The sequence below is a fragment of the Lipophrys pholis genome, assembly GCF_963383615.2.
Source record: "Lipophrys pholis genome assembly, chromosome: 17".
In the NCBI taxonomy this organism is placed as follows: domain Eukaryota; kingdom Metazoa; phylum Chordata; class Actinopteri; order Blenniiformes; family Blenniidae; genus Lipophrys; species Lipophrys pholis.
The window spans coordinates 3,973,284-4,045,372 of NC_137643.1; the positions used below are offsets into that span (position 1 = coordinate 3,973,284).

General features: G+C 43.7%; 1 protein-coding gene across 1 annotated transcript; it reads right to left on the reverse strand.

The window, feature by feature from the left end:
• Nucleotides 1-5,420: 5,420 nt before the first annotated feature.
• Nucleotides 5,421-44,095, reverse strand: erf (Ets2 repressor factor). Its single transcript, XM_080485774.1, has 5 exons — nucleotides 43,522-44,095; nucleotides 17,724-17,958; nucleotides 9,056-9,168; nucleotides 6,256-7,139; nucleotides 5,421-6,127 (listed from the first exon to the last, which is right to left on the reverse strand). Exons 1-5 carry the CDS (start codon nucleotides 43,541-43,543, stop codon nucleotides 5,519-5,521), a joined length of 1,863 nt encoding a protein of 620 aa, XP_080341900.1. The 5' UTR covers nucleotides 43,544-44,095; the 3' UTR covers nucleotides 5,421-5,518.
• Nucleotides 44,096-72,089: the final 27,994 nt, after the last annotated feature.

Here is a 72,089-nt window from a genome sequence, read left to right on the forward strand (position 1 = left end):
AATAAATATCTGAAATCAAACTGGGAACTTGAGATGCTGAGGTCAGACAGATACGATAGATTGTTGGTCGTTTAAACCAGAATGAAGCCAGATTAAGGCTTAATATGACAGATTACTATGTTAACGTGGCAGATGATAAACTAAAGAATTGTGCTTCTGTCAGAGGACTTTTTCTTCTTTTTCAATCACACAAGAGGAAGATTTACTACTGGAATCCAGCATGAATACTTGCCTAAAGGACAAACTGCAGCATATAAATTATGTTACACTATTAATAATCCAACAATAAACAGTTTTAAACCACTTGAATAATTCTTTTAGACTTCATTTTAAAATTCGTTCCTTCTGATGAGACACTTAACTTGGTTTCCTGTCGATGCGAATGTTTCTCGCCATTTTTAACGTTTATAGTGATTTGTTCTCTGAACGTGTGGCTTCGTTACAAAAACAAGAAACAGCACCCACTAGTGGCCCAACACGAAAACATTTTAAGCGTTTCTGCATCATTTTCTAAATGTTTTCATGCAAATGCTAAATCTTTCTGAGACGAAAAGTCAAAATCAACGACCCATTGAAGACCAGTCATCTGTCTTCTGTCCCACTTCTTCACACACAGAGAGCAAATTTAACGTCACCAACTAACCTCAAACGCACATTTATCGACTGGAAGAAGATCCAAGAACATATAAACTCCTCAGTCCAACAAGAGGACAAACCACAGCGCACCACAATGTGCTGCGTTCACACTTCAAACTAAAACAACAAGCCAGAATGAAGTCAGTTATTTAATCCAGATGCTTCTGTGCTCTGAATCTCTGCTGTGATGGAAGAACTGCACAAAGACACTTCAGCACAAAGGTCGGATTCACAACCTTCCTCCTCCTCCATCAGTGAGTCCCGGTCGACGACGGAGGGACCGAACATCCCAGGTGCTCTGCGGCAGATCGTTTCTCTTTCTTCACCGTACTCGACTCGCCGCCGCCGCCGTGACCCGAGGCCTCGCCACGGGGATGAACACGACCGTCACTCGACCGAGTAAAACATCTTTTACAAACCCGATGTGGAACTAACCTCGGAACTTCTCCGTCAGCAGGAAACAAAAGACGATTATTCGACGGGAACTATTCAGAAAGTTCGCTTCCATACTTCTAGACGTTATGAAACTCGGTGACTTGACAGACCGGCTGCCCGGCGGCAGATTAAGATTTAGTCTCCAGAATTTGACGATTTCCCCTCCCCCCCTCACTTCTGAGTGCCAGTGTGGCTTGTTGAGGCCCACAGGAAGGATTTGGAGATACAATAATCATCTGGATTTGCACGGAGGCACACAACACTGTCGACCACTACCCGATACGCGTTCGCTCTACCCTTTTAGAACTGTTGAACGAAACGTTTTTGTGTTTCAGAAAAGTTGCCCGTTTACACGGAAACACTGAAAACTAGTTTTTTTTTGTTAAAAAGCCACGTTAGACTGTTAATATGTAATATTATCATTTTAAAACTGTAAGGCAAAAAAATATAGCCAAGTATACGTCGGAGTATCCAGCATTTTTCCATACTTTAAAGTATTCTTGACCTGAAGCAAAGCAGCAGAGTACCGTGTGTACGAGAAGTTTAAAACACGAGTTCTTTGATAGTTTTCAACTTTAGGCTCAGAGGAAATGTGAAAACCGCCAAAGTTAAAGAGTTAAGTTTCCTCGTTCGTGATCAACGTGCTGAAAGAGAAGAAAGATTAAAAGAAGATAAACGGACCGTTTTTACCTTTTTTTATTTAATGAACCCTGATTATTGTTTAATTACAAATGAAGATGAACAGAAGGACGGGCGGAGCCTCGGACCGAAGCGCCTCGTCCGTCCTCCGGAGTGGCGGCTCAGCACTCGGCTGGAGGAGGACGGAGGAGACGAGCAGACGGAGGAGACGCCCGTCCAACAACGCTTCAAGAAACGCTCCGTTTCTTACACAATCCTCCAAAATGGAAAAGAAAATATATATACACATCAAAAATAATGGAAACAATAGTTTTTATCCTCCCTCCTCTTGTCCACGGTAACATGGTGATGAAATCAGTGAGTAAATAAACAAATGGTACACGAGGTGAGAAACAAACTGCACTGGAGACGACTGAAGTTCCTCTGAACGAGTGCAAACTGGAACCAGAACTCATGAACTCACGTGGAAGGAGAGGAGGCCGGGCCAAAACAACAAACTCAAAACATGTTAATAATATCATAATTACAAGAGTAACAGTAATATGTCTGAAAATAACAATACAGAACAAATAAGAACAGCACAGGTGGAAATATCGACCTGGGTTTTTTTTTTTTTTTTAGGGGGGGGGGGGGGGGGGGCTCTTCTCTCAAGGTCAGTCTGAAGGAATTACAGGTGGAAGGAGGCAGTGCAGGGGTACACCTTCGGGGGAGAATGCAGAGGGAACAGCTGGAAACGGGGGTGGAGGTGGTTAACGGTGGAACAGCTGGATGGGTGGGGGGTGTACAGGTGGAACAGCTGGAGGAGGGGTGTACAGGTTGGCCAGCTGGGGGGAGGTGGGGGTTACAGGTGGACCAGCTGGGGGGAGGTGGGGGTTACAGGTGGGAGTTACAGGTGGACCAGCTACGCTCTTTCTCCAGCAGATGCAGAAAGGTCTGGCTGTGTCTGCTGGACAAAAAGTTCTTATGCAACAGATATGAGACTGGCGAGTGTGTAACTATAGAACACACACACTGAGACTGTGGGACATCACTCTCTCCCCCCCCTCCCTGAGGTTTTTCTGAGATGTCATTTCCTCAGCGTGACACTTCGTCTCGTCACCTGTGATGTTCAGTTTCCTCTCAGTCAAACCACAGCAAAGCCTCACTAACCAGGACAGAGTGTGTGTGTGTGTGTGTGTGTGTGTGTGTGTGTGTGTGTGTGTGTGTGTGTGTGTGTGTGTGTGTGTGTTCATACACACCCAGCAGCTGCATATCTGTGTCGACCAATCAGAAGGAGCCTGGTCCAACCTGCGCTCTGCGCTGTGTGTGTGTGTGTTGAAATGTGTGTGTCTGGGGACGAAGTGACGGCAGCTCAGTTTCACCAGGAAGAGAAAAACACTGCGTCGCCCACAAACATGATTCAAAAGCAGATGTTGGGTTTGTTTACATTTCCAGCTCACATGTTGGCTTCATGTCATTCTCCTGCGGCGGAAAAAACACAAACATACGTTCACTCAAAAACACTGAATGCTAAAACTTTTCTGCAATTTCATAAAAACTTTGGAGTTTGTTCATCTTCCAAGATTTATAACTTGTTTTTGTTTGTTTTTTTAATATCGATTGCAAATTATTCTGATGGATTTGACTGAAATTAGCTGGATTACCAGAGAACATGTGTTATTTAAAAATTTAAAAAAAAGACGGAGCAGAAAGCTTTTAAATGTCATGAAACCAACATGAGACCCAGCAGGAGACTCAAACCTGAACGCTTTTAAAACACGATTGTCAAACATCATCAGTCTCGGCCCGCCACACAAAGAGCCCGTCCACTTGTGATTTACCTTCTTCTAGACTGCGTCCCACCCGGCTGCCACTCCGTGGGCGCTAAAACAAACACGCAGTGTCGTGGTGGTGGTCCCCCCTCTCCTCCCCCCCCCCCTCCCCCCCCCCCCGGGACACACAATAAAGAGTTCCTTTATTTTTTACACTATAAATATCAAAGTGTGACGGCGGTGGCCTTTGTCGCTGCAGCGCCGAGGTCGAGAGAAGGCAAGGGTGAGAAGGCAAAGGCTGAATTATACTGGTAATAATATGCCCGGTAGAATATATACATTTCTTTACCTTTAAAAATAGTAGGATTCTCCTGATTTGTATCAAATGACCATATTGAAATATAATATTAGACTTCAATATATATTCGAATAAAATATATATGTGTAGATTTGCTTAGTTGGTATCTCTTTTACAAAAGCAGAAGGCATGGTGGTAGTGTGTGTGTGTGTGTGTGTGTGTGTGTGTGTGTGTGTGTGTGTGTGTGTGTGTGTGTGTGTGTGTGTACATTTCTCTGGGGGCCGTCGTTAAAACTCATGTTGGCTTACAAAATACAAAAAGGCACAATCTCATTCAGAATAATTTGTTCTTTCAAAGTGGGCGCGGCGTCTCCGTCGTCTTCTTAAAACTCTACGAATAAAGCGTTCGTTTAAAAAAAAGAAAAAGAAGAAGAAGAAGAAGAAGAAGAAGAATCTGTCGTCGTCTCAGTGAGGGTTTGCCTGAGTTTAACATTCATGAAAAGCTCCTCGTCCTGGACGAAGCAGTTCGCTTCCCGCAAAACGTCTCGCGGTGTTTTTCCTCCCCGTTCCGTACAGAGAAAAAAACCCTCCGTCACTGCAAATGCCCTAAAATAGTGTCCACGTCCTTTTAAAGAGGCACAAACGTCCAGTAATAGAAGGAATACAGTCCTACAAAAAAACAAACAGATAAAACAATAAAGAGGGGAATGCAGAAGAGAGCTGTTGATCTGTGAAGGAGGGCGGCGGCGTCACCAGTAATGCCCTCAAACCTCCAAACCCCTCAGATGTCCAAGTGGGAGGAATCCTCCACAAATGAGTCGTGTGTGTGTGTGTGTGTGTGTGTGTGTGTGTGTGTGTGTGTGTGTGTGTGTGTGTGTGTGTGTGTGATGACGTCCCGCTCAGCGAAGGAGCGCACTCCGGCAGTGTCCGAACCCTCACCGCGACGGCGCAGACAGAGAGGCACTTCTGGAATCTCCATCGGGGCTCAAAGTCTTCTCTAGTGACCGAGTGTGGAGGAGGAGGTGGAGGTGGAGGAGGCGGAGGTGGAGGAGGAGGCTCGGAGAATCAAAAAGTCACGAGGAGAAAGGAACCGACAGACTCGTCTGGTTCGTCTCCGGGTGGGACTGAACTGGCACTAACAAGGTGTGAAGGCATTGGTTCATTGGTTCACGAGGCAGATTGCAAAGAGCATTAAGATCAGGCTTCCTCTCCTGTCGGGGTCAACATCAGGCTGAAGGTAATAAAAAAAAAAAAACAAGAACAAAGCAACAATATGTGTAATCTCTTAGTGTTTCAGTCCAGCAGAAGCTCGTCCTGCTGCGTGTGCTGACTGACTGTACAATAGAAGGCGTCCGTCTGTTAAAAGGTGTGATTCTGCACAAACAGGGACAAAACCTGAACACTCTGATTGTCCACGTGTGTCATGTGGAGGAAACTCTTATTTTGTTCTGTTCTGTTTTTAATTTAAGGAGTGAAACGTGGCGCTGAGGTCGGTCAAAACATGGCCGACGTCTCCTTCAATTATTGCACAAAAACGTGGTTTCCTGCGTGACGCGGTTTTTAATGACGTTCAGGGTTCAGGTTTTGTTCTTATTTGAGCAAAAAGAAAAAAAAAAACAAGGTTTGACTAAAACCTGCTGATCTCTGGTCCTTAATGTGGGAATATTATGGTCTGTAGAGGAGCTCAGAGTCGCTGACAAGACCTCCTCCTCAAGTGTGTGTGTGTGTGTGTGTGTGTGTGTGTGTGTGTGTGTGTGTGTTCAGCAGCCGGTGTTTTCCAGAGACAGCTGCGCGGTGGCTCTCTGCAGCTCCGAGCTCGCCCTGCGCTGAGTGGGAGGCGGCGGCAGCATCAGCCCCAAAATAACCCCGCCTCCTCCTGCTCTTCCTCCGCCCTCCTCCTCCTCCTCCCTCTTCCGCTCCCCTTCGCCCTCTTCAGCCCTCACTTTCTTGTCCTCCGCCTCGTCCCGCTCGCCGTCCGCCTCCATCTTCTGGTCTTCGCTCCAGCGGCGTTTGAAGCGCAGCTTGAGCGGGATGCAGCGCGTGCCGCCGGGGCTGATGGGAGCTGCCTGACCCGGCTCGCTCTTCAGGCCAATCAGAGGGAAGGCCGGTCCACCGCCGCCGCCGCTGCCGGGCGTAGGAGTGGCGGGGGTCTTGAAGACCTCCTCATCGTCGTCGTCGTCGTGGTTGCTGGGAGCGGCAGGAGGAGCGGGGGGGCTGCTGCGGCTCCCGTTGGCCTGGACGTGGTGGCGGAGGGCGGTCGGGGTGAAGAGGTCCCCTCCGCCTTCCTCGTTGTGATTGACCTCGTCTTCCTCGCTGATGTCGGTCACTTCCACCTCCTCTTCAGACTCGATGTCCGAAATGGGCTCCACCTGAAACGTTTCAACACGTTGGTTTCTCACTGATTCTGAACTGAAGTCAACAACAAAGAGGCGACAAACTTTTTAAAATGAATGTTTGAAGATGGCAGCTTGATAAACGTGAGAGTGTGAAGCCTCACCTTGATCTTAGGCGGCCCTGCGCTCAGCGCTAATCCGCTGATGTGACCAGAAGCTGTGAAGGAGGAAGAGGAGGAGGAAGAGGAATGAGCAGCCAGCGAGCTTCCTGCTTCCCTCTGCTTGCGGCCGAGCGGCGGCGGCTGCAGCTTGAACTTGAAGGGCGACGGGTGCTGGTGCCCGTCGTCCTGCTGGCTGAGTGAGTGGGGGAGGGTCAGCGGGGGGCCGTGGAGGTGATGTGCAGCCGGTTTCTCTGGGGTGGGGCGGTGGGGCTGCGGGATGATGATGTTGGGGTAGTGGAGGAAGGCTCGGGGGCTGAGGTGGTAGTTGTAGACGGACTGGGTGTGGGCCTGCAGGTAGTGCTTCATGTCCTCCGGGTTGAAGGAGAAGTGGGAGCCCAGCATGGGGGACGACATGGGGGAGGGGGTGTAGGGCAGGTGGGGGGTCGGGGTCATGGACAGAGCTGGAGACAGGGTGGGGGCCAGCAGACCCCCGGGGCCCGGCAGGGGGGAGACGGGGAACGGGGACAGAGGATCTGGGTGGACCCTGGGTGCAGGTCTGGGGAGCCCGGCGGGGTTCGGCGCTCCGCCGTAGACCCTGAATAGAGACTCGTGAGGCAGGCGAGGGGGCAGGAGGCCCCTGAACGCTCTGTCGGGCCCCACGGCCCGCTCCTCGCCGCCCACCGCCTCCTCCAGCTCGGAGTTGGTGGAGGTGCCGTCGCTGCAGTCGCTCACCGAGCCGCGGGCCATGCGGCGCGCCACACTGCTGAACATCCCCGGACTGCGCAGCTCCTCGCTGGACGACAGCACCTCCGACGGCGTGGACGGGGGGAAACGGAAGTGGGTACCGCCGGTGGGCACTGGGGGGGCACTTTGGGGGACTCCTCGACCTGTGTCAAAGAATAAATAAATAAAAACAATCATTATTTACAACTGAAATTTCTCTGGTTTGACGGTTTTTGATTCTATTTGTGCAGAAAGCTGTTTAACGGTCACACAGCGGCCCACCACTAGTTGGGGCTGCAGAGCCGCCAAACAGCAGAAAAGCTGTGCTGGATGCTGACGGAGGAGCAGGAGGAACCGATGGAGAGAATTGAGCCGAGGACACCGGATAGAAAACTTTGTCTCCTGGAAACTGAGAAGTTTAGCAAAGTAGCGCTTTTCATGTGTCAGTGTCCCGTTGCCATAGCAACAGCTGTTTAATTTTACGCGTATGTCATTATAAAAACTAAATGTGGTCTTTTTTGAAATATGAGCCCCGTGACTACAAAATAAAAAATAAAAAAAAAAGGAGGGGGGAGGGGTTGTTGTGTCATCTTACATTAACAGGTAATTAAATACAGCAAATATAAAATTTTGACTCCGATCAAAAAAAAAAAAAAAAAAAAAACCAGCCTGAAAACGGTTTCTAGGGAGATCCTGCGTGACTCAACTTGGACAACAATCTATTTTCATTTCTATATTTGGATGAAGTAGCTTTTAAAACCGAGGCGAATGGGAACAGTAACTAATGAGTGTGGGTTTAATTTTACCCGGAGGGTCAGAGGCTCGCACAAAGAAAACAGCGGCTCGCTCGCCGCCCCTCCCCTCTCTCTCTCCTCCGCCAGCGAGACTGTGGCACTGCAATAAATTCTTGGCTTTCGAGCACGTGCCAGAATTAAATATTGGAAAAGTCGCTCTTACTGCCATCACAAACATGGGTTGGGTTCCTCTGTTTTTTCCAGAGCTGCCGAGTGTGTGTGTGTGTGTGTGTGTCTGTCTTTTTCTTTAAAGAAGCACACATCTCTGCCATGTGTGTTTTAGAGATGACGAGCGGAGAAAACTGTGTGTGATTGCCCATCAGTTCAGACGGACGTTTTGTGTGTGTGTATGCGTGTGCGGGACCGTTGCATGAAACCATCATATCACAACATGTCAGCGTGCGGGCCACATCACATGGAGGCTATAATTAAAGTTTCGTGCTGCACTCATGTCAGCCAGTATCCAACGCTCCATATGGGCCGTGTTTACACTGGGTGGCCGCGACCGGAGCGAGAGCCGACTTCACAGGAGGATAAAGTGGGACGTGGCACGTACACAGTAACCAGGGAGACGCGTGCACACGCACACAAACTACGTCTAGTAAACCGATTTAACTAGCGCGGCATCTGAAGGAGGCGGTGGATCGACTTCAGCTGAGACCAGAAACTGGCGCCGAGCCTCCACCTCCTGCTGTAATTCAGTGAGCCGCCACACTGACTTGGAAACTTTCACAGACAATAACACTTTAACATCCTGGTTGTGTACACTCTTTAAAAAAAATATATATTTTTTTGTCTTTGTCTGTCCGAAAACGGTCTTTTCTGACACAGCTTCTTTCCTGTCTGACTGCGACCCAAAACCAGGAGAAAAACTGAATTAAGACTTTGTTGTAGTCGTTGACGCGAGCGGCACCATAATCAGGGAAGAGAGACTTTGTGGAGATTTTTAATTGCACTGAAAAACTAGATGAAAGACACACGGGCAGGATTTCTTGATTAATATATCAATTAATATTATAGCCCGTTAATACAGGCAATGTGAACGCCCTCTTCATTGTTTGAGTGTTTCTCAGTTGTTGCAGAGACCGTTGTATTTTCTTAAGTTGGCACATGGACCTGATTTCTACGTCTTCTGCTGAGGAAACGTCTCATTGAGTTGAGTAAAACTGGTCTATGGCTATAAAGATCGTTATTATATAGACCACCGTGTGTTGGAATAGAGAAACAGGGGATTATTCATGTTCCTGGGCCACAGTCCTGCAGGTTTCTCCTGAGTGTGTACATACCAGAGCCCATGTCGATGAAGGGGTAGTTGACCAGCACCAGTTTGTTGAAGTTGAACTTGTAGGTGAACCTCTTCCCTTTGGTCTTATGGAGGATTCTCTTGTTGTAGTAATATCTGAGGAAGAGGAGGTAGAGACGGCCGTTATCTCACTTTTTACACATGAATCACATCGTCAGCAACCGCACACGAAGAAACACCAAAACACTCGGGTATTTCAAAAGGTGTGAAACCTGTGGTGTCCCAAAAGGGTCCCGAGGTGGAACCCTGGATTAGCAGCCTTTAGGTGCAGAGTTTGCAGTTTTCTCGTGTGGATGAGCGTGTTTTCTTTGGGTTCCTCCACCAGTGTGAGTGTTTATCTATTTCTTTGTCTTGTGGTGATCGATCCAGAGTGTACAGCACTTTTTTACCCACATTACCGGAAATTTGATAAAGTAGTGTAAAGGGCGAATGGAAGGAACCATGGGCGAGTTTTATTTCTTTAAACTTTATCTAGCCGGGAAAAACCTCTTTGAGACTGAAAACGTCTTTTTCAGGACCGTCCTGGCCAAGACAGGCAGGAGTACATTCAAGACGTTTTAGAGAAAACAGGCAATTGAACACATAAAACTTAATAAAAGAAATTCAATACGTTAAGCAGGACAGAATCAAGGGGAGACATTTTTGTGTCTGTCTCCACGTCACAAAGCAACTTCTTAAAAGAGTCCAGAGAAACCAGACTTTTTGTTGAGCCGCAACCCCTGAACACCTTTTCCCCCCAGTCCAGGCCTGACTTTAGTCCCGACGTCGCCACGAGTCAAATTTGTAGTTTCTTCCAGGTCAAAGTTCACAACATTGAATCTTTCTGTGTGCTGGCCACACATGGACACAGCTACATTCATTCGAGTCGACGTTTTCATGTCTCTGTGCTCGTGATTTGGCCAAAACGAGAGTAAAAGAGATGAGGAGGCGCATCGAGCCTCTCGGCTGTTGGACAGCACTCAGTCACAACTCGCAGCTGAACAAGCTGCTCGCGATGTAAAGACACAAGGTTAAATCCACGTCTCTGTGATTACTTAAGGAAGTGAGGCCGTCTCACCCGGGCAGCTCTATTTGTGAGAGCGCATTAGTCATCGCAGATACAGCCAGTCACGTCGAGGAGTGAATTGCCAGCTGCTGACAGCTCATCGAAAAGATGATAAAATGGCTCCAATGTGAGTCACCGATCGCTTTGGGACAAAACAACATTCATATTTCTTCAGATAAAAAAAACCCCTTCTAAATCAATGTCTCTCATTCAGCTGTGCCTGGCCACTTCATTGTGAGAAATAGAATACGTTATTCATCTTTTCCAGCAGCGACAGGCAGAGAGGAGCTCAGTGGATTTATACAGCAAAACACGGACTTATCGAAATACATGTTTCACAACAGCTCTCTCGTCAATAATTCACTGATGAAGCTGCCGTCCAGCATCACAGAGGCAGTATATCAACTTGTTTAAATGCCTCTTATACATCCATCAACCCAGTTTTCTTAATTAATCCACTCACCCAGCAGAATAATAAGCTTATCTGTGGCTAAACACACAACAACAGTCATGACATAATAATGTTCAGTCGTTAGTGCGGTGCAGTTAAAAACATTTGCAGTTTCTTGTTACAAACAATGTGATGGAACGATTTATTCAACTTTGATGGTTCATTATTAGACATACATGCATATACATTACCCCCCCCCCCAAATCAATTGCATGTAATCTTTTTTACTTGAAAATCCTCGAGTTGAGAGGTGCTCAAACCTTCAAACACAAATTAAAATGAAGAATGATAACTGAAAAAACAAGACTAAATTTAACCTGCGTTCCTCTCCTAAAGTTAGTCACACAGTGACTGATACAACTACAAGTCAGTCACACTTCAGTGTGAACTTGTGTGATTAGTCACTGGAGTTCAGCACAAAGGAGGATAAAGTGAAGCTCATACAGTCCTTCAATGAAAACCACACACACACACACACACACACACACACACACACACACACACACACACACACACACACACACACACACACACACACACACACACACACACACACACACACACACACACACACACACACACACACACACACACACACACACACACACACACACACACACACACACACACACACACACACACACACACACACACACATAAACACGCACACACGCAGTGTAACAGGCGTTAACATACAAGTCAGACAGAAAAACATGCAAGTGACGAGTGAAACTGCCGAGGACATGCAGTAACAAACTGTTCTTCTGCACATGCTCAGTGGACGGACAATAACAATGTTTTCTCCAGAGTGCCATGACTCCTAGTCCACATTCTCCTGGGACATGGTCGTTTTATAGGCGACGGTCACCGTAATAACGATCCGACTTGGACGTCTGTCCATATGAATGTCCGCGTACTCAACATTGTTAATGTTGGAACGTCGTGTAAAACTGAAAAATGATCCAGAGATTAGAAACTTCATTTCATATGGAAAGAAGCGGTAGGCCGTCCACCATTATTGACAAAGAAGACAAACCAGAACAGATGCTTTCAATGTCAGTTTAGTCAGAACCGTGGTGACCAACCTAACATCAGATCAAACATTAGTATTTTTCACTGCACTTCATCTCGACTTTCACTTATAGTGTCATTAACAACAGTCCGTCTCTATTCAGTTTACAAAATGGAAACCACACTGCCATCATTTAACAACACCTTTGTTTTTGTGGGTAAACACAACTTCTAATGCACATAAGTTACATGGTTGTGTTTATATTCACCAAAAGTTTTATTTTAAGACGTATTAAGTTGTAAAAAATAGCAGGGATCTGTTTGGATCTGCTGCATAGACAAAGTGCGTCTGAAGCCCCGTCCTGTTTGACGTTTGACTGGAATCTGTAAATGCAGCAGCAACTAAAGTCTTGAATCTGAACACTGGAGTTAATACAGTTTAAAAGCTGCTCTTTAATATGGCGAGGTCTGCCCTTCTGGTGCCGATTCACACTTCCAGAAATAGGCGAGTTAAGCCATCGCAGCACAGTTGGTTTTCATCAAACCTGAACGCAAAATCTATCAAATGAGATCTGAAAAGAGCAATCGATCATCACTGAACCTGGAAAGCAGTGGAGCTGCTGAGGGACCAGGTGGAAGTTCAGATTCTCCCAGTTTAACTCCGTTAATGTTTTGCCAGGAGCTTGTTCATAATGTCATTTCAACAATCTTTGACGTGAGCTCCAAGTGAGAACAAGAAGTCATCAACATGCATCATGGTGGCTGCAGTGGGGTTGATCTAATCTCACCATTAACAGCCTTTTATATGTGAAGTTTACAGACGTGTTCTTAGGAATGCTCCATTTAAATGAATTACTGAAATTATAAAACATCTTTCTATCAATAAAACAAGAAATAAATGACAAACCTTTTATCACTTTTTCCATAAAAACAATGCACTTCAATGTCTCCCGCAGCTTCAAGTATCAATACTCAGGCTTTACGGTGGTACTTTTTAAAAGTGTCATTAGTACCATCTCAAGCGCTGTAGTTTCTTTTATATTGATTCACAGAAAAGCTGCAGACCTTCTCTACAGTCAAAACATTATAGCAAAGCCTTCAGAAATCAGCAATAAACTGACTTTCAGGTCTTTAAATTGTTCCAAGTGTTTACATTTGTCTTGACTATATGCAAATCTGAGAACACTACAGACTTGTGTCTCTCTTTGTGGCGTGTGAGGCCGCCATCATGGTTGGAAACTAGAGAGGTGGGAAGTACATGTGTGTATTCTGGGGATATGTATGTGTGATATGTGAGGAAGAGTATCATCTAAGAACAACAAAGTCCTCTGATTTCGGGACAGCGCTGAAAGTTTACACATGCAAACAGGCAAAAATCGACAAGGACAAAACATGTATAATGATGTAAACACCACAATGTGTATGGCACACACACACACACACAGGAGGAAAATGGTAGGATTAGAGTGTGGGTGTCAACAACAACATCAAGGCCGTTTATGCAGTGAAAGCTGGAGGGACATAATGTTCACAGACGTGGTGGATGATGGGCACTTTGAACGAGTTGGGAAAAGGCCAGGCACATACATGTGAAAACCACACACACACACACAGACACACACACACACTGACACACACACACACACTGAAATCCATTTGAACTTCCTTCAATTAATTCAGAAAGCACATACAAAACTTCTATAAGCTGAACACACACGTCGATTCCAAAACCCACACGTGCACGTCTCTACACACACGTGCTGGATAGGCACCAGTGAACACACACGCACGCGCGCGCGCACGCACACACCAATTAACCTCAGTTGAAAAGGGGCTGAGAAGCATCAATCACAGATGAAGAGAAGTTCCTTTCGAAGACGTCTGAATTAATTAGCAGCTCGTCATTCATAAAAAAGGTTTACAAACCACAGGAAAGGCCTTCACAACAGAGTTTGGCTCCAGCTGCTCCTTCAAACACTCACTGGGAGCCGGGAGAAAGTAAGTGCTCCTCTATCAAATAGGCTGTTAATATACTGTTAAACCTCCGTGGATTTAATTCCCTGGAGAGGAGAGAAGCCAGTGAAAACCCCATGTTGACTTTAGACGTCCTACTTCTGGAGTATTTCTGTGTGTTAGTGTAAAGTTTGATGAGTTTGAAATAACGGGGACACAACAGGAGAGCACTCAGTAGAAAATATATGAAGGCATATAGCCGCTTTCAATGTCCGTCTGCTCCATTCACACCTCTGCTTCACATTAATCTACATCAACGGGTACATATATCTGAAGAAAAACTGCAACCATGCTTAGTAACTACCCAGGCAGGTTCAGAAAAGCCGTGGAGCTCCTCAAAAATGATTGTCTCTTTAAATATTCAGTCACATGAGGTTGTGTTGAGTAAAAAGTTCAACAAACAAGACAGATGGGCTGGAGGAGGGCTGACAGATAGCAAGGTGGTAAACACTCGTGTCTGTGTGTTGTGATGAGGCGGCGTAACTAGTCATCACCATGGCAAACTCTAACCCACACCAGCCTACCACACAGGAGGCGACAGCGATGACTGGATACTCGCGAGCTCGTGTGTTTGTGTACACGACGATGAGAACAGACTGGGAGCTAAATAAAACCCTGCAGCATCCCACATGTGCTCCGCAGAGGGTGAAGGTGAGCGTTTCTAAATCGGCCGTCACCCTGGAGCTTCAGCACGCGGCACAGATACACAATTCACAACAACAAAGCACCTTTTTTTTTGTTTTTTTTGGGGGGGGGTTTCTTCCACACACAGATTAAACAACAATTGCAAATTACCTCAAATTTATCGTCAAAGTTAAAAACAAAAGGTAGAAAACTAGAACAAATAAGCTCACTGACAATGCACGGAGCCAATGAGAAAAATTAGGCTAAATGTCTTAAAAATGAATGCAACTACGAATTAAAAGCACTTTTTCTCGTTTAGATTGTGGAGTGTTTTAATGTTCGATCATTGCTGGGAGCACACTGAATATGGATGGAAATATTAAAGCAAACCGGTTAATATCATTTATTCTGCAGGTGTTTGTCTGTGTCCAAGGAGAGTCTGCAGGATGGTTGATTAGTCTATATTAAGGAAGCATGAATTAAAAGATGTCCAAACAAGTCAAATGCAGAGAGTTTCCTATGTTTTATAAGAACCTGTTCAGCTCTGAACACCAAACTCGCTTTGAGAGACATTCAAGTTTACAAAAAAAAAATATCACACGTTGGGTGTGAATCTAAAACGTGATGCACGAGGGAGAAGAAGTCAGAAATACGGCCCAGGTTTAGGTTAATAAATAGGATGTCTGCTTGGCTCCCCTCTCGCTCTGGAGCCTGCATGTTTGCTATTTTAGCGTGTTTTTAACACCCAGTCATGTGCTGAGGAAACGGAGCAGAGAAGCAGACTGATGGTGATTTGGAGAGAAATCCTGTTGTGATCTTGCTGTGAGTGAACAGACTCTGTGTTATTCTTAACTCCGTGGTCTGGTGCACTGTTATCTTACCACTAACAAACCGGATCTATTTTCAAATTGATCTTGTATGCTGTGCCGAGTTCATCAAAGTGCCTCTGGAGTTCAGTAGAATTTTTTTTTCTTTTTCTTGTGGCTCCTATAACTTAAGACTGACGCGCAGAGATGACCCAGGCTGTTTGACATTATCAGACTCAGAATATGGACTGGAGACATTGGTCCCTGTATGAAATATTATATCATTATTATGACTTATTGATAAAAAAGAAAGGATTTCCTTCCTAATAATAAACCTCAAGCAGTGGGGTTTTCTATGGTCACCTGGCTGAGCCGGTAAACTTCAGGTGATCATATCAGGGGGGTGAGAAGCTCACTACAATGCTGGACGTTCATTTTAACAAGCCCTTCAAAGGCTTTCAAATGCTGCATCTCCAGAGCGATGATAGCAGCGAGAAGCCAGCAGGGGCAGGAGATCTGTGTAGGGATATAGTGAGGAGACTGGAGAGCAGATAAGTGCAACCGCCATACGACTGCTGTGTGTTCTTCTTCTTTTAATAAAGACATGTGACACAAGGAAGGTAGAAAACAGTGTCCATTGAAAGGTAAATGCATTTCGAGGTAGAAAAAAAGATTCAAAAAGCCATTCAGTTTGCTCTTTGCCTTGAATGAGTAGCTTCAATTCTCATATCGTACAAGAATGTGTTAGAATTTGTCTCTCTGGAGGTCGAGATGAAATTCTTTCAACCTCCACCATCATGAAAGTTGCATATCAGTGCTGTAGACTACATTTAAAAGGGGATGTGAACAGCAATCATCTGCAAAATCTTCTTGTTTCCTATTACCAGTATTGTAAACTAAAAAAGGAAACTGATGTCTTCATCAGAACAAATTGGTCCTCAAGGCTTTGTTCCAAAATGAGCTCTGTGAAATTGGAGACTGTGATATAGTCAAAACTGTCTTATATAGGTAGAGTAATATGGTTTAGCGTACATATTATACCCTGCAGACAAGGTAAGAGATCAGAGTGTTTAAACAAATGGTTTATGCAGCTCGTCCAGTCCAACGATTTTGTTCATAGAAAGTCTGAAGATGTTCGGCTCTGATAAAAAGGATTTAATACCAGACATGCATGAGATGTATTTTGTATTTAGTTTGATGTATCGTACACACCTGAGGCTGAGAAAGGCCAAGATAGAAATAAATAAATCAACATACCTGCGGTCTCTGACTTAATCAAACAAAACAGCTGATATCAGTCTTCTAATCTCAAAATAAACAAGAATATTTAGACAATAAACAATTCACAGAATCCACTCAAAATCCAAACAATGTCGGCTTATTATGACTGGATCCAAATGTTCATTGTCACACGTGTCGGTGCTGTACAGAAGAGAAATCCCTGAGCCTCACTCATATTGTGTCTTTGTAGGTTTTGTTTGTACAGGACTCCGCTTGCGTTTCAGATTGCCCACTTTAAGAACTGGTTTGGGTTCAATTTGGATGATTTAGTCTTTTTTTTTCTCCCAGTTAATAATGATGTTCACTCTACGTGTCAAATAAATAACTAAATAAAATTACTATTATAATATATACATTTGTCTATACTTTCTTTGCCTTTTCAATTTGATTTTACCGGATGTTTACCATTTTAAACATGGACAATTTATTCAACAGTTTCAAGTGATTATTGTTCTGGATTTTGTATGTAAATGTTACTCAACATAAAAAGACATTTGTTTGCGGAAAATTGATATAGATCATATTTGCTTCTTTTTAAGTTTATCTTCTCTTCATGTCGTGATCTACGACAGTGATGAATGTAACTGTGCATGACTAAAAATTAAAACCCAATAAAGTCTGTTTTCAGCCAAGTAATTTGTCAGAATGACTGAAAAATTGGAAGGTTGTTAATCATCCACGTCAATGATGGGAATTATTCAACATGAACCTGAGTGCAGAGTGAGAGTAGTGTGGCATTAACCTTTTAGAGGCTGAAGGGATTTAAGAGAAAATATTTTCTGCGTATCGTCCAGCCGACTGGATGCCTGAGTTTTGGTAAAGTGTAGGATCAGACATGCTGGTTACCACACGGTGAGGCCAGTAATTTTCATTTTCCAACAGGCTTGTGTATCTGAATGTGTCACTGAATCTGCAGAGAGACACGCAGTGGATTTGTGTCGAGACACGACAATGTTTCAAGTTAAAACAACAAATTTGGGCATTTTCGTTTGAGAAAAGCTTCATGTTTACATGGCAACGTTTTGAAAACCATGTCCGTTTACACGTAAACAGCAGAAACGGTGAAAACGATGAAGTGTTTGTGTAGGGCCACTAGTGTGTGCGGTTTGTTTTTGGAATGAAACTACTGCCTACAGAGACGGAGCCCGATCGAGTTCAGATAGTTGCACTTTCTCCAGTTGCTACGGAGACAAAGCATTTTTGAAAAGTTACACCTTGGGAGGACTTTTCAATAAGTTGCGTCTTCAGTGGCTCTGCGCACCGTTGTGTCGTGTAAACGGGGCCTAAAAACTGAGCGACTTTTCTTTGACATGGAAATGTTTGTTAACAGGTAAAGTGTCCAGTTTGCATTTTTCCAGCATGTGATGGATCTGCTTTGTATTATTAGTGGAAGTATCAACTTTCTCTTCCTCAGACTCACCTTAGCGCTCGGCTGAGTTTGTCATAGTTCATCTGCGGCTTGCACTTTCTGGCTCCCCACAGGCGGGCCACCTCGTCCGGGTCCTTGATGACAAACTCTCCGTAGTCTCCCTGCCAGGCGATGACGTCGTGGTACTCCTCTTTCCTCAGCAGCTCCAGGATGAAGTGCCACAGCTGGATCTGCCTGGAGCCCGGGCTCGACTCCGGCTTGTAGGCCCAGTCCGGGAAGGCAAACCCTGCAGGGGGAAGAGAGAAAAGGAGGTTTAGGCCCAGAAAGACTTTGAGTTTGGTGCCGAGTTATTGGAGAACTCCATTTGATTAAAGCATATGTCCAGAATCAATCCTGATTCAGGGTCACGGGGGGCTGGATCCCATCTCCGCTGAGTACACGGTAACTCAGGGTGGCGACCAGGGACAGGTCATCAGTCTCTCAAAGGTCAACTTAACTCTCGGTATAATCTTTGTGTTTACAGCTGAAGACAACGTCGATTCTACGAATCTCCACATCTTCATCATGGTGAGAAAAGATGAAGCAACAAACTTAGAGGGAAGCGTCTCAGAAAGGATAAACGACACGAGATGAATGGGGGCCAAAGAAAAAAGGACAAAACGCGCGATCCTTAAAATATTTCTGTTTGAAAGCCGCTGATGAGCTTTGAGGTGGAATCAGTTCCCACAGACCGCAGTCAAATCAAAACGTCCCCGCTATCAACATGAAAGCTGGAAAATCAGCCCTGTTTTAGCAGATTAACAGGCCTTGAAATGTGTGCAGACAAAATAAAAGCTATGGTTTTATAACTGCTATCAGAACACACACACCATTATCCCCAAAGTTAAAAGTATAGGCTTTGTGTTGTAAAGCGGTGGGTGGCAGTAAAAGACTCAACACCACTGCAGCAGAAGGCCAGGCTGAACAGCAACGGCATAGTGACACACGCACACACCTTATTAGGACCAGATGTGTCTTGGCATTCGGGCTGAGAAAGCTGAGGGTGGGAAACATATGGGCACAATATAACAATGCTAAAGTTTTGAGTGTGTGTGCGTGTGTGTGTGTTTATGTTGCTGTATAGAAACACACCATCCTAAATACCAAGGTTACAATCATTTTCCCACAGTCTACGAAGCCTGTCATATCTATACAGCATTGACAGCCAACTGTTAACGGTGATATGCTCAAGGCTGCAGAGACGTCGGTGTGATGTGGTCCAGAGTTCGACTGCACAGCGCGACACAATCACGCTCGTACTACGAGGAGGCAACACAGCGAATGAGATCATTACCTAAACACACCATCTGAAAGTGTGCAACCAACAAACTGGATGATGGCATCATCAAATATTCATCGTTTTATCTTTTATTGCCCTGTCAACATTTGATAGGAGAGCGCTCCGGGGCAGCTTTACAAAAACAGACACGAGCATGAAAAGAATGGCCGCAGAAAAAATAATAAAAAGATCGCAAAACCAAATGAAAACCAGACATAACACATAAGACAACATAACAAAAGGGTTGTAAAAGTAGTAAAAGAAAGAAAAGAGGACACACCTGGTGACTAAATTGCAGCTACAGTGCCCAGATGATGATTAAGTCAATTACGACTTTTTCCATTCACCAATCTCATGCTCTCTTTGTTGGGACTGCTGGCTGACTAAGAACGGGCCCATTTTTTATTATGTCGGGAAACGGCAAAGTAAACAAAACCTCGGCCGGCTGAAACTTAAAAATGTAACCTCCTCCAATTTCTCCTAACCCCGGAACAAGTTAGAATTCACCTGATCTGGATATTGACTCGTCAGAGGTCAAAAACTTTTGTTGCTTTTCAGGTAAACTTCTCTTGCTCCCTGTGAGTCTCTATGTCTGAGGCTAGAGGTGAATGTTATAGCCGTTAACTTTAAGGCAATGTGTTTTAAAATGAGTTACCGAGAACAGTCTGGGTTAGCTGGTAAAGCATGCGGTAATAACAAAGCCGCACTAATGTCTCTTCTGAAAATGTTTTACCACCAGCTCACACTCTGCTTTCACTGAAGACATTTGGCTACTTGTGTCTGGGACTAAGCTGATCATATTATTCTCCTGCTGCACTGACAAGAGGCCCAACATGTAATAGCAGGCATGTCGCTGGTTTGCAGCTGATTTTGAAGGCGTTTGCAAAAAAGATGTCTAATATATTTACTGACAAGACAAATGCCACTGATCTGCAGTACTTGATGTTTATTTGCCGCAGGGTACAAGGGTGTATTTCAGTGGTTTTTGCTCTTTGAGTTGAGTTCACTGCTTGTCCGTCACAATGAAACCAGCTGATCAGTGCAACAACTGATGAAACAAAAAGTGTAAAAAAACAAAACATTTTGTGATGCCGAGTGGATGACAACAGCCCCTTCACACACGCGTGCTGCGTCGAGCTCAACCACCTCCACTGCATTCACAAACAGCGTTAAATCTAATCCTGAACACGACGCTGCGTTTATTTACGAGCTGCTTTGAAATTAGCACATGTTCTCTCTTAACCAGATACAGATTTTATTAGCAGGTGCAAATGAAGTCAAAGTGAGTCATGGAAAAACTCAACAAGTAGGACACGGTGAAACCAAAGTGCAGCGCGAGGCGAGTGAAGCACAGCCGTGTCTCTGCGGATGACATCAATGCACAGTTGAGGAACTAGGTCCATAGTAGTAGAAGTTGCTGCAAGCATACATCCTGAGGGAGTAAAAGTGGAAACGTCTCACCACAACAAACGACGCTCTGTCAACTAAAACCTATGACAACACTGCAGACGCAGAGAGAGAGAGAGAAAGCCGCAGAAAAAGCTGGCGCAGAGTCGAAGCTGGTGTTCATTAAACAGCGTTTGAGACGTTACAAGAAAAGGTCAAGGACGAAAAAGTTCTGGAAACGTGTTTCTTTAGTGAATGATGAACAGCTCGTGTCGCAGACGTTAAGGTATTGCATATCATTCTGCCCCGAAGCGCCACGTCTGGCTCAATAACTGAAACACACACCAGTTGAGGAACTGCGATCTGCTTCGCCCGTTAGGACGTGAAGATGCTGCACCAGATTTGCTCAGATCGTTGACAGGGTATCGCTGCACTGGTTTTGTGTCCAACTCAAATTAAATGTACTGATTCCATCATACACTTCGTCCAAGAAAATAGAGGTTACTGAAGTTATGTCTCTACCAAAGGGCTCAATTCATAAGTGGAAAAGAGAAATCGCAAAGGAAAATTTGAGATATTTTTCTTGTTTTTGACTTTTTGGAGAAATAGGTGTGACGAGCATTCAGATAAGATTGTTAGCATTAAAATATGTGAATTGTACTTCCACATGGACCAGTACAAGGTGAAATTATACTGGAGTTAGCCAACATGTATTGTGGAAAAATATTAAACGAAATAAACTACAGTATTTTGAAGTAGAAAAAGCATAATGGTTCAAAGTGGATGAGGCATTTATTTTTTTTTCTAACATTTATTTCACAGGAATACATAAAATAACATTTTTCATTGTACCGAGTTTTCATCTACAGAAAGTATCTTGTTTTCATTTTCTTGACAAATATACTACAATACTCTCCAACTTTCCACTTCCCTGCTTTTAAAACAAAAACTTTACATAGTTTTTCAGAACTGCTGCTCGAACACTGAAGGCTCAGCAGCACCGACTAGTGGCAGCTAGCTGCATGACAACAAGCCTTGCACATTAATAAAACCCGGATTTATTCAACGGTCATATTTTGAGTGCTGGCGAACAAAGTGGTGAACTTTTAACTGTTTATTATGAAAAACTTTTTTAGACGCAACTGTGCATCCCAACCAGCTCGTGTGTCTTGTTTATTTTTAAAGTGCCGAAACGAATTTCTCAAATTCAATTTCCAAAAAGACGGAAGTGTCCGATGTGTGACTTCAACTCTCCAAATCGGGAATTGTGGTAGCCGTTTTACTTCCACGAGCTAGACACACACACACAAATCATACAAAAGACTTAAGAAAAATAAGAAAAAACAACCAAAAACCTGCAAAAACAGAGCCGCTCCTGATGACTAATAAACCACATGCTGCTCGCTGATCTCCTATGGTGCTCGGAAAGAGAGCCAAAAGACGGGCGAGCTGGCTGTGATAGTTACTAACAGCCATTTTAAGTCAGACTACTAATGGGGTACGAGTGGCATATGATTCATACAGCAGACAATAAAGCTCTTGTCACTGGGGACAGGTTAGGCGTTGTGACACAGACGCAGCCCACTGCTGCATAATGGGGTACACTGATAGAAAAATACACATGTGGTACACACGCTGACGCATGCAGCAAACAGCAGGAGTGAATTAAATCAAAGTGGGCGAGCTAATATCACACACACACACACACACACACACACACACACACACACACACACACACACACACACACACACACACACACACACACACACACACACACACACACACACACACACACACACACACACACACACACACACACACACACACACACACACACACACACACACACACACAGACACACAACTCAGGTTCGTGGGGAGAGGTAAGTGGGTTCATGCGTGGGTGCACAGAGCACACAGACAAAGAACACAGGAATAGCAACCATGACCACTGCATGTGTGTGTGAGTGTGTGTGTGTGTGTGTGTGAGTGTGTGTGTGTTGCAGATGTCCCTGCTGACTCATAGCTCGCTCGTTTGTCGTTCAGCTTTCACAGATTCCGCCTTTCTCCCCCTCAACACAGCTACCGTCTCTTTCTTCCTTTATTCTCTCTTTCATTCCGTCCCTCCCTCACTCGGACGCAGTTTCCTAGCAACAAAAGCTTTTAGCGCTAAAAATAAATGGCCGAGTCACGACAAACAAGACAAAATATGATTCAATTACAGAAACTTGCCAAAAGAGTTTAGAGTTTGGGCCGGCGTCCAGGAGAGGCTCGGTGTGAGGGTGTGATCCGTCTCTGTCACACTGTATTTACAACAGGAAGGACACGCGGCACCCTTCTGACAGCAGACGCACGTTTCACCTTCACATACATCAACTTGCGCTTCAAGTACAGCAGACCTATCACTACTGACTTGTTTACCCATCAATATTCAACGTGTGGCTTTGAAGAGGCTCAGAGGTGACGTGAAGGAGGAGCAGACAGCACAGCTGGTGGTGCAGCACTCAGACAGATGCAGCTCCAACTGGACCTCCGTTGTGCATCTGTTACAGCTGCTGGTTTGTGTCATGTGAGAGAAAACAGGAGGCTGAGACAGTGGGAGGACGGCAGCAACAGCACAAAGGAAACAAATGTCACGATAGGAAACCCACAGTAGTTTGGCCCCGGCAGCTCTGAGACGGGGAGGAAGGAACATCAAACCCACTCTTTGTAAACTCAGTGGCAGGTTTACACCATTTCATATGTTAGACAGATTCTCTTGCTTGTTGTCCCACCTCCTTCAATGTAGATTACTCCGATGATGACGAAAAGTAAAGAGCAATCACAGTTAAGAAACACTTGAGAAGCAGAACTGTACTTGAACGAAGGAAATCATGACATGCACTTTTCACCCCTTGTTTTCAGTGTGCATGTGAAAATATATGCAGATATTTCAGTCCTCGGTACACGTTTTACTGGTAGTGTAAGTGCTTTTATTCACTCTTGAGCTGCGTAGAAAGTTTTCCAGAGGTGTAAATGGATTGTATACCGCCAATCTTCCAGGCATCCTTTTACAAAATGTACCTGGAAACCTTTATAAACACGACGCTGAGATGCCAAACTGGCAGAGCTTCCAGAAATCACCGCACAGGTCCGTTAAATGAGTCCCTCTGGGCAGCGACTCCACAGATCGATGTGCAGCTACATTACAGTGCATCTGAATCAGTCAAACGCTGACTGCACAAGTTTGGTGGATGCACAGCTGCAACTTGGTGACAACTGAACTCGACAGCGTCCAAAGCTTTTGTAATGTCTGGCGAACGCCAGTCCAGACAGGAAGAATTTCTGATTGTCAGCCGGAGGTGAAACACAACATTTCAGGGCTCGCTGGAGTCTATATATAGTCAAGTACAGGGCAGAACAACTCATTTACTATTAGCCCGCAGTCCCAAGCCACCTGCGTTCTCCTTTCCAAGAGCAACACGCCGTCTGCGGAGCAGCAATCAGTGGGGGAGCGGGTTTAACACGCAGGTCTGCTTTTCTTTGGGACGCTGACGTCACCACGCTTGGAGTAGTGCTCATAATACCCGATAGCCATCATTGGGGTATTGTCCAAAAGGCCCGTAGCTGCTGAGAGCAAACACAAATGGTCTCCTCCGCTATGCCTCTCTCTCTCCCTGACAAGTTTCTTTAACATGTTGTTCCATCTATCCATCTATCCCCCCGTTTATTTTTCCCTCCCTTCCTCCTATTCTTCGCTGAATCTAAATTTAGCCGCTGGAAAGGTCGGCCTGTGTCTGTCTGCAGGGTAATGATTCAGGGGCACGCAGAGCAACGCGCAGGACGGCAGAGAGGGGTGGGGTGGGGTGGGGGTGGGGGTGGTAGGGGGGGGGTCTGGAATCTGGACGGGGTTTATCAGAAATGGGATCAGGACAACACAGAAAGGCAGGAAATAAATGGGTGAAAGCAGGAAACGGGGAATCTCTGTTGGGCGTAAACGGCACTGGCATGTGCTGAGTCATCATTCAGAGGAAAACAAACAAACAAATCTTCAAAAAAAAAAAAAAAAGGGTTCAAACTAAACCAAAATACATTATGGTCTCTGGAGGTAAGCTCCTGCTGTCTTAAATATACTGAGATGATTAATGACACACTAAATTGTCTGGGTTTCCATCTTTGCCGTAGGAAGTTAACTACCCCTCTGCAACACAACAGACAATCCACTGCCTCTTTAATGAGGAGTCCTGAGCCCGAAACTACCTCTCTGCTCCTCACCGAGCTGATCTCATAATTACCCTGAAAGTATGAAGTTTGAATTCTTGGAGCCAGAGGCTTAAACCCGGGGAGGAGCAGGAGAAAGAAACGGAGCGAGCAGGAAATCAGGTGGAAAAGGTAAAGAGGTGAGGGAAGAAGAAGAAGAAACACAAGCAAGTGGAGATCAAAGAGAGCAGAGGATGACCATCCGCAGGTGCACGGCGTGAACCTTCACCTCCGTGCTCACATGATCGGTTCATTATATCAGACTTACAGAGAGACAAACAGACTCGGGGGAGGAAGGGAGGGTTTGGGAGAAATGGGGCCTTAAAGCTGCGAGCAGCACAGAAAACTTAATGTAATCTCTTTAGTAGAGTAGAGAGATGAGGCGAAATATATTACAGAGTATTACTGAGCTAAGATCTCGAGAACCTTGACACGCATAGAAAATGTACTGAAATGGATAAAATACAAATGAAAGAAACAGAATAAATACATGTATGAAAGAGAGATATAACCAAATTAGAGAAATTGAAAGTCTGAAATTTCTTGGTTATTTCTCCAGACTAAAACGATGATGAAACTATTCGGGGTGTTCTGCCGCTGCCTTTGGTTTATGTCAGAGAATGTAAAGCGCAGGAAGAGGAGCTAATCACTGCACGTCTCACCCAGTTCAAGACCAAGAAAATGCCTGATGTAACACAGGAAATAAAAGATCAATAAGTGTGTGTTAGTGGAGGAACCGAGGTGTGAATGTTAAAAAAGCGCGCACACACACACACATACATACAGACATCTGTAAAGAATTAGATGAAGATAAAATATTTTCATTTACCAGCACAGTACCCACACATCTGATTCCTGGAATCGTACTAAAGGCTGCAGTCTCAAAATACCAGTTTCTACAAGCTGAGCTGAAAAGAGAAAATTTGTTCAGATAATGATGACTTGTGCTGGGTTTGCTGGCAGATTTGGTGACACCACTGCAGCTTTAAGTAGCCACCAGAGTGGTGGCGCTGCTTAACTTAAATCAGCCCACAGGTTCTCTTGTGGTCACTTTCCGTCCCTGCGCTCGGGGCTCCTGCTTTCAAATAGCCCTGCTGTGAATGATGCTTCTGGTAGACTGCGAGCGATCCAAACCAAACACAGACTCGCCGTTTGGGATGAACCAGACAGCTGCGCTGCTCGACACTGCACATCACAGCAGCTCTGCAGAAGAAGAAAGTTGCTGTTTGACCGTTTGACACGGCGACACAAATATATTAAGCAGACATCATGGCCCCGTCGCCCCGGTCTCCACGACCTAATTTCAAAATGAGCACATTTAAACCAGTATAATTTGAAAAGACTCAAAATAGCGTTATTAACGAGGTTCTAAATACTGGTGGTGGATGTGCTTGGTCACAATTTGGCCCTCTGTAACACAGAATGACTTTTTTTGCGTCACTCACAATCATCAAAGTTGCAATTCCCTGGTATAAACCATTTAACGACAACTGAGACATACAAACTGCTCCAAAATGTGATTTGATGGTCCAGAGAGAAACATGTCGCGTCCTGGAGCAGTTTGAAGCAGCCCGGAGGCAGCCAAGGCTGTGATTGAAATGGCCCCGGGATAGTTTGTGTGTGTGTGTGTGTGTGTGTGTGTGTGTGTGTGTGTGCGCGCATTCAAGAGTCTGTCATAACACTCTGATATAAAGGGAAAGCATTTATTGCATTAAACAGGCTTTTCAGGGTTAAACATCTAATTCCAAGACATCAAAATGACGTTATTGCGGTCACTTGCCAATATCCTCTGCACCTTTCAGTCTCCCTAAGATATCTACTTAAGCACCGTCAGGCCAGATGGGAAGACCAGAAAGGCAGAACAGATTAACTAACATGAAAGCAGGCGATCTTCAGAGGAAAAGATTGTTACTGGAGTGTTAATGAGGAACAAAATCCTAAGCAATCACATCAGTGATGATCTCAGAGCTCAAACTTCTGTCTCCTAATCTGCAGCGTCTCAAGACAAGGTTGGACACTTATCAGTTTCAGGCCTACTTTCCCAGAGGGAGGAACGACGCATACAAGCACCCACACGTGCTCTCAAACTCGTCTGAGCTTGTTTTCCTTCCAGAAAATGATAACCCTGTAAACCATTCAGCTGAGCCTCTGGCTACCTGCCTGTCTCACTCAGCACGTCTGTCTTACTACCTTCAGTTATCAGTTTGATGAGTCGCACAATAAGAAACCGGAGTAATCCAGAGAATAGAACCAGCATTCTTCTGCCTGTATGTAAGTTTAAAAAAAAAAAAAAAAAAGCTATATGAAAACAATTTGATGACACTCGAGCAATGTGAATAAAAACAACCAGCTGATTATTAACATCAAACCGGGCAGTCGGCTGGCAAAATTCATGAGACAACCACCTTTTAACTGGGAGGCTTCAATAAAAGTCACTGAGAAAAATTTCATCAAGTCATTGAGCAAAATGCTAGAGACCCTGAGAGATGAAAGGAAAAACCAATTGGTCTGGAGAGAGGAAATGTAACCTTCAGGGTCGGGTTGTTCGTCTGATCCCACTGCTGGATTTTGTTTTTAACACGGCACAGCTAAAATGATCCTCAGTCAGCAGAGAACCATGAGCCTGACGAGCGGTCACCGACAAAGAATTACATCAACTGCTCGCCTTCGGCGTCTGTAGAGGTAATCAGGAACTTTGAGTCTGATTAAGTAAATATATTAAAAAACAATGCAGGTTTTCTGTCTGCTCGAGCTTTCCATGCCGTCTTCTAGATTTTTGTGAGTCAGGACCGTGGTAGAAAGATGTTCACTGGTTGAGAATCATCAATGTGGCGTCCTGCATGAGGTTCCTTACTCCCAACTGCTGAAGGACATCTGGCGTAAGACATGCGGGTCGTGTGATCTATGGTGAACCAGGGAGAGTGTCAGTGTAAGCCAAGTTCATTGGTATATATGACAATGATTGATTCATTCAGAAGCAATTTCACGTTAGGATTTTCAAATTCAGTGTCTTGTACTTGCATCACTGCAAAACCCAGAAAACCCACCGACAAACTTCACTGGATACTAAACTGTCACACAGACAATTAGTGAAAACGCAGCCGTGGAGGCCCTGATGGAGGCCCTGATGGAGGCCCTGATGGAGGCTGCTGGTGTTACTGATGGAGCTTCGGAGCAGCCAAGAAGGAGAGAAGATAAATATTTTGACTTTAAATCTGGCTTCTGTGTTGTGGTTTGGTCACCAGACTACTTTCATTTTCCTCCAACACACACACTCACAGGCTGAGGCAACCAGGCAAATTTGGCGACTTCAGCTATTTGATTGGGACACGGACACACACACACGGACACACACACACGGACACACACACACGGACACACACACGGACACACACACACGGACACACACACCGCAGCCCAGAATAGGTCTGTAGTTCCAAATCCACGGAGCTGGATAGGTGACTCATACCAATCAAATTTCAACTCCTCCTTTCGCCGCCCCAACCCCCTTCTTTCCCATCATGCTGTTTTCCTTTCAGCGTCTCTCCACACAGACAAAGAGGCTCCACAGTTGATTACAACAATGCCAGAGATTCACTTCACAGATGTGACGCTGATAGGACAGACAAGAGGAAGAAGAAGAAAGAAAGAAAAAAAAGGGACAGTTCCCTACTTTCTGCGTCAACATTAGTCATTGTAATAAGATGCATTCATTGATCCCACGTGTAATAGTATTGGAACTGATGTCAAAACCTTCAATCACACTGGAGGCGTCATCACACACAGTTGGAGAGATTAATATCTACAATAAAGGTTTAAAACCTCAATTTCAATGATTCACTACTGACCAGAACTCAATCATCCTAAATATTTCCTAACTATAAAACCTCAGCGTAAATGACACAAAAAAAAAACAAACTTTAAAAAAGGAAATCAGTGAGAAACTTCAAGAGCAACATGGGAGGAAAGTCTTGTTCAGGAAGGGTTGACACGGTAGTTGTAGTGCACAGAGCATACCGAGCTGAAATACATGTGGTGAAACAGGGTGACAATAAAACTACACCGACTCGTTACACTGAGTCAAACATGTCTGGTTCAATTATGCACAGATGACCTGGTCAATAGATTTAAACTAGTTCTAGTTTTCCAACATTGGTGAGTCAAAGTCCTACATCTACTTTATCTAAGGCAGCACGAGGGAGTAAAAAACAGACAACAGCAGCTGTGAAGGATGTTTGCCGCTTCAGGCTGGTCTTTATAACCTGACTGTATTTCAGTACTATTTCAAACATTACAATGAGTTGGCTCATTGGTGGTTTATGTATTCTTAAAACTTTCACAATGTTCAATGAAAAAGTATTTGCGAGCGTTCACATTTGGCAGGTCTGGTTTGCCTGTAACTGCCCAGTTAGTGTGGTTGGTTTGTGAAAGTAGAAACACTGAAGCCTGGAGTGCATCAAATATGTGATGTACGAGGGAGGCGCAGGTCTGTAACCTCCAAACAAACCCGAGTGCGGCCTGATAGAAGCACTGATACAGCGACGCCCGAGTCAAGCCAACATAAAAATCAGCAGGTCTTCTTACGGGATTAGTTAAAGTGACTCCTGCTGCTCCGTCTTAATTCTTTTAAATTAAACTCTGACAAGGAAACGCATTGGGTGAGCCACAAAAATAACAATTATGTCTAAAAACTACAAACATATCAGATCATTTCTCTACTAATTAAATTAACATTACCTGTATGTTCACCATTTTGGCCTAAGAAATCAACTTGCACGAATCTCCAGATTAGTTCATGCTTAGAACGTTTTGGACGTTGGTCGGAGGGCTGGACAGAAAAAGAAAGGTGGCGGCATGCAGCACGCCACGCGTTAGTTAAAATGCATTTAGCATTTAAAGTGTATATACTGTTGTCGTCCAGGTTCACATGGGTTACCACAGCCAGTTACTGCAGACTGCACATCCTCATGCCAGGTAAACTTCAACCATGGGTGTCCGTTTACACGACAGCAGTGCTCAGGGTCCGGGAGAACACCAATGTTTGAAAACAGCTCCAAGTGTGGAACTTTTTAACAACGCTCCGACAGGGAAAACACAAATTTTCTGAAAGTAAATAGTTCTTCTGCACATGCGCGAGAAGATGGACAACAACACGTCTGGAGTTGGATAAAACCGACGATAAGGCAGCATTAAAACATACATACCCAAAGTATAGTTTATATTGCTTTTATTTAACCGAAGAATCCCAATTACAAACATCTGGCATTTCTGAAGTGTTTCAGTTGTCACAGCAAGCAAAATCTTGCATCAGTTTTCTTCCAATCTTGAACATGAAGATTGATAATTACTACCAGACCACAGTCGTTCTGAACTGCCACTCTTCTGGCACCTCTCACGGTGTTTATCCGCTGCGTCGTGTGGCTTGTAGTGCGAGCACAGTGACAGTAATTCTCTCTGGATGAGTGTGTTCGAGAATTCTTTAAAATGTCGACCAGCCAGCGCGGGACTTTCTACTTGTACGCCGTCTGGGTGCGTTAGTCAGCTTTTCCTCATTGGCAGAGTCACCGCAGTCTTAATTCCTCTATTGCATTAAAGTTGGATCTTTCAGTCTGTAGACAGAGTGACTCGCTGCCTGTGTAAAAACATTAAAGACGGAGGCACGACGGCGTCACCGCAGGCAGAAGGCAGCCCAAATGAGCACGGCACGCTCGTGGGCTTGAGTGAGAAAATTAAAAGTGTGTGTGTGTGTGTGTGTGCTAATGCAAGACATATCACCTATTTTTCAAGACATGTGGGGGGTCCAGACCCCCTAATAAAGTGTGCATGCTGTGAGATGAGTGAGTGAGTGTCTGGGGGACTGACTGACTTTCACATTTCAATAAAAACAGAGACGCAGCTCGTTCATCACCGCCGCTGGACCGCAGCTTTCAGTGACACCAAATGGGTGGCACAAGTTAACAAATGAAGGACGGTGGCTCTTTCAACCTCACAAATCCACATGTGAGGTGATGCTGCCCCTCAATGCTTAATGATTCAGCCTTCTTTCTCATTCAGGTCATTTCTTTCAATTAACTCATTCATCATGTCACGTCATGTAAGCGGCTGTATAAAAACCTTTTAGAAAGCACAAGTTTTTATACGATTCAGCGTGGGATCTGCGTTTTAATGGCATCCATTGCTGTGGGTGATAGAGAGGGGTCAGACAGGAGAGAGGAACAGAGCTAACTTTAGGGCCTGCAAATGGCGCTGTCCTGATCAAATGGTGCCTTTCTTATCACTCAGGAAGATTTATGGCTTACCTTTGAAGCAGCCAACAAGACAAGTCCAGCCCTACAGTCTCCTTTACAGTTTCAGCAGCTGAGATTCCTGCTGTGAACCGATTTGAATAAAGGCCAGGACGAGGTTCTCAATCATTTGGCGGTGTGCTCCTTCTGTTTTCACGTGTTTAATATTAATAGTAGAAAGGTGTGCTTTGGCTTTGATGGTGGGAGGTTAATGCAGAATCTGTCTTATACTTGAACAAAGAAAACTGTGGTGACTGGAGCTCGATTAACACTGTTAGATCACAGTAAATGTAAAAAACCAACCACAAACTAAACGACGGTATGTGTAGAGATGAGGGCGTCGATGACACTAAAATTGTGGTAACAAACAGGACTTTTATAACTTTAGTCACTAGATTATCTATCAGCCGCTACAACATTGTTTGTATCGGTACTTTAAACACCAACACAGATCAGTGACACAGTGGAGACTTTAAAAAGTGATTTAGGACAAAATTAATAGAATACATTATATATTTTATTCTCTAGCAGAAATATATCAAACTGTACTTGAACTGTATTGGAAATTGAAGGCAACATTATTGTTTTTGTTACTTTTTACATCAGTAACAAGTGACTATCAACAAGAACATTTGAGCAAATCATGATTATTTTTTGTCTTAATAATAAAATAGCACACAAATTAACCAACATCCGGTCAATGTTTTGGAGCTGATAGCTAAATAGGTGGCATTTCATCATCATTTCACATGATTTATCCACTATCAAAAAGCTGCTAGTTGTAGGTCTGCAAAAAAGACAAAGTGAAGTTTTTGAGTGGTAAAATGTTTTTTAGATAATTGCCCTTGAGGTAAGATCAACATTAAACATTAAAGATGAGAAAGGCGCTCATACACCAGATATCAACACCCCACATGCAGATTCACAGGACAAGTTGCGGCAGCAATCAGAGAAAAAGCCACAGGGTTTTCCCACAGACTGATAACAGAAGCTATCGGGACAAAGAAAGATTCATTCAAACCAATGTGTGATTATTACATAACTGCTGTAAGAATGACATAAAGCAGCATGTAGCTTCTCATAGTGATACTGAACGGTACAAATAAGCTTGTCATGCAAACTCCTGGATGACAAATCTGAATTTTCTAAACAAATCTAACGGTCATTCCTGCATGCAAATTGGTCAAAGGGCATTTCAGATAATGAGCTACAGTTATAATGTTGCATAAAGCAAGAACGACTACCAGATTGACTGAACTCTAACTTTCTAGAACTGCCCATTCATGATATGGACAGTTGAATTTCTGATTGAAAAAAGTCTTTATGCTTCTGCTTTGCCACAAGCAGCTTTTTGTTTTGGGTATGACGTATGCATTCAGAGTAATTCAACAGTGCTGCACAGAGATCGATGAAGACTGGATGGTGGTAATGATCCCCTTCGATCATAAGAAATATGTCTTTAAGACCTGACACTGGTATGACCTGTTTATGCTTTGGATTCAAGTATTTTTGACACAAGGACACTAGTGAAAGTAATTCACTCTCCTTTCGGGTCATGGATTGCAGACATACCAACCGTCTTTTTGTAAGAAACATGTATTCTTGAAAAAAACCTTTTAGAAACACATTTCTGTAATATATTAATACACTTAGTTACAAAATACGAGTTGGACTCCAGGCAGGGGTCATTCTGCAGCTTGTATGTTCCGCCTGATATTGTCAGGTCTTCATTGGGTACTCCAGGCTCTTCCCACAATGCAAATGGCAGGCTTGTTAACTGGTGACTGTGAATTGTCTGTATTACCATTTTAACACTGGCATTAGAAAGACATTGAAATGGGTGTGAAGAAATCTTGTCTTTTCAAACTAAATAAACTAATTAACTACATCGACTCGCTCCTTGGTAGTTACCGTTTCATCAACAACAGTTGCATTGTGACGTATCGACGACGTGAGCAAGTGCACATCCAGTTTCTACAGCTGCTGATCAGAGTCTGACTTGATAAGACCGCTGGAGGATAGCCAGGTCAGCTGACCCTGCTCCACATGCAGATTTAACGCGCTCACACGATTCCCCCGCGAGAGCGCTTGCAGGGCCCAGAATGATGCAACCTGTCCAAAGTGCATCCTGCGTTTTACCCAGTGGTAACTGGGACAGGCAAGTTTCTTGACATAAAGTTGGATCAAGCCAGTAAAGAAAACGTGCAGCTAATCAAGCTGCCGACTTGGTTTTCTGTTAACAGAATCCTATTATGCTCATTAAACTGATGACTGAAGACACGTTCAAAGGTGGTCAGGTCCACAAATATGAAGCAGTGTAAAGAAAAAGGATTAACCTCGACACTAACAACATCATAATCAATTTGAAACTACACAAACCCTGTAAAAATACACCCATGGGCAGCTGTTGATCAGTGGCTGCCTGAATAAACATTTTAGAGTCCTTATGAATGAGCTCAGCAAAGCACCACACAGACACTGACACATCACAAGAAGGTGTAAATAAAAAGCAAAACAGTCTGGCTTCAGCAATATTCGTCATTCGACTCCTGCTTTTACATGAGGGCCCAGGTATTTTATAGAGTATGCTGGTTTGTATCCGTGACAATATAAATAGAAACCAAGCTCGATGACCCTGAAGGCTTCACAAGGACTCACAAAGTTTCGCATTTTCTACCGAGCAGTGTGGTCTAAAAGACGCAGGTGCAAAGTCAACAAGAGTTGAGGCGGTTAAAGCCTGGGCTGGACCAACCAGTCCAAACAACCACAAAACCAAACTGTGCCGTTTTGTAACCTGTTGACAGAGTTTCCCCTCAGCGGCTCTTGAGGTGGTCTCCTGTGAAAAAACAACAACTATTTAGCATCATTTGACAACTGGCTTATGAATTAGCTGAGACTTTCCAGTGAAACTGCAATGCGGTGCCAATGAGAGCCACAGTCTGCTTTAAGTGCATGCCAATGCTACCGGTTGATTGTAAATTAATAGATGTTGCCACCCACTGTAGGTCACTGTAATTGCATGAACATAACCTGCCTGCCTGACTACCTCTAAACACTCCTCCATGTTAGATCACACTGTGAAAACAGACTGCATTCAGTGGGTATTTTTCCCTCCAACAGAGACTTGGTTGTAACTACTTTACTACTGACATTGGCAATGTGGGCAGTATTGCTCAGAGCCATACAGGACCACTCCTGTAATCTTTCAACTTACCCTTTTAAAGTGTGTAGGAGGCAGGTCTACGAGTCTGGTGAAGAACCAGAGGGAACTCAACAGGGAACTCTTCTATGCCTCCTCTGGATGACGACCAACAGCAGACGATAGCCATAACACCCTCCCGGAATTTAAAAATCTTCAAATAGCTTTTAGTATAAATTGTGTAAATTATCAAATATTAATAAAACAAGACTGTACTTACTGCCTCATTTATTAAGTTTATTTCAGATAAATATTGGCTGATCAATGGACAAGTTTAATACTCCTGTGAGTGTGACAGAAGATGAGTGTGGCCGGAAGCTCTGTATCCTGTCAGGTGTTTAGCAGATATCTGTCCTCCTGCAGGACTCTTCCTTATCTGCTCGGTGAAGCGAGTTGCTGGTTCCACTTCACCAGCTCCCTCTTTTCATCCGCCCCGCTGGGGGGGGGGGGGGGGGGGGGGGGGGGGGGGGTCAGCTGTCACAGACCCCGTGCACATTCACTCAATCGTAAACGCTTTAAGAGATACTGATCCAATAGCTCGGCCAACACAAGACGGTATAAGACGATGATGAGCACATTCTTGGACTAAAAAGTGGTACTGTCTGCACTTTACAAATAACTGTGCACAGAGAGGGAGCCTGGGGTTTGTCAAAACCGGACCGGTGTGTCTGCTTTCTGACAGCTCCAGAGCTGAATTCCTTGCAGTGAAATTAAATGGAAAGTTATTGCTCAGGTACTGTGACAGCACAGGGTCCTTGCACCAGATCTCCAATAAGCATAGACAGAGGAAGAGTCTACCACTTCAAAAGACTGTGAAGCTTTAAACGGGCAGTAAAACACCTACTGTTTAATCCCTTCTTTTTTTTTTATATATCAGGAGTTGTGCCATATCAAGAGACGAATAGCACAAAAACAGCATGATTCAGCTTTATAATGTCGTTCTGACACTGACCAGGAAACCTGTCGAACTTCCAGGTTCATTATCGAGTCAAACTCATTTTAGCAGCGATATAAACAGCAGACCCGGTAAATGTCAAACCGGCTCAATCACCTCGTCACATTGTCATCAACCGTTGTCAATAGAAACATAACAGCTACCAAAGAGTGAGTTCATCGTTTTGAAAATTCTGCAAAAATAGCTCTGAACTGGCGAGAACTGCTGATCCAAGGGGAGGAGGAGAAATTTGGTCAAGTTGGGTAAGTTATTAAAATACATGTCAGGTTTAGGCTTCAGTCTCTCAATCACATATTTGAAACCATGCTGAGCTGAAGCCCCCAAGGAACAGAAGTGCTTAAAGACGCCCTGAAACATTCTCTAACTGATGTTTGATTCATCATATTTCTGGTGAAAACGCGTGTGCCGCACACCCACACCAGTTCGAGACGGAATCTGAAGACGTTGGTGCAGACGAGACACCAGCGACGCTGCATTTGCATTTTTATCGGGTGAAGTGTCATGAAGCCCCCTCGAGTGCAGGATGAGTCATCAGCTGACATCGATTTGCTGGAAGGGAGGAGGAGTGAATTTATTGCGAGACTTCGTCATTTCACTCTACAGTTGTCACAGAGGGTTCTTTTTGAACCGTTTTTCCATAAGATACAAAAATAAAAGAAGGGCAGTGTGAGCTTTATTTAGTTAATTACTTATGAATTCATGCTGTGGGGTCTTTACTTCTCTGATGTGTAATCAGGTTTTGGATTCTAGAAGAAATCTTTTGTTAAACTATTAACATAAATTATTCAACCACAAAACAGTCGCTATATTGAAAGAGACAATCCTATTCCCTGTTTCAACTGATACCTTAAAATACCATATATATATATATATATATATATGAAAAAATATATTTTAGAAATAAAAAGGAAGCTTGTATGTTCACCTGGTCTTTTAGAGTGACTGCCTTGGTCTTTGTTTGGCCACCATGCCCTGGTTTCAAGCGACCTGTTGTCTACACTCTAAGTTTGGCACGGGTCACTGAAGCCACCGTGCATACACACTTCCAGGAAAACAGCTCTGCTGCAACATGGGGAGATGCTCTCGGCAGCGTTGACCCGGGCCGCCAATTGACAGCACACAGGAGAGATGCTGACGTCACCCTGGTGGAGTTTTTCCAGGGTCTGCTTGCCCAGGCTTGGCTCTGCGGTAATCAGGAATGTGATCAGGTCAACCTCCGAGTCGACCTGATCACTCACAGCCACCATATAATGGGAGGAAGACCATGGAAAAAGAGTACATCCTGTCAGAAATACAAGCATTCAGGGGATTTTTTGGGGTTATGGTGCTTTCCTCCTAAAAGGACAGAGTGATAATTAACCGTCTACTGAAACGACCTTAGGCCTTTTTAGTGGCCTGATCCGAAAAACACAAGAAACAAGATCTGATTCTGCAGCAGCCGAGATCCTGTACATGGAAACAAAATGGAAACCTTTAACTTGTATAACTACTATAAATCTTCAAAACTGATACAGCACAATCAACATACCCTGTCCAAACCCATTATAAACGTGTCACTTGCATTACTGTGTATGAAAATTGTGAATATATCTTTCAAAAACAAATTATAAAATACATTTTTAGTACTGAATTTAAATAATCTAACTATTAGTAGGTTTGAGAGCCACTGTCTTTAAAGTAAATGATTCACACAATGTGACTTTTTAGAAGTTAGACATGCTGGTGCAGGTAGTACCAATGTAACACGGGTAAGACATTTACAATAGTAAACTGGATTTAACAACTAAACGTTTGTCTGCCCACTGGCTTGTCAGCACCAGAAACCAAATATTTAATATAACAGCAGCTCCCTGCCAGGAGTCAGGGCTCAAGAGCAATCGGACAGCAGCCCACCTCCTCACTGCCGAGCTCCAGCAGACTGCAATTTTAAAATAGCGCAGTTCAACTCAAGCATTTGGGTATCACCCGGGCTAGCCAAATTTAGGCCAATTTGATATCAATTACCCGGAGACACTGTGATCCTGCCCAGTCTGAGAAAATAACACCACTCATCATGACGTCATCGGATCGGCCTGCTCTCTGAAATACAACCTCGTGGAGTGTCTTTTGATTTGATTTTGAATGACAAGATTATAAAACAACGGAAATGCAGTTAAATGCAGTTTTAGCATGCTCTAATCTCAAAGGAACATTCCAACAAGGCCCCACTACTGTCCACATAGTTTTTCCTTTCCCCCACGGCAGCACATGAGATCACAGGGCCGCCACTAAATCCTGGAAACGAGGAGTCTGCAAAGACAAACTGCACCACGGCATCGCTGCTCATCGGTCTCCAGCACCTCTTCTCAAACCGTCCCTTACACAAACAACTTGGCCTCGACTCGCAGTGTAATTGTGCCGTCTGTGCGGCTGGTGCCAAAGGTATAATCCAGCATAATGGTGAGACAGTAGCACAACAGAGTCCTTCCCAAACAAACGAACGGCATCGTTTTTAAAACAAAATGAGACTGTGGTTCATTAGCTTTGGTCTAACCAGTGTTATTAGAGCTATTTGAATCGGCATAAAGATGTCTAGTTGCTCTTCCTGTAATTACCAAACAGGCTGAGTCAACCTGGCCACAACCGAATGCTCTTCCTCAAGGGCAATTTGGCATTGCTGGTAAAAGTCAAACACTCACTTTGTTGTGACCACATCAACGTTAGGTAGAGCCGCAGTGTGACAGACATATGGGCACTAACACACTTATACACACACACACGGCCATAAACAGCAGCCCTGTCTTAACCAGACTTAACACCAGCTAATTGCTCATGTATGACTCCTTTCACTGCACACACACTCACACACACATACAGAGTGCAACAAAGTGCGCTGGCTTTCTGCAGCTGTGACGTCTCACATGTGGCGCGGTGTTGATATAAGAAGTAACACAAGCGGAAAATTGGAGCTGGAGCTGCAGGGGCCAGACTTCAGACTTCCTGATAGGAAGAGAGTGGAAGCTGACCCATATATATGTAAAAATATATTTACACGTAATATATTTGTATGTGGCTGCAAATCATGGCTCCCACCTGGGTCTTTTAATGACAGCATTGGTCGCCTATTAAAACCTTTTTTTTTTATTTTTTATTAAAGAACAACATCATGTGGTAATGTCACTGCTGAAGCTACACCGCTCCATGTGAAGCTGTGACTCATCAGTGCAAAAAAAAAAAAACAAAAAAAAAAAAAATGCTTTACTTCCCCAAGTTTCTCCCTGGAAACTTGAGGGAAGTTGATTTGAATCACACTACAAATGCAGAACAACAGGAACTAAGTAGGCTTTCTCTTATAAGCGGAGTCATCACAGCTTTAGCATAATTTACCAACACAAAGGGACACGTCCTCCGCTGTAAGGGCCGGCGGCTAAAAGAAGCCCGGCGACTTCTGAAACGGAAGTGTGCAAAATAACCTTCCTAATCTGGTCCGCTGGATAATGGAAGTCATTAGGAGAGAATACAATGTTCAGAAGTCTGAAATAGGCTGCGGACATGTTCGCTGAGACGCGCCTCTAAAAATAATGAGACTTGTGAAGATTCAGTCTCATAAAGCATTTTTTACAAAGTTTCCGTCGGTCTTTCTGACCAAGTGTAAAATATCTTTAATCCGAGTTCGAATCAGGATGTAGAATTGACTTGTGATTTGGTCAAATGAAAGCAGCTCTTAGTTGCTAAATATTGTCGTTTTAAAATAGTTCCAACAGCATATTTGCTTGTCTTAAAGCAGCAACTGAAAAAGGCTCAGTTTGACTAAAACGTTGCTTGTGCTTAGTTTTTCCATTGGCGTATTGCGATATAAAAAGTTATCTTAAGCAGCAGAGGTCTAAAAGACATATGTAATTATGATGCTGTGTTGTGGCGAGGCATTCCCCTCTTAAAACATCCATTATGGGGACTGGATGTCTGCCTGCCGCATGTTCACCACAAGGCACTTCTGACTAAACTGAGTCTGAATGTCCAGTGGAGAACAAATCACAACCTGAGTGAGGAAAATCGCAATAGTTTGGGAAATATTTCCGTAAAATTCAAAACAGCAGCGTTTGCGATTTCCCAAGGGACACGACTTTAACTTTATTTAACCAGATTTGATGAATTGGCTCCGATTCCAGCACAAGAGAAGGGCCAAACAGGTTTATGTGTAAAGTGAGGCAAGCGATGAAAAATAGGCAAACAGATTCTTTCTTGGACTCTCGGGCAGCATGTTAACGAGGAGACTCGGATCATCTCCGCGCCTCATTTTCAGATTCGTCACCACCTGCAGTGGCGGCGACATCCCTCGGGTCTTTCTTCCTCCCCCCCCCTCAGACTTTGATGTGGAGATAAATGAAAACGTACACGAGCTTTTTGCTTACGATAAACAAAAACAAACATGGTGCTTGTAGTTTGCGCCGGGAAAATTTCCTTATACGCATAACGTGTGTGAAAACCCCCATCAGAGACACATTTAACTGGATTTACTCTGGCCCAGATTCTCGATTATACACACTACAATCCTTTCTCAACTTCATCCAGCCACACACACACACACACACACACACACATCTTGTACCATTTTCCTTCTCTGTTAGAAGATTCTTCAAAAGTTTTCCTGCAAAATAATGTAACATGTAGTCATTTCTGTGTATAGCACTGAGGTCACCATGGCCTAAACAAGTTGTTCCCAATCCCCGGATTGCCTGGAAGAAAGGTTGCAGACCACTTTTCAAATCTCTTATTTGCCCAAACATTATAGTGAAGCCAAACACTGGAGGGCACAGCATCTGCCACAAACACACAAAAGCAGGAGTACGATGCAGTTCCTCAACTCTGACCAACATTTCAGAAAGCCTCTCTTTATGCGCCAACCTTGACAGAGACAACGTCCAGACAGGTAAAGATGAACTCCAGCGCCCAGTTCACTCTCCATGATTACGTGACATCATTTTTCAAAACGTTGGTGTGTAAACGATGCAGAAACGATGTATATCAACTTCAAACAATGTGTAAACGTGCCTTTGTTTGTACTAGTTTTCTTTCAAAACTAGGATAAACTAGTAAAATGCTCGGAGGCCTTTTTCCAGATATTTGGAGAAGCGTCACCGTTCTCTGTGACTATATGAGATCACTCTCTCAGCATTAAATCACCCAAAGTTAACCAGTTTTCAAAAAGCCTCTATTTATACTATACTACGGTGAAAGATACTGATCATTTTAAAACAACTTGTATTCATTTACATTGCCAAAACTGTTTAGTGTGCATTAGTGCGGTCATTGTTTTTGGTTTGGGCCTGAAATGTTACTGAAGTCTGGGATGGTGGGCTTCTACTGAAAACATGGGACTCTCTTCAGGTCACTAATTTAGGGAGTTTGTTCAATTCCTGGATGCCAATGGGATCATGGTTATGTTATGTTGACCCATAAATACTTCACAACTGAGCTAGTTGACATAACTTTAGACCAGGGTGTCAAACACATTTGCTCAGACAGAAAGAAATAGTGCAATAATAACATGTAAATTACGTCTTAAATTAAGTTTTTTTTATCTGTTGTGATGCAGAGTATACTTGATGTATGTCTATATTTAAACAAAACCAAACGCTTACTACAGAAAATTAGAGTACAATTTCAACATAAAGCCAAATTTAATGAAGCCTTCTGGTAAAAGATGCAGTGAAATGTCCTATAGTTGTTGCATTCTGCATGTTCTTACAAACTCAGCCTGACAGCATGGCTATGGAACTAGTTTGACTGCAACGATGTAACTCGCTTTAATGCCACTATCTCAGCTCGGGTCTCAGTGTTGTGTCCAACGCTCATAAGAAATGTCTCCAAAAATCCATGTTTTCTTTGAAATCTTTACGATTTGCTCGGTGGTTTGGCCTGGTTGGCTCTGGCCCACGCGCCTTATGTTTGACACCCCTGGTTTAGACTATGCCAGACACGTTATAAAAGATGTTAATCACACACTTCTTTGTATTCACCTTCTGAAAAATAACATTTAGTGAGTTTCAGCCGTTTGGAGGCACCTTGAGGAGGAAGACTTCCCTCTCTTAGAACCTCTGGGCAAAACAAAAAGATTATGGAGGAAGAAATGATTCTCGGTGAGAGTGACAAGTGCAAAAGAAAAGATTTAACAAGTGCTATTTGGATGACTTACTTGTGCTGCTCTGATGAACAAACACCCACCAACTCTGAGTTTCTATGACTAAGACGTCTGGACAGAACCTTGTTAATTCTATAGACGTAGATTTGTCCCAAAAAAAAGTGGTCAATGATTCCAGGTGAACTGGATTCCCTCTGTGTGGAAAAAATATATATATATAAATTTGCCAATACTGGAGTTTATCTGAAGTCGCGCACATCGTGCACACAACGGTTGGTGAGTCACTTTTACAGCCTCAGTCGTGATGCACCCACACCATTTTTAAGCCCCTAATCTGGAGGAGCAAACCAAGGCAAAAACATTAAGAACAGATATCTAATCCACAAACGGCTGGCGGACGAGACGGCTGCAATTATTTCTTTTGTGGGGGCTTTTTTATTTCGGAGAGTATCAAAGCTGTTGTTCATGCTGACAAATGTATGTATGGAGCGTGTTTGTGTTGGGAAGGACGAGAATATTAATGAAAGAGGAAAAAAAAGGTTAACAAGAATAATGCAGGGAAAGTCTGTACACCTCTAAGTAAATGAACTAAAGAAAAGCTTGTGAGAGGTAACACGTCGCTACTCCTCTGTACTGTATCAGAATACACAACATCATCAGCTCATATTACCTAATACTGGTTTCGAAAAACAACATCATCATCCCCAAATGCATAATTCTGCCAATTTACCGGGCCAACACAAGCTATGGTTAGACCCAAATACTCAAACAACTGCATGAAAAGAAAGTTTCAGATTGTACTTAAGTCCAATTTGTGCATCTTGAAGAACACTGCAGTTCCCATCTGCAGCCATCACAGTGAGAGTACGCAGAGTACGCAGAGTACAACGTTAATCACACTGAAGGAGATTTCCTCTGCAGGTGAGTGGAACACAGTGGACACGGGAGTGGAAGAGCTGAATACCGAAGAAAACCTCATCTGGTTCCAAGATGTTATTTAGGAGAAGATTGTGATTGTTTGGGCAAAAAGAAGCTGGATTTAAAATATGTAGGTTCCTGTGCAGTTATGATGCATATAACAATGTTATAAATGGGGTACACCATATTATTGACACAATGACACTACCAGCTCCTGAATAGGTTTTCACCCGTGTTAAAAACTTCTGCATCAGCATATGTCCATATTATACGTACATTAATGTGCAGGGGACAGAGGATGACAGAATATGCAGGTATCCACCAAAACACTAGAAAGCATCCATCATCTATATCACTTTATTATCCAACTTAACAACAGGGCGAACAGAGAGGCACAGATTCAATCACACACACAGTCAATTTAGAAACCAATTAACCTCGAATGCATGTTTTAGGACTGCTGCACAACCAAGTCACTGCAACTTGGCTGGTTTTTACACTGAACCCTCCTCCTGCCACATCCAGCACTAGAACCGGGGGCACCACGAGCTTCAGGGTAAGACGTAAGGCAACGTGCCACCAGGGGGAACAGTGAGGACCAAGAAAACTCATGCAGAGAGTAGAAATACTTTAGATGAAAATGATCTAACCACTGGATGCTGCTGCCATGAGAGAAACACCATCCGTCCAGAGCCTTGCCCGAAGAAACATCAACACGTAGGGAATCTAACCTGCAATATTTTGACTGAGAGAGAACCACTGAGGCCACCCTCCCCACTCATCCAGCCTGTTGCACATGAAGAACGTGCAAACTCCAAAAGAGGAGGGTTAATAATCCTGGACTTGAACCGGGGATCCTCTGAGAAGTTGGTGTGCAAACCACTACAGCACCGCGTCTCCATCCGAGGATCAGCACATTAAAAAAATTCAACATTGAACTCGAGACAGAGGAAGTGACAAAAATACTCCTTCCCAACAAGTGTGCAGAAATGTGACTTTAGTCGTGCATTACTCTTTTTGGGGGACTGCAGCGACGTTTGGAGACGCAAACTAGTCGTCGTTGTTACAGTTCGGACTTAAAAAGTTGACTTAAGTGAACTTTGACTGATTTTAAAAGAGTTTTAATGCCGCTCGCCTCCACCGCTCCAGAACCGGACCTGCCTCGACGGTAAACCTCAACCTGAGCGGCTTCGCGTGCAAATAAAGTCTCAAAAGTGTCGTTTCGCGTGTTGCGAGCCACAGATCGGTGAGAGGGGAGCGTGTGCCGGCTGGCTGGGACAATGCTCGGCTCCCAGCGCCATCACCCCGTCACACTTTCCCCCGGAGCGGAGAGTTGTTAGCCTGCTAGCCGCTAGCCGCCGCCAAGCGGCTCTTTTCCGCGGAACAAACAACGAAGTGCAGCCCGGCCCGGGAGGCCGCTCGCTTACCCGAATCCGCCGGGGTCTTCATCGTCCGAGCGCCGCTTCGGTCACTTTTCCCGTCGATGGGTAACTTTAGACGGCGGTTAGCCTTTAGCTCCGTCGTCCTCCTCCTCCTCCTCCTCCTCCGGTGTTTGTTCTCAGCGGCGGCCCGTCGGGAAAAGCGCCCGCTCGGGGTTCGAGTTCACAGCAGCCCCGGTAACTTTACCAGGAGTTTTATAACCATGGAGGAGAGAAGGTTAAAACTTTTTTCTCTCCGAGCGGCGGAGTGTTTGTGCCTCAGCGGCGAGAAGTTTCCCCCGGGGCTCCGCGGGGGGAAATCCGGCCGCCCGGTCTGAATGGCGCAGGTCAAAGTTTGGAAGGAGTCGCGCTGCCGTTGGTCGCTCGGTCGGAGCTGCAGCGGCGGAATGTCTACAGCTTCACCCCGCGAGCAGCAGCAGCAGCGGCGGCGGCATCCGCGACGCGTGGTCGACCCCCCCTCCACATCATCTCCGTGCTCCGCCGCGGCGCCTCAGAAAGGAACAAAACTCCACACGTTTCTCTCTCCGTCCCTCTCGCTTTCTCCGGCGCAACAGAGTTTTTCTTTTTCCACTCACTCAGTCACTTCGTGTTCTCTACCCCCTCCTTCCTCCGGCGGGGTGTCGTGTTTCGCTCGCTTCTTGCCACACGGGGCCGCCCACGCTGACCCACGGAGGGAGGGAGTGAGGGAGAAACTCAACGCCCACTTCTTACCGAAGATCGTCTATGGCTTTTCTAGATAACTTTTGTTTGTTTTGTTTGTAAATAGAATTCTAAATGGGCAAATTTTGATTCATCCTCCTGATACCAAATATTGAAACAGAGGTGTCAAACACATTTTATTTCAGTCCAATTTCACCTTGGGTGAGCCCGCTGCTGAAATAGTGCCTAAATATCCTTAAAACTTAGAAACGTGACAGGTTTTCTTTGCTGTGTTGCAGAGGATACCCATTAAACATTTCTATATTTTCACTAAGCAAAATAGTTACTATGGAAAATCAATACAATCTCATCATAAATCCAATTTAGATTTTAATTCTGGAGCAAAATACAGTGAAATACCGCAAAAAAAACCCTTCCCCTATAGTTGTTGTACCATGCATGATTGTACAAACACCACTGATCTCTCAGCTCGGGTCTCAGTGTGGTGTTGTGTCCGCTACTCTCAGGAACTTTGTTCAAGAGTCAATACTTTCTTAGAAAATTTTACAATTTGCTTAGTGGTTTGGCGGCCAGATTGAAGCCCCTCGCCAGCCGGTTTTGGCCCACGGGCCTCTTGTTTGACACCCCTGATCTAAAGGATGACATTCATTAGATTTTACTGGAGAACTTCTGGCACCTTCCTTTCAGATTGAATAAAGATGGGTTGAGTAGAATCAGAGGCGTATGATTGGTCCGTATAAGTTGCACAGTTTGTGGGAGTTTTCTAAGGTTTCCTCCAACAGTAAAAAAAAAAACATACATTGGAGAGTTGTTAGTGATTGCTCAAGTTGCCCAAGTTGCCCAAATTGCCCATAGTGGTGACTGTTTGTCTCTCTGTGTCTATCCTGTCCAGAGTGAATCCTACCTCACAATAAAACACAACACCATTTGTTTTTTCTCAAAGACTCGCATCACAGTCCGATCTGAACTCAAAAAGCCAAATGAATGACATCAATGGGCTTTTATGAATTTGAAAATAGCTCAGTCACTTTAACAGCGTCCACTTTTGACTGAATTAAAATGAGATAAGTAACCAAAAGGTGGTTTCGTGGTGAGCACTCTCGCCTCTCAAAAAGATCCCTGGTTCAAGTCTGGGTTTCAGGGTGAGCAGAGTTCACATGTTTTCCCTGAGTGTTGGATGTGGCACACATCTCCACAATTCAGGTGACGTGAAAAGGAGAAAGCAGGTCTTTGCCCCAGAAGTGTACAATAAAGATAATAGGAAAAGTTGGAAGTAAACATCATCGCACCGTTATACTCTCATTTTCCTGAAAAAGACCGACAATAACTCACATATTAGGTGCTGTTATGTCGTCTCCGTCTGAGAGAGCAGGTGAGCCGATGGACACGCTGCAGTGATTTCCTGTGTCGAGAGACAGACGTTAAACTCTGTTACTGCTTCAAAACACTAAACATGGTGGCGAATCTGTGTGGCAACATACAGTGATTGACTTGTATGTTACCAAGCTGTCACGTCGCTCAGGTCATCTGGAGTTAGAAAGATCAAAACACTCTGGTCTGAAGGATTTCTATGGTCTACTGATATTTCATTTAAAATAGAAAAAAAAAAGTACCTTCAGAATGTAGTCGGCCCAAAAAGTCTGTAACCAGAAGCACCTATTGTTTTATCCCTGTTTGATTATTGTTGTTTTAATGTCTTTTAAATGCAGTTCGTGTTTCACCTTTTAATTGTCTTGTTTTTGTGTCCTGTCATGTTTAAGCAGTCGTAATATATCTTCTGTTTTATTTTGACATATTTCAATGTGCCTATAAAACCTATTAAAGTGATGCTGTACCACTAAACGCTAAGCCTCTCTGTGTATTTTCTTTCTTGAGTTACTTCAACCTCAGAGCATGTGTTTATTAAAAATAACACGCGGTAACGTAAAATACTCTGAAGTAAATGTGTTTAGAAATTAAAGGAAATCAGAGTTTATTTCATGCTGGCAAGTTAATTCATAGAAAAAAGTAAGTTTTCAATCAGGACATTGATACGGGTGGTCATGTGATCAATATGATCAGTATTCTGTATCGTCGTGTCTTATTTCCCTCTGAGTTTCCGTCATGAATTCTTTCCTTAGAGTTTGTAGAGTTACATGTTTTGTCAGGTTGTTGTGAATGTTGGTCTGGACGGCGTTTGGTGTTGTTAATGCAGTCAATGCACAGTAGCGGCATTTCAGGAAAGATGCGTTTTTACCCTGTTTCAGTGGAGACGGAGTCAGGGCAGTTTCAAAAAGTTACTTTTCTCCCATTTCCACAGAGACGAGAGTGTTTTCTAAAAGTTCCACCTCGGAAGCCCCTTTTCAAAAAGTTGCGTTCTCAGTTCTCAGCTTTGAACGCTCAAAACGCAGCAAAAGCTTTGCGTTTTCACTTGAAGCATCACGTTAACGGGGGTCTGTGCTGGTCCCAGGCTGCTCGTCCACTCCTTCACCTGCATGGTCCGGCAAACAAACTGTCATGACGCTCTGCATTCTGCTCCTGCACCAAACTCCCACTTCATCTGACCCGTCGACTTCATTTTACCCACACAAGCTGTGAGGTTCTATCTCACTGCCTCAGACGATAGAACAGCTCACATTCTCATGCACGCTTAAGCAAATGTGTAGAAAACAAGAGCCAATATAACGATCTATTCACTGCCACTAAATGACTCTACAGCACCTGTAAACATTTCTGACTGAAAACAGAAAGTAAAAGTTGCTCTTTGTAGCACAAAGTATGTTTTACTTCTGAAGATCACGTCGCGATCTGTTGGCCAGAGGTTTCATTCAAAGGCATTAATCAGCTGCCTCAGACAATCAAGGGAAATGTGAATATACTGTAAGTTGTATCTGGTTTTAATGTGTGTATGCAAACCCAACGGAAACATAAAAAGGGCAATGATGAAAAACTTTAGAAATAGAAGAGAAAGAAATGTGGGAGTGTGGGTATGTGTTGTGTCAAAAAGTTTTCCATTTTCCATCACAGTGATCTAAAATATTGTTCCATGGTTGTTTCAAGATTCGAAACACAGAATTGGTAGGAAACCATAGATACACACCATAGAGAGGAGGCAGAGAGGAGAAGGCATCCAACTCATCTCAGATCTGGAACATGAAGCGAAACGTCAGTCTGAGCAAAGAACATCCAACTCCGTGTGGACAGAGGAAAATGGAACTTCTAAAAATTCTGCGCACACTCTGTGTGTGCAGCACCGCCGTAGTAAACAATTCGTCTGCACATGCTCGTTTGATTCCGTCCTGTTCAGCTGAGACCCAAAAGAATTTAATTTACCTCCTGGAAAATGATTCTGTTTATTTGAACCCAATCCATCTATCCTCTATACTGACTAATACTGTGCAGGGACGCGGGGTGCACTCTGGACAGGTCTCCAGTCTGTCACAGGGCAAACACACAGATTGACAACACTTCGGGGCGATTCAGGGTCACCAAATAACCTCACGTGCTTGTGTCCACACGAGCCAAAACAATCATTTTTCTCCCGTTCTTAAAAAGTTTCCTGTCCACACGGGAAACTTCTGCGTCCACGAGGCACCATGAAAACAACTCAAATTGATGTAGTACATATGCCATTCCTATAGGTGGCGCTGTATCGCTGCCACAGAAATAAAACCAAAACAGAGAAATCGACCAATTCAACATCTCGCCTCATTAAAGCAAGTAGCATCAGTAACTTCTGCAGCGCGATCTGGAGCATGTAGTCCGCCATTGTTGTTATTGCTGTTAAGACACGGCACGGAGAGGGTCTCTGGGTCATCGGGTCAAGAGGTGGGGCGATGACATCATCACACCTCAAAGCTGAGGCGGCGTTTTCAAATTTCTCCACTCTGGAACGGAGCAGTGTGGTTGATCGGCCAAAAACAATGTGGTGAGATGAAGTGGCATTGTCATGTGGTCAGTGCCTTGGACTCCTCTTAAATACAATGCGTACTCATATCCCTACAGTCTGTGGAGTCTCAGCTTTCATTTGTTGTATTATCTGAGTGTGTGTGTGTGTGTGTGTGTGTGTGTGTGTGTGTGTGTGTGTGTGTGTGTGTGTGTGTGTGTGTGTGTGTGTGTGTGTGTGTGTGTGTGTGTGTGTGTGTGTGTGCACCGTCTTGTAATTTGAAGTGCATTGTTATGGGCTGATGAATTGGGCGTGTGTGGAGCTTCCTTTTGAAGATTTATTTAATATATTTCATTTCAATCAGAGCCACACATCGTCTCGATAGAGGATCTTGGAGGCCCGGTGCTGGGCCGCATGTGGCCCGGAGCTGTCGCCGCTCGCCGCGGCCTCGCGCTTGTCGCCCCGCTCGCTCCCGGCTGGCGCGTCACTGCGTTGCTGTGGAGACCCGCGAGCGCTGCGGGTGATGAGAGGAGCCGTGTTTACCTGTAAACTGCAGCAGCCAGGCAGCCAGAGAGCTGCCGCCAGCCTCTGACACACAGGGAAGGAAAGAAAGGCCAATCAACAGGTGCTTAGTTCCCAAAACAAGCACATTCACATAGATTGTAATTCCAAGAGGCCTTTCTCTGCAGCCCATCAGGGGCTTATTAGCCATATGGTCTCAGTATAACCTCACGTAACAGGCGCACAACTCTTTTCTCCCACACTCCTTTCTTGCTCTCTAATGAAGGGCCCTTCAGCACTTACATCAGCTCTGAGGAGGCTGCAGAGGGAAGAGGGAGTTGAAAGAAAGGAGCCGTAATTACTCAAGAGCGTGAACTGGAGAGCAGGGAGCGAGGCTGAGCTGGCAGCGGCTGCAAGGAAATAGAGTGCCCAGAACAAGAGTGGAGATCAAGGCCTACCGGTGGTTCCCCCTTCTCCTCCTATTTCCAGGCAATCAGTCATCCCACTGTTTTTTCCTTCGTCCATCCATCCATCCGTCCATCCGTCCATCCATTCATCCATTCATCCATCTGTCCGTCCGTCCATCCCTCCATCCGTCTCTGCTCTGTTCATTCTCTTTGAGTGGCAGTGTGTGGGAAGTGAAGGCCAGCCTGCAAGTAAAGCATTTTATGTTCTGTCACAATTGTACACACACACACACACACACACACACACACACACACACACACACACACACACACACACACACACACACACACACACACACACACACACACACACACTACGACAGAAAACGTGATCACGGTTATTCTTCCCGCTCTGTTTTGTCGTCTCTTCAACATGGGCCCCGTCATCCTCCTCCTCTTCCTCCTCCTCTTCCTCCTCCACCTCCACTCCCACAAGTGCTCTCTCCCACGCCGTGTCTTCTTCTTCCTCCTCCTCCTCTCGATACCTGAGTTTGTCATTGTGATGCTTCATTACAGCCGCCCCCGAACCCTCCACGTTAAGATGTGTTGGTGGTGACTGGAACTCAAAAGGTTCCTTAAAGTGATGCCACGGAGGAGGAACTTCAGGTTTTCCAAAAAAGAACCTTCAAAGATCAATTTCTATGAACTGTCATTGGGGCTGTTGTTTACTTGTTGTGGGGCACCACCGTTTTTATCTGATTCATGTTTACATCTACGTCTCAATTTGATGTTTTTTCTGATGTCAAGACGTGGCACATTTCAAACTTTTATTATAAATGTGACAGAACGTTCACATATTCATAAGATCCACAAATGAAGAAATGTTTCCTTACTTTGTTGCTTCACTTACGAGTTAAAAATGGATTTAAAAAAAATCGAGAGCGCTGTAATTTTCAGTGGGAGGTGTTCGCAGCTGTTCTAGAGATATCAGTTGAAGCAAGAAGTGTGGTGCGAGGACAACTTGTGGGACACCAGAGAGAAGCCAGAGGCTTGGGGTAGTGTAGAGATCAGCCGGAGATCAATTCAGATTAAAGTGTGCTACAAGGGATGTGAAGTGACAGAGAACTCACTGTTTCCTCGTCTCTCACGCCGAGTGTTTGATTTCATTTCCTGGCTGCCGAGTCAATAAGCAGTTAGCCTCAAAATAAGCAACGTTTTCAAACCTGCGGGGCGAGATTCTGCAAAAACACTCGGCGTTACAAACCTCGTGCCACCTGAAAAGCAAGCCAGCTCAAATATCACATTCAACATCAGAGTCGATGTCGATTCACTAAGATCACAAAACAACTATTTTATACCCGTAAACCATTGTGATCAAGAAAAGGAAAAAATGTTTGAAAGCTGTTTTCTAGTCTGCCGTGAAAAAAGGCCTGATGAGTCACTGCTTCAGCTCCACGGTCCCAAACCGCTCCCTGAGTTTAGACGTGGGGTCCTCGCCGCTGAACTTTTGCTCAACTCGAGCACGCGTTACAACGAACACCTTCGGACAGTGGAGCGCGAACTGTGGTGAAAACAATCTCCACTGTTCGCACCAGGTGTTGGTGAAATCTGATGAAGATATTTCAGCTCCACGCCCACGGCAGACGCCAAGAATAAATCCTCCTAATGAGGAACAAACACGCGCTGAGCGCATAATACAATTTATAGGAAAATGCTCGGCATACCTGGAAAAATATATCATGTGATGCAAATGATTCAATTTCTAAGTTGGTAAGATTTTGTCCAGAGCGACCACAAATACCTGCAGCTGGAGAGATTCCAGTGAAATTAATGGGGTGACGATAACAGTCAAAAGAGTTATTAATTCTCCAACGTGGTTCAAACAGTTAACCAGGGACTCACTCCTGTTTTCAACAATGTGCAAACTGCAAGTTATCTTTTCTTACTGTAATGTCAGTATTTTTGGTTACTTTTTGCATTTGTGGTAAATGTTTGGAAAGCCGAGCTGCTGCCTCTATTGACTGAAGCTGCGTCAGTGTTCAGGGTTACTTTCTGAAGATACTTTTAGAGCAGGCCTGTTACTGCAGCTCATAACCTTCATCAATCAATCTGCAAAAACTATTGAAATAATTCCTCCACTTTTTAAGAGCGTAACCAGTCAAGTGGATTGTTGAGTAACTTGCTATAAACAAGGCAGTTATCAGACTCTAACCATATTTGAATTAGTCATACCAAACTGAACAAATCAAAACGAGACTGAAGAACTTGATATTCCTTAAAATCGTCTTTGTGATTTATTCTCAGGTACTTTATATAAATTTCCCCCCAATTAAAAAGTGTGAAGAAGTCATCATTGATCGTTTGCAAAAAGTTGCTTTTGTCTATTTTCACTTGAAAATGTCAAGTAAACTGGAAAGAAGACTGAGTGACAGTTCAGACAAGTTCAGCTTGAGCAGGAACGATACAGAAGACTACAGTGTCTCTCCACGGTGGCGAGGAGTTTCAGAAGACTGAAAATAAAAGTTTGGCGATGAGTGTCAGAAGACCGTTTGCCTGGTTACATGTGAAAGCTGCGGTAACAAAAGCTCTTGGTGGGGGGGGGGGGGGTGGGGGGGGGGGGGGTGGTCGAGGTGTGACCCGGAGGGGTGACTGGGACTAATGGGTCACCACCAAGGTGGTAATGACCCCGTCTGTAAACAGCCAGGACGCTAAATGACAAAGAAATGCAAGAACTAAAGAATGAATGATATCAGATCACAGAGGATCTGGTGAGAGCGGCACGTCACCGACTTTATCGAATATTAATGTGCTAAAATGACCTGCAGTGAAAATCAGCGCACTATTTCCCATTCAACGTATTTCTTCCTGCTCTGAAACTTTTACCTAAATATGGTCATTATATTTAGTAAACTGTCTCAACACTGTAATAACAAAGAGGTTCGATTCCCCGTTTAGAGAAGGAAATTCAATGGAAACGTGATTTCCAAGTGGACAAATACTTCTGAACGGGGACAAACTGAAAAGTGAGAATGTGGGAAGTTTTGCAGCAACAATACCAGTTAACAATCCAGATTTACTGGAGAGATCATATTTCTGTAATAATAATGCAGTGCAGGTCAGAAGACACAAACAGCAGTAACAGTAGATCCAAATGAGTAGAAATGAAGGATATTGGCTCATTGTTTGATGTGTTTGTTGACGATTCATCAAAAATATATAAAAATGATAATTCAAAAAAAAGAACAAGAGAACTATTGATCTGTGGAGAGATTTTACCACCAGTTACAGGAAATGTTCTACACAACAATATTCCTAAAACGTAGTGGATTTGACAGGATGCAGAGGCGTCGTTGGACGTATGTTGAAATATCGTTTCTGCACAGACGTCCAGGTCGACTCAGTGAGTCAGTTTCAGTGTGAAAGTGTTATAAGTTGGATGTTTCCCCACTACATTAATTTGTTTTCTTAGTTTTTATTGCTTTATTGTGGTTTTTCAAACCGTAGCGTGAGAATTGAACAAGACATATCTTCTAAGGTGAAATATATTCATAAGATATTTCAGGGGTGGTTGAATAATAATCTCACTGAGCGTGTATGTTGCGTTTTATAAAGTATATGTAAAGTTGTTTAGTTACATAAACACACGCTGACACACACACAATGTGACATATTTCTTTTCTCAAAATAATGAAAAGAACTGGCATGACGACTAGAAGAGATGAAAAGTAGAAACGGTCTGAGAAGAATGCGACACAAAGAGACACTACTTTCCTGTGCTTTGTCCTGTTCTGTTCTACGTGCATGAAAAACAGTTTTTTCTCCTTCTTGTTTATGCAGCTTGGAGTTTCGGGCAGCTGGAGTTGATTCCAGGTGACTTTGGGTGAAAGCAGAGTACATCGTGCACAGATCAGCGGTCCATCCCAGGACAATCACATTCACACCTACAGGCGCTGCAGCGTTTTCTATCAATAACAAGTGACACAAGCCGTGAAGAGGAACTTTGAAAAGCAACAGATAGAAGTTTTTATTTCACAAAGTTCTTGCCAGTGCGTCGCAGTGCCGCGTGCCGAGCGCCGAGCGCCACATGGCGCTACGTCACATCTTTGTTTGTTTTTTCTGTCTTTGGAGGTGAGTGTTTTCTTTCGAGGACATTTTTTTTTTTTTTTTGTTTTGGAAATGGAAAGCAGGCCTGAGGGGGCAAATGGTTCCTGAGCCGCACCCAGCGTGAGCTGCACTCGCTCCCAGCAACAAAACTGTAAAGGGAGAGGTCTTTTATTTCACACCAGTCCATCTGCATGCGTGTGAAAACACTGTCTCTCTCTCACACACACACACACACACACTCACGCACACACGCACACACACACACACACACACACACACACACACACACACACACACACACACACACACACACACACACACACTGCAGAGACAGTGGAGCAGCTCGTATGTTCGTGACAGCCGAAAGTGCTGGATCGGCTGCAGAGGAAAAGTTTTTGTGCCTCTCTTAGGTTGTTTTTTTTCTGTTTCTGCTAAAGATGGAGCGATGAAAACATTTTCCATGTCGTGTTCCTCCGCTCTGCACTATGACAGTATGTTTGTGGAATAAGGAGGCCCTTGTCTGCGTCTCTGTCCGTCTGTCTGCCCTCTGGCTGGTCACATGACGCGTCCGTCTGTCTCTCTGCGGGGGCCCGGGTCTCACTTCCAGCAGGCCTGAATGTGCAGATAAGACCGAAAAAATAGTCTGGAATCACGAGGAAGACGCACCCTGCGAAAGGTTCTAACAGGAGGATAAAAAAATTAAATAAAAGATAGAGGTCAGGAGAGGAGAGCCGAAGGGATAAGTATGGAGGGGGAAGGGGGAGAGAGGGAGTAAAATAAAGAAAGAAAGAGTGAGGCAGAGAGTGAGAGAGTGAATGGGCCCTTTGTGATCAAAAGGCTTGTTTATTTTCTTGGCGCTTGAACCCTTCAGGAGCCACATTGGGCCTGTCTGCACTGTCTCGCTCTACGTCCTCATCGCCGCTCTGACATCCCAGCAACCGGCCCGGAATCAGCCAGGAGGAGCCGGCCATCGCAGAACCAAAACAAGCTCATCAAACATGGGGGGGGGTATGGGGGGGTTGCTAAACCATTTACAGCTAAACCATTTACAGCATGTTTGATTTAACATCAGAGCACTGGAGGACCAGCAGGTTCTGAAAAGGTCGAGTTCAAAGGGAGATTTGCTGCACGTGAACACGACTGTGGGATTCTTTTTTTTTTTTAATAAATAAAGTAAGACATTTATTGAGCTACATTTTCATAAATTAAAGCAATAGCATTCTACATACATTCTTATAATAGTCAATGCATTTTCACATCGATGTGACTTTCTATTTTTAACTTTTTCTTGTAAACAAGTGATGCAGGGTTGGACGTTTAGCCTAATGAGACTAATTAGTCCCCAAAGTAACCGATGCAGAGTGAATGTAGTACACTGTATTTCTTCTATTATATCCTGTATTTTAAATGTTACTAAAATATTGAGTTGTGATCACTTTATTTTTTGGATTTTGAGTGATTTTGAGGCACATGCACTTCACTTCATTAGTTTCCAGAACCCACACATTCACTTATAACTTTCATTGTAAAGGAAGATATAAAAAAAGATATATATATAAAGCTACTACATGATATCCCACGGGATGATTGACGTTTTCAAGTTACATCAGTTAGTGGGAGGAAGATGCTCTATAATCTGGATGCTTCTTGAACAGCTGAAATAAACTATCATCATGCAGAAAGCAGCAAACCGCTCTTAATAAAGGAAACTAACATTTAATGCTGATATTGCTCAGGCTGATTACTGTGGGATACCTTTCATTTGCTGTTTAGAGGGCCGAGTAAAATAGTAATATGTCTTGACGGTACATTTTTCAGAACACGTAGTTTAATTCTTTGCACAGACGATTAATGCCTCAAACTTTTCCCGTTTTCTCCAAACTGGGGAAAACTTTGTTGCACATCCATCCCAGAGAGAAGATGGAAAGTGGACACTGTGAAGCAGGAGAGCCAACCACTGCACCACCGCGCACCCTGAGCCTGCAGCATGAAGAAACCAACATTATGGTAAATATTAATAATTATTATTAAAACATATCAACAAATGTGCACCGCTTGAACACGTACGCAAACATTTTTCTTCCACATTTAACCAGTTTGAAGGTAAAAATGTCTCGTGTCCCTGAGTCGTGCTGCATTATGAAACTTTCTGAGTGGAGCCTTCGGGCTCTAATAGAGCAAAACAATTCCTTCTTGACCATGGGATGAAATTATCTCAACTCAAGGCTCACACGCTCACTCGTTTTTTTTATTAATTATTTTCCGTTGTTGTTCCTGAATGCTTGGAGAAAGTGGTCCTTGAGTTACAACACGATTCAGTGCAATAGAAATAATCCACATATTTTCACGCATCACTCAGTTTACAATTTATTTATTATCTTATTTTTAGGAGCTTTGGGTTCTTTAGTCGACTTTAAGAGGAGATTTGTGGGTCGAGCCTCGGGTCAGTGGGGATTAAACATGAAAACAAGTTCACAATAGAATTTATTCACGAGAACATGCCGTTGAAACAAAAAATCCACTGTACACATCATATAGTGTCTGTCTGATCCCATGACTGCGTGTTGACTTGAAGAAGTCCTCCATTACAGTGGATCATAACGCGTTACATTATATTACGTGAGCCTCACTCCGTCACATCGGGGTATTTTGGATCTCTTGTATGGAGTCAGTCACACTCGGACACAAACACTCTCTGTTTCCTTCTCCCCCACTCCCCCTCTCCTCTCCCCTCCCTCTGTTTTCTGTCTGTCTCCCTCTCCTCCAGCTGGTATTCACACATGTGTAATGGGATTACCACGCTGCTGTGCCGGAGGAGAGAGAGAGAGAGAGAGAGAGAGAGAGAGAGAGAGAGAGAGAGAGAGGACAGAAGAAGGAGGAAAGAGGGGAGGATGAGGCCATGGAAGAAATGGGGGAGGATAGAGAGAAAGAGAGAGAGAGTGAGAGTGTGGGCCAAAAAAGGGTGAATGCAGAGTGGGAGGAGAAAGAGGGGGGGGGGGGGTTCCTGAAAAGGAAAACAAATGCATAGAGGAAAGAAAGAGGGGTGGCTGAGCGGTTTCCATGAGCTTGTTAGGAGGCTACGGGAGGTCACGGGGGACATTTTGGGCTCATTTGAATTTCACGGGGGGACGTCCCGCCTTCAAACTTTATCTCCATACAGTCACATCAAGAGTGGCGATGTGCAGCGATCAATCAACAGCTACTCATTGGCTTTTAATGGCCTCCCCTTTTACAATCCAACACAATCAGCAGCACAGGATCAGTGCATGTTACTATTATTAGGAAGGTTGGGGATTATCACGCAAGCTGCAATGACCTGCAGCCTTTAACAACGCTAACAGTCGGTTTAAAATTAGAATTTTAGAGTAAGCTCACAAGAAGTTCTGAGTATTTATGAACTTTAGTTGAATTAAGTTTCCTTCATTTACATGTTTCAAGTGAAAAGGCATCGTTTTTGAGTTTTTGTTTCAGAAAACTTTCACGTTTACACAACAACATTTTGAAAATGACGTCAGTTTACGTGGCAGGAACGCTTAAAACGATGCAGTTTTCATGAAGGGTCACTAGTGGGGGCTGCTGGTTGTTTTTGTAATGAAATCACACACACAGGGGCACAGAGAACAGTATGCTATAAACATCAACAGTAGTGAGTACGTAGTTGGATTGTTATTACAGTGACTGACAACTAATAAAACTACCAAGTCGCCGTGCTGCACATGCACAGTGGCAGCGTTTAAAAAAAAAAAAAAGTGCATTTCCCCGTTTGCAAGGAATTGAAGTTGGAGGATTTTCAAAACGTCCCACCTTGGGAGTCGTTCTTAAAAAAATAATTTTCCGAGCACCAATGTTTTCGATTTCAGTTTCAAGTTTTCGGTTTTTACTTGAGAACGTTTGTCATGTAGACGGGGTCTGGGTCGGATTTTAAGATTCTGTGAAATTAAATTCCTGTTGCAGCACCATGAAAATACAACTACAAGGTAAAGTTAGTTGCACTCATTCTTACATACATTTTCATTTAATATACAAAGATTATGCCCATTATTTCAACCTAATATAGACAATTGTATTACATTCCTAAAGTTTTCCGAATGCGATTATTGACCTATTAAAATAAAATGTGTTTAGACTTCCTTATAATAGCTTTTGCTTCTTAAAGAAGGATAAATGGCCACGAAAAGCTCAAACACTGAATGAGGTCTAATCAGGAGATAGTTAACCTTTGAGCAGAGGAATGCCGGAGTCACTTTCATTAAACCTTTCATGTGGAGCGAGGAAGAGAGTGAGAGAGGCCTCGTTCGGGCCTCGGAGGGGAAGGGGGGGTGGTGGGGGGGGGGGGGGGGGGGGGGGGGGCTGCAGAGAGGAATGTACCGGTTATATTTGACCTATTTGCAGCCCTGTGCCAAGTCTGCAACAGAGAGAAGAAGAAGAGCATGAGTAAGGGAAACCCGAGAGGCCGAGGGGAACGAGCGAGTGGAGGAGAGAAGTGTGAGTTGGCACGGTGGAGAGAAGGAGGAGAAGGAGATGTTAATGACAGGAGGAGGATGAGTGAGGCTGGGGAGGGGGGGGGGGGGGTTAGGAAGTGGAGCAGCAGTCAGTCAGAGTGAGAGCGAGGTATGTGAGGAACGGTGTCAGTCTATATAGAGCTCAGTGTGCATGTGCTCACAGTCTCCTCTGTCTATCTCTGGAGGAACTCCCTCTTCCTATTCCTACTGGCACTATGCACCGCTTCCTCCCATAATGCACTCCACAAATACCCAGACTGCTCCGTCACCTGTGAATATAGACGCACGGCAGCGTCTGCCTGCTGAAACAAACTGCCGCCTTGTGTGTACTCCCAGACTGGATCATCAATCATGTGTCTTCAATCCGCTGCCTGTAGTCCTACTTCATTACAGATTTCCTGCAGAGCTAAGGATCGCGTCCAACGTGCCCTCGCCGACGTGTTGGAACATGTTGATTTCAATCAGGTGGGTGACGAAATGAAATGGGGCCGCTCGGAAAAGCAGGTTGTTGAGGAAAGAGTCATGAAATAATAGATAAATCTTAAATCCAAGTAATTGTGTTTATGTACATGTAATGTATGGAACAAATGTAAAGAAGTGGAGAAATGTGACAAATAGGTTGGTGCATATTGTAATAGCAAATGGTAAAAGTACTCTTTTTCTTGTGTTAAAAAACACTGTTGAAAGTACTTGATCACTTATTAATTGATCGTTTCTGCAGCTTCAGTGTGGGAATACTCGAATTCTCCCTCACGAAACAAAAAAAAGCCAATAAAGGTGGAGAAAGTATAGATTTTTACGCTTCAAATGTAACACGCAATCGTGACATATAGATGAATGGAAAAAAGAAGAGAACCTTCATAAATGAGATAAATTAATCATGGCAAGTTTGATGTTTTTTGACGTAAACCCTTAAATCCGTCCGTCTACAGTAAATGCAGTTCATCTCCTATCAAACCAGATAGACTTTCAATAACTTCACAGTCACAGTCGTCCATTCATGGGATTTTACTGTCTGTTGACTTCAGACACTGTGAAGAATGTGGAAGCCGTTGGCTCTCACGTGTGAACCCGCCAACCAAAACACAAACCACAAACTCAGATTCACTCAAACGTCTGCGGCTCGGATGCAAAGCTCCCAGCCGTGGGGTGTTTTTCCCACCTCTCATCAGAGCTTTTAACCTTTCTGAGGAGGGAACGCAGGCGGCATGGTGGACTCACCTCACAACCAGAGGAACAGCGGTTCAAGGCCGGGCTTGGGAGCGCTTGTGAGTTTGCATGTTCGTCCTGCTCACGGAGTTTCTCTGACTTTCCTCATACAGTCTAAAAACACGTGTTTGAGATCAACCGACGACTCTAAACCGTCTATGAAGCTTCAAATTGAAGTTAATTAGAAATATTGTTGACTTCATCTGTAATCAGTGACACGGTGAAGCACCGCTCAGACCTTCATGCTCCTTCAACATCCTGTTACGGCCACAGCTGACGAAATCCACTTGGTCCAGGTGACAATATCTAATTTTCTTAATGAATGATTAACTCAAGCAGAGCGTTGGCTCATCGTCTCTGTTTGCCTGGAGAAGTTGGACAAAGTGGTTTTGAAGATGGACGGATGTTGAGGGAAGGTTCGCTTTCAGCACAGACGTTTTATCTCCATCCTCCCTCGGTCCAAGGTCTCATTCACTTCCTGTTGTTCTTCATCTTCTCCCTTTTTCCTCCCCTGCTTCTACTCTTCATTTCTACTGCTGACAGGAAAACAGACGTGCGCCTGCAGCCTCCTCCCTCTTCCTATTGTTTGACTGTAATGTATATGTTGAGCCTGATGTGTATAGTCTACTGTCTTGTACGCTGCAGGCCCGCGAGCCTCTGCTGTATGTCACTGCTTGTCTCCACCTGTGACGTTGGGGAATTACTCAGACTCAGACTAATGTTTTTTTTTTTTTTTTTCACTTCTCTTGTATTAGAATAAAAATAGCTTTGATTTGAAAGAAGAAGAAAAAAGTCCTGGCATATGTCTTTGGGTGAGGTTCACAGTTTCTGCCCAACCAAACTTGAAATCCTGAAATAAAACCTGAAAAACTGACACTGAAGGTTTGGCTGCACAATTTTCCCCTCCACTCTATCATTTGGTAGTTATTTGGATTTGCATTTTTGTCCTTTATACTGGGATTTATTTGCGATTTATGGTTTTGGCTCCCAACAGGAGCTCTTATCCAGAGTATCTGAGACGGAGTGGCTTGTGGTTTACTGTCTTGTTGAAGCTCTTTGACAGCGGACTGACAGACAAATCTGTTCTCGATGTGATCAAGTCTGTGACCTTTTAGTTTAGAGACGCTCCCTCTAGCCACAGGGGGATCCTGCCACCTACAATTAGGATGATTTCTTCCACTGTTTGCAGTTATAAGTCACTGTGGAGGCGAGCGTTGGCGGGCTGGAGTCAATGTAAAATATCAGGTTTGGGGCGGGGTGGGGAGCGGTGGGCTCGACTGCTACGCTTGGGTGGGTTTGGATTGAGACTGAGTTTGTCTGCGTTGGGTTGAGATTGGCTGGCACAGTGTTTGTGTAGGTTTGGCCCCGCTGCTGGTGATGTTGGCAGGGCGGGATGCTGCCTATAGGCCCCACAATATGCAGCAGTGCTGCTCTCCTTGGCTGGAGTGGAGAACACGATGGCAACAGACATCACACCGGGGCTGCGGCGATTAGCCCGCCCCACAACAGCAGCCATCCAGGCGACCGCAAGCAGCCGGCCACCTACCACACACCCCGAGCGCACGGTTTGGTTTCTATAGCGACGGAGCGACTGCCTGCATCACGGCGGTTAACGGAGGACGCCGTGTCTGGAGGCGTCTGGACCTCAGGGAGACAGTCAGACGCAGACGCGGTGTCGTGCGCTCACATGTTTACGTTTTGGGCGAGCAGCCACCAGGCGCAGGAATCGGGAGGCCAGTCCACACCGACTTCATCCATCCTGACAGTCAAGGAGGGGAAACACCCAGCTGAGGCTTCGCAGAGAGAAAACAGCTGCGGAAACTTCAAGAAAGTACCTCAGCAAAGTGTGACACGTAAACCAAAACTATTCCAACTGGATTTATGCAACTCAACAAAAAAACTAAAACAAAAAAAAAAACATGAGCAACGGTGGAGGGGCAACACTTAACAGTAACTGAAACTTCCAGACATTATGCAGGAGGATACTCAGTTACTTTCTATTCCGGCTGTCCACAAATGGAGAAAAGAATCACATGTTTCACTCATATACCGGAGCACTTCCCCACCGATTTAACAGCTCCAAAGTGCTTCGCCGTGTTATTCCCATTCAGACTTTGACACACCAAACGAGGCCGCTGCTGTGCAAGGCGCTCGGTCCAGACAGCAGTGTGGCTTCAGTGTCTTGCTCAAGGACACTTTGACACAGGGACGATTAAACTTGCAACCGTCCCATTGAGAGACAAGTCGCTGTAACAACGGAGCCACGGCCTCCTTGTACGTCTGCGTGCCATCGTGCGTCGCGTCAACTGATTACAATGACTTCTTAAGTTGTCATTACAGTTCACCACAGCCTTGATGCTGCTGCTGATGCTGATGATGCTGATGATGATGATGATGATGAAGTCTCTTTCTCATTCATACACAAGGTGTTTCACCTCGGTGGGCAGCAACTTTCCAGTGGACCAGATAAGAAAGTTGATTCTGATCATTTAATTACTGTTTGATTGAAATATGCATCTGTGCATCGTTTTTAGTAATTCCAAACTCAAAATTGAACGCTGGAAAGTTTTGTCTGAACCTTCTGCAGCTGGAATCCGACGACCACCAGCGGGCCGCCGCTCGCTTTGGAAATCACTAACTTAGTGCCAATGTTCCTCACTGTGGGACGTCTTTCATGTGGCTGGAGGAGAAGTTGTGGGTTAATGGATGTCTCGTCCCTCTGTAAAGAGGAGTTTAGTGAAACAATAATGGAGATAATGAGAGAGAGAGAGAGAGAGAGAGAGAGAGAGAGAGAGAGAGACAGAGACGTAATCAGTTACTACTGTATTTCTGCTAAACAATGATAGAAATGCTTCCTACACATCAACATGAACAATTAGCAGACATTTATCATCACAGGTGTCATTATACATGAGGAGAGCTACCGGAGCGCCACCGAACAAAGCACACATAATTTGAGGGTTACCTTAATCAAACATCTCCGAGTGAACACAAACAAAGCCAACAGTCTGTGTCGCGGCAGCTTATTGTGTGGTCTGTTTGCCCAGCCATTTGAATATTTATTCAAAATAACTCAAACCAGTGTGACGTGTTGGTACCGGTTTCGCCTGGCAGACAGTTTAACTGCTGGCGGACGATTTACATGTGAAGTGGAGCAACGCAACGTCGCTCTGCAATTCAATACAAAGAGACCTCGTTTCCATTTACTGTAACTCAGCAGACATCCATCCATCCATCCATCCATCCATCCATCCATCCATCCATCAAGTTCTTGGGCGAGACAGGCAGATGTGCTCAGCAACGTGAACCCAGTATGACATTTGTCCAATCTAGAGACTTTGTTCTGGTGGTTTCACCTTGACTTCAGAGCCTTTTGGTGGCGTGGTATTTAAGGAAAGAAAGATACATACTGTTGGATAGAGTGATATTGAAGATGGGTGAAAATTGTCCAGGTAATTCACTTACGTGTTTGGATTTCTGAAACCAACTCTGCTCAACTTTATTTACAATTTGGCCATGTCTGCAAGACTGATGGAAAATAAAATATTGTGTATAGAAATTCATAGCTGCATCGCAGTGTTTTATATATATATATATATATATATATATATATATATATATATATATATATACGTGTGTGTATGATAATATCTATGATTGTAAAGTTGAATCAGGTAATTGGTGTGATGAGAACAAACCTCACTATGTCAAAGGTCTGACCTACATTTATGTCATTTTCACAAACACAAATGAAAATTAACAACACAAACTTTTCATTTATTCTATGATCCTTAATATTGTATCATCGTGAGTTTGGAATCCAAACAAACACTGAAGACGCCAAACACATTCTGCTGGGATTTCAAGGGTTAAGTGTGTGAGCGGCTGCTGGTGTCATGCGCTGATTCTGGTGGTGGGGCGCCACCTCGTGGCGCTTAGGGGTAACTTCTATACTCCTGAACGGGGAAGGAAGAATATTAAACCGCTTTCATTAGACGTTTCATGTACAAATGAGCAGAATTTGAAGTTAACAGTGAACATTCTAGTGTTATAATGTATGTATGTTTGTGTGCTTTATCTCATACATACACAAATCACTAATTATAATTACTTAAATTATTATGATACCTGATGTTATTTAGATCTTTTCCCACTTATGTAAATTTACGTATGCTACCAGTTTAATATTCATTCAATATGTTTCATTTCATTATTTCTGCTTGTCTCATCTGTCTGCAGGCTTCTGTCCAGGGGAACTTTCTTCTATGAAACCTGTTGGATAACCTTCAAATAAAGTATATTTTCCTTTATTTAAGTGCATTCTATGGCTTTTTACTGCCTCCTGGTGCAGTTATTACTTCCTAAAGTTGGGTGACCAACCGAGAAGGTTATGTTTTCTGTGTGTATTTATTTATGTATTGGTATGTATCTATGTATGTATGTATGTATGTATGTATGTATTTTACCATCTTTTCTCAAAAACTACTCACCCGGATTGCATGGAATTATTAAGGATGATTTGTCATCAATCAATTGGATTTGGGACGTTAACAGGAAACCTTTTACAACTAAATCCCCCAAAACTGCGAACAAATTTTTCACACAAAGAGGATGAGAGAGGCCCCTTTATCTATTCTTTTATTAGGACTTTTCTAAGGAAAAGAGAAGCCGGGCCACAAACAAGACGTCAACGTGCAGCAATAATACCGGCAAGTAAGTGAATGAAAATATCTGCTGACACGTCGTCCATCCTACCTCATCGTCCCTCCGTCTTTCCCAGGTCACCGAATTAATGTCTTTAGAAATCATAAGTTAGCATCGAGCTGATCATCAATCAATATTCAGTTAATATTCAGTTAATATTTCATCCATCCATTTATCTACTGGAGCATCACACAACTTTTCCTCAACAACTTTTCTTAAGAACAGAATTCTTTTACTTTGACAGGTAGTTGAGAACACATTAAGCAGCGTAATACAAAGTTTTTAGTGACTGCATGCGAGCAATTCGTAAAAGGAGAAATACATGAAGAATTCTTTTGTGTTTTCTTTGTATATTAAATAAAACTGATCCAAAATCGAGGCTGCTTCACTCCCGCCATTTCCAAACATTTGGCTCTGGCACACATCTGGCGTGTGGAGTGTGTGAAGGTGCAAACACTGAGGTCCATTCACAGCTCATGGAGCGTGGAAGTGAGACAGAAAGAGACACAGCCAGTTTCTTCTACGGAGCTCAGCAGACTGAAGCAGCTCCTGAGGGACTCCTGTGGGTTCATGAGGGTTCCCAGAAGAGAGACCAGGGCTGACTGGAAACACACACACACACACACACACTGCAGGCCACCCAGATCTGAACCACCCGGGACCAAACAGCATCAGGATTTCATGACACTGCTCCATCAGCCTCCGTATCTGTCTTTAATTCACCACAGCTGGCAGCTGAAAACCTCGCTGGACTGAAGCGAAGGCAAACTAAATATTCAACAGAAGGAGAAGAAAGAGCTTTCAGACTTTGATCGGAAAAACAAAAAAAAAACGTTCTAGTGTTTGATCTGCTTTAGACCAGAAGATAAACCCTGAGACTTAGAATGTTTTAGTTCATGGCTTTACATCTCCTAAAAGTCGTTCAACTTTATGTATCACTAGAGGGAGCTGCACGCCTCCGGTGGCCGGTGAACCACAGTTTTCAAATCGTTGACCTCAGTGATTTAAAAAAAAAAAAAAAAAAAAAAAATGGTTTAAGTCAGTATTTATAGATGTAAAAGTTAATTGGATATAAAAAGAAAGCCAAACTCTGCACTCAGGAAAGTGGAGCGACCAGCCGAGGAACTAGTGAAAGTTCTGCACGATACTCTAACATGAGAAACAAGAATGTAGGATTGAAAGGATCCACTCCGGATGAATTCAATGGAAGTCTGATGTCATTACGTTCCCAAACCCGTGATTATATATCAACAAAGATCACCGACTGAAAGTGAGGATATGTACACCCAGTTGGGATTCGAACTCGGGTTCCCCACACTGAAGAACCACCAGAAATCTTTCCTGTATTCAGAAACATCAGCAGTGCTTGAAAGAGCAGAACCAAAAATCAGAGTTGGTGTTGGACGGAGAGCTGGAGGGAGCAGATGTGACCCGGAGCTGTTTGTCTGTGGAGCTGGACGCACTTGTTTCACGTTCAGCAGTTGCAAAGAGGCACGTGGTTCACGGTTTGGCTGATCTGTGACATTACAGGCCCTCGTATGAGCCTGGAACACACTCATAAATAACCGACGAGGAGAAGCATGTCGAGACCGGCTGAAGATGGACTTCAGCGTCGATCTTTGTTCCCTGAACAACAACAGAAAACAACTTCAACTCACTTTTGCGCCGTGGTGCAACTATTGGACGGAGCGGCGAGTTGTGAGCGTGTGCAGGGGCGCTGCTAGAAAACATGAACAACAATACACATTAAATATCCACAATCCGTGGTGGGATGGAGGGCCGCCGTCCCGCCCTGCTTCCAGCCTCTATGAATGATTGAAGGCTTTCCCTCCCGACGGCAAACCTCAACATGTGTGAAGCAAAGTGCAAATGTGGGATGAGAATCCCTCTGCTCAGTCAGCAACTCCTCAACAAAGGAAAAGGAGAGAGAGAGAGCGGGGAAAACACAGCATCGCTCTCACATCGCCATCGACTGCTTGTCTCACTTGGTACCAGAAGGGAGATCAGTGGTGTTCTACATCTTAACTCCACACAATCAGCTGCGATCGGCTCCGACCTCTGACCTGGAGCCGGATGAAGCGGTGGAATAATTACAGTTAAGTTTACAGCAGCATCCGGACATAGATGAATCACGTCACCGCACTGGAGGATGAACAGTGTTTATTGGACGAGGAAAGTAAAAGGCAGATCTGTTTCCACCTCACGGGGGTCATGGCTTTACACCATTAACACGGCAGACTAAACAACGGCTCTGAAAGGGCTTTTCTTTTTTCTCTCCTCCCCTCCGTGGTCTACCTGAAAGTGTCTGAACAAAGTCTCCTTCCTGGGACTGTTTCTAATTCACCAGGAGCAGCGCCACATTCCTCTGATTTATTGTGTGAACCCGGCCGGCCTCCAAAGGCTTTGTGTCGGGAGGAAACGGCAATTTACAACCAGCCAGAAGACTGTTTTACAAATATCTTCGACACAGAATTGAAAATTAAAGTAGCTGAAACTTGGAAGTGTTAATATCCAGACTATAGAGCATCTTCCTCCCACTAACTCTCATAACTTCAGCTGAATTTAATGATCATTAGACCGACTCAGCTGATGCCTCTCCCATCCGCCGATAACATCCCCAAGCTCATCGACTGGTTCTTGGATGATGACAAATCATCCCTTAAAATTTCATGCATTTCGGGTGAGCGTTTTGTGTGAGAAGTTGGTAAAATACACACAAACCAATGATTAAATAAATACACAAAGCCAAAAACCAAACTTTCTCGGCCAATTTTGATTGGCGAAGGTAATTATTAAGAAACGTCTAAGTGAAGCAACCTGCTACTACTTGAGGTAACGAGTGAAGTAATCAAATACTTTCTTTAAGAAGCATTTTCTATCTGTAAACAATAACTTATCTTCAGTAACGCTACAAGACTCGATGCAGAGAGTTTTTCAATTTGACTTTTTATTTGTGGCTTTTATTAATTTGCATTTCCATCCAGTCTCGCTAAACAAAATGTAACTTTACTGAAACTCCAATGTTAATATACTATACTGTTTTATGTTGTTTTTTTTATGTTTGTGAAGTAACCTTGGATGTTGTAAAAGCCGCCTATGAATAAAACGTATTATCATTATTAATAACAGCAACACAACGACACGTTTTGATGTGCTTCTTGTGTCCGTGCTCCGAACGCTGCAGGACGAGTAACCCCAAGAAAAAAACTAAAGAAAAACATTAATAATAATAAAATCAAAAGGCCGTCTAGAATAGTAATTTTTGTGCCACTTTGGAGGAAATGTTGTTTTTGTTCTTGTGCCTGCCCGAGTGTCCATGTTCTCCTGGGACTTGGTACTTTTATTTTGACAGTCTCCCGTAACAATAAAACTCGGTCGTCCGTCCATGCAAATGTCCGTGTTCTCCGTGTGTGTGCGGTTTCATTACGAAAACAAACAACAGCACCACCTAGTGGCCCGCCATGCAAACTACACCATTTTCAGCATTTCTACTGTTTCCATGGAAACGGACACAGTTTTCAAAACGCTGTCATGTAAAAGTCGTTGACGGGAAGTCAGAGGCACGTTGGTTCTTTTTTGTTCAGCTCTATAATCAACGCTGTGCGACTTGAACACAAAGAAAGAACAACGAGGACACGGGAGATGACTTTGGTCTAAATTCGCACTTTATTTCTAACACTTACAGGTTTGTTTTGTCCCCGTTTCCCTGGCCCCCAAAACAACAGGCACACAGATAGCGATGAGTTAAGGGACAGTCGAGAACAGTTTCAAACCCAAACGTTTTCAACAGAATCAGGATATAGAATCAACTCAGACAGAGAGAGCCTCGAGGTCAAAAAACAGCATATCGTAAGCATACTTCAAAACGGAAAGAGAAGGAGCCAAAAAACAGAGATACTAAAGCTCACAGAGTGGTGTTTGTTTCCTCTTTTATCTTCATCAACACCACCATCATCATCATCATCATTAGGCTATAGTAAAGAACACTTTTGGAGTTTACATCGTAAAATTGTGGGAGTTATACAATGCGGAGAAAAAAATAAATCAAAGTGTGAAGAAACAGTGGAGCTCTTTGGTTTTCACTATTGAGGTTTTTTCTTTGCAGTAAAATCTATCTTTGCCGTCCTCTTAACCTTTGGATTTAAGCTGCATTGTAGAAAAAATAGAAAGGAAACACGTTTCTTTTAGATTTCTCCTTAATAAATCAACAATAAGACGGGGCAAACAATGCTGACTGAAGTTATTCTCTCATTTATCTTCACTCTGTCTGGTGGCAGGCATTATTAACATTTTGTGTTCTCAAGGCCAGAAAACGTTGATATTTTCAACAGAGTAGTAAAATTAACATTCACAGCCACAGAAGAACTACAGTAGAAAAACTGCCAAGGCCTGAAGTGCTCTTATTATCCGACAGTGTTTTCATATTTACGTCAGGCGCTGGATATCCTTTAGTTTTTAATCAGTTACGGTCCCTAACAAGAATCCTGAATGCTTATATACACATGGAATGACTGTGTGTGTGTGTGTGTGTGTGTATGTGTGTGTGTGTGTGTGTTGTGTTTGTAGTGTAGCGCCTCACTGTGGTAGTTTTAACTTTGGTATCATTCTCTGTCCACCACAGCCGAGTTGGACTACACAGGCACACATACAGACGGAGCTGCACTGCTGTTGGAGCACAAACATCAAAGAAAACAACCTGCAGATGTGAAAATAAAAAAAAATAAAAAATGATAATCAAAGTTGCTGAGTTGGAGGTGAAATCCATGCATCTTTCAGGTGGATTAGAAAACCTCCAAGCGGGTGACGCACACGCTGAAGACCGACATGAACGTTTGTACTTCAAGTACAGACAGAAAACCCGGAGTTCAAATGTTTTCCTCCGACAGCAGCGATGGATACACACACACTCTCCCCTCTACAAAACTCACCCTCCTCCGTGTCCTGCAGGTCCAATCAGTGGAAATCCTACTTTCTTTCCCTCCGCCACCTGCTCGGCCTCGCATCCCTCACTCCTGAGTTCAGACAAGTCACATCTATTTTTTTTTTTGTTTGTTTTTATTTTTCTAAAATGTTTTATTTCGCATCTTTTTAAAGCTTGAATGTCTATTTGGTTATTTTATTTTAATCTTTTTTCCATCAGCGCGTCGGAGGTATGAGCGGAGGCCCTCGTCCCGAGGCGGGACGGAGGAGACCGCAAAGCTTTTCTGGAGAGCAGAGGAGGAGACGCGAGCCAAGAAGCTCTCCCGCCGGCGTGGAAACGCTCGAACCGAGAACCGAACAAAGGGAGAAGGTTTGAAAAGTTCGTCGAACATCAACCAGTTTAAGTTATTTGGAGTGTGTGAGGCTGATCAGACGGCCAATATTTCAGAGTCGGGTCGGTTTTGCTTTATTATTACTTCTTGATATGCAGGTAGACAAGACCTTGTGTTTGGGCTCCTCACCTGTGCGGCAGTAAGACATAAATAGAAGAGTAAGAATCAGAAATATGAATAAATACAAGTGAGAGCTTTTGGGGGGGGGGGGGGGGGGGGGTCAGGGTTCGGAAGTCTGGTTGCATGAAGGTAAAGTCTGAAGGTCACTGGGTGTAAAAATGTAATCAGTGTTTAATAAACAGATCCTCCCTCAGTGGATTTAATGCAAAAAAAATTAATTAAATTGTTGCACTCAAAACGTGAGAAATTATTTTTGTTCATCATTTATAAAAGCCAAATAGCTTTTAGTTAATTTCCACGAGGCCACATGAGAAAACCTCCTGAGTGAAGATTTATTATGTAAAATAACTTACGTCCTAGTGGGAATTTATTTTAAGCTTTTATCTGTTTACATGCCAGAACATCGAAAACATTCGGTTGGTATGGAGTTGCTGCGTTGCAGGTTTGAATGGAAATGACAGCCAGGTCATCATTTTAACGCTTCACGCTTTGAATGCCCATATATGGTCGTCTGAATAAGTTAAAATAACAACTTGATATTGACGCACAAGGAACCCGATTCAGAAGCCGTACGGGAGTGAAAAGGAGATCGAGGAATGGTTTTCAGCAACACACACTCCAGTGAATGAACGAGCTTCCTCCGCCGCCAGTTTCCTTCTCTCCACGTCTCAGGCGACTAACAACAGTCTTCAGGTTTGGTTTTACTTTGAAACATTCGTTTTGGCATCTTTTCTTCATCTTAATACCCCCACCCCCACCCGCCCCCACCCCCACCCCCCTCTGCAGATACAAGCCTCACAACAACCCCTGAAAAAACTATTACAAAGATCCAGAAAGACTTAAATAGAATCCAATAAATACATAAATAAAGAATCAATAAATAAACAAGGTGAGAGACAAAGAGGTTCATAAAATACAAACAGACTATTTTCCCACTGAAAAAGCACACGCCGCCCTTATACAATAAATACAAATACTTTTTTTTTTTTTTTTTTTTCTGACAAAGAGCCCGTGAGAGATAAAGAGTTTTAAAGCTTTTGGTTCTTAAATCAAGTCGTCGTCTTCGGTCGTCATCCAAGGATAATAGTCCCAGCCTTTTTATACATGAGCAACAGGTCAACATATATTATCTCCTCCTACAGAACCTAGAAGAACTAAAGACACATTCCCTCTAAAAGTGGACGTTCACAGCCTTCGCTTGTCCTCCCGGTTGCCTTCGGTTTCGCCGTCCGTTCAGGTTTAAAGCGGATCTCTGCTTCTCCTTTTCCTCCTGTTCTCCACCACACAGATTATTCCCACCAGATTATCGTTCACTGCTGCTGCAGGGCTGAAAACACTTCAAATCAAGTCACCGTCACTCATCAGATTCCAGAAGCTTTAAATGTTTTTAACTTGCCGATCCATTTGCTTCATATTTGTTTGTCAAATTCAATTCCTTGTTGCTTTTTGTTTTTTTTTGCTTTAACGTTGTGATTTTAATCTGTTTTTGGAACATTTGTCCTACTTCTGACTTTGTTTTTTAAAATCTGTAAAGCACATTATATAACCTCGTCCTCGAATGGCACTTTATGAATAAACCTGCTTCACCTTTGTTTGTTTCCATTTTTCTCTCCGTTCTTGTTGTCTTTGCTCTGATTCTACATTTGGGTAAAGTTTTAAATTTCCTCGCAGGATGACGTTTACCTCGTCTGCTGAGTGATTGCAGCAGATTAGACCCCCCCCCCCCCCCAAAAAAAATAAATAAATAAATCAATGTCTTATAAAATCGCAAAACGAGATTAAAAAAGGAGCAAACTCACAGAAGAAATTCACCAGATTAACTCAGCAGATTAACTCTTAACTCACTGGATTAACTCTGAACATGTTCAGTTGTAATCTAATCTAATCTGGCTGAATGCATTTTCACAATGAAAGATAATGTTATCGAGTACTGAAATTTAGTTTGAGGCTTTTATTGTGAAACTGTTCACTGCCAACCGTTCCACCTGGTAAACTCTTGTATAACTGTAATTTGTTGTCATGTGATTTATCGTACGTTACCGTTTAAAATGTGTTTTTATTAATCATCACATTTAAGCTTCATTTAGAAACCCTGAGTGTCTTTCTCACGTGCACTGAACACATTAAATATAAACGTTTCACTGCTACATTTCATGCAGCTTTTAAGAGACGTTTTGTTGGTTACATGTACTTCTTTTTGAAAGTAATATTTGTAATTGGCGCCACAGTCACATTTCGGGTTTTATTGTCACAATTTTAAGTCATAGTTTTAACGCTCACAATGAAATCAGTTCTAAAAATGTGTTTCAATCAAATTATGTGAAAAATGATTCAATCACTTTAGTGTTTATCTCTCGGATGACTTTTCACTTTTTAAAATTTTTACTTTGCATCGAGTACAAAAACTTTGATTTTAGATTTATTTCAATCGCGTATTGATTTCATATCGAAACAGATGCTTTTAGAAGAACAAAACCGATGCCAGAGAACTTTTCCTTTGTGTTTTTATCGGCGCGTTTCGTGCATGACGAGTGTGTTTATTGTGTTTCTGACGAGTCGTCATCCCTAAACGTAAATATTTGACTCTATCAAAAGTTACAGGCCATTTGTTTTTACTTTAAGTACATTTTAGTAAAGTTAAAAAGAGACACTGACTCATCTTGGGCATCGTTACAGGTCTTCTTTCTCAGCTTCTGAGCCATTTTTACATTTGACATGCAGCAGTGAATAAATAGGAAGGAAATCAGTGTGAATGTAGAACTTCAGGAAACTGATTCAGGAGGAAAATGAGCAGAGTTTTGCTTTTAACCGTCTGAAATAAGTACTGAGTGATATTACTTCGGTTGGTATGCAACAGATTTACACACACACACGCTCACACGCACACACATAAACGCGTGCACGCACACAAACACACGACTTTGTGCATTGGTTTGGTTGTTCTATTTGGTTGTAGGTCTAAAAGTTTTGCTTTTGGTTTTAAGTTTTGGCTTTTTTCACAAGATTCTGGATAAATAAAAAACAAACAAACAAAAAAAAGTGGTATCATCCAGGAAGCTACATTTTCACAGTTATTTCCAACCATAAAATAAAAATAAATAAATAGAAAAACCCGGAGCAACAACCCAAGAGACAAGGAGGTATGAAAATAGGCAACACATCGAAGACCCCC

Coding starts and splice junctions, on each gene's coding strand:
- erf (XM_080485774.1), bottom strand. CDS start 43,543: ATGAAGACCCCGGCGGATTCGG. Junction 17,959..43,521: donor GAAGACCCCGGCGGATTCGG/GTAAGCGAGCGG, acceptor TTCCCCCTGCAG/GGTTTGCCTTCCCGGACTGG. Junction 7,140..9,055: donor CTTCATCGACATGGGCTCTG/GTATGTACACAC, acceptor TCTTTGACACAG/GTCGAGGAGTCCCCCAAAGT.